Raw genomic sequence first — 70,738 nt, 5'->3', positions numbered from 1 at the left:
TTATCTAGAGCTACATTAAAGTAATACTATATTAATAAGTAGGAAAAATTAACTCCTTAAAAACGGTATAAAAATATAAACCATTTAAAATATAATTTTTTAATGTTAACTACTTCTCTTGTGTAGGTAAAAGTGATAAGATTTAAAATAAATAATATGATGAACTTTTTCCAAAGTTTTATTAAATTTTCCAGTTACTTTAATCATATATAGCACTTCAACCCGGCACTCCCTCTGCTGAGAAGTTGAAGTTGGAAAATTATCCCAATTATGTTGATTTGTTCTATTCTATAACCATTACATGTTATTAGCAGTTATCTAATTGTTAATGTAAAGATCTTGTTTAGTTAAACTATTTTTTTAATTATAGTTTGGTAAAATTAAGTTTTTAACCCCCAAAGTATATTGTATTGAGTAGCTTATAGCAATTAATTATGACGCCTTTACAATTTTATTAGTGTATTTTAATTAGTTTTTAATGTTGTATAAGCCAATCAGTGAAGAGTTTGGCTAAATAGCTTCTCGCTCTTCTTTAGCACACATCCGAAACTTTGAAAGAAAATACCGACATCCTCAAAGGTGCACCAGATAAATTTATATCGGCGCGGGATCAGTGGGTCCTGATACCGCTATCTCCTGTTAATTGTCATAAAGTTTTTTTTTCAGGTTATGAACAACAGAAAGCACGTATTAAAGTTAACTATTTATTCGTGATTATTGCCCACATTACTTAATAAGCACTTAATAATTTTGTAAATAAGATTACCATATACATTTTAAACCGAATTTTTTATAAGGCAAGCTAGCGAAAATTATTACTCGTCTAAGAATACTTTGAAAAAAGTTATAGGCTTCAAACGAAGAGGAGGAAACAATAAGTTATCTTTACCACTTTTACTATTTTCTTTTTATTAATTTTACAAAGTAGGTTTGTAAGTCCAGTTATTAAAACTACCGCAGGGACAAACTACGAAAAGTTACTTTTCCTTTTATATTGTTGAGTTCTTACACCGATTTAAAATCGGGTGCATACCAAAAAGACCCTATGAATCAGAATCGGATCCCCGTTATGCTAACTTAGATCCAAAGTTGGTAGAAATTATAAACAGTGAGGTAAATAATAAACGTTACTTTATTACAGCCATTATAAAAACTAGTTAGGCTTATAATATAAATTATACTAAACTTTTAAGAACTTTTTTCAGTTTACTAAAAACACTATAAGATAATGGACAAAAGGCCTGATGTCACGTGGGACGACATCGCAGGTATTTTCAGGGTCACCTTAGGTACCCATTTGCCGGAGCCCAGAACTTTTGCTATAACAGGGCTTGAGTTTGCCAAGAAAACCATTCAAGAAATAGTCGTTTGGCCGATGCTAAAACCGTCAGTTTCTTTACAAGCGCTCTAACTCGCCTTACTGACGTACTCATTGGCTAGTGACATATTTTGTGGACTGCGCAGCCCGCCTAAAGGACTTCTCCTGTTTGGCCCGCCAGGTGCATCCCTACTAGTGCGCTCTTTTCTTGTAATTTTTATTATTGTTAACAGGAACCGGTAAAACATTGATAGGGAAGTGCATCGCTGGCCAGTCGGGTGCTCTATTACCTTTTTACTTGGCACACATTGTATTAAGGCTCACTCTGTAAACTTCTAAGGATCCGTTTTCTTTAGTATTAGTGCAAGTTCCCTCACCTCCAAATGGGTTTTCTAATGATTAACAACTTTATTATAACATTATATAATTTCTTACCGATTTTTTGCAGGTTGGTGAGGGAGAAAAGCTGGTAAAAACACTATTCCAGGTAGCAAGAGCTAACCAGCCGGGTAGAAACTAAGAAACTAATTTATAAAATTCTTCATAACTACCCAATGATTATAGCTGTAGTATTTATCGATGAAATTGATTCGTTGTTGTCCGCTAGGACAGATGGTGAACACGAGTCTTCAAGAAGAATAAAAACGGAATTTCTAGTTCAGCTGGTGCTTTGTTTTCTAACCTTAATACCCCCCAGTTCGTAAAAATGGGATTATCAATTTATTAGGATGGCGCCACGTCTAACAAGGAAGAGAGAATTCTTGTGGTGGGCGCCACTAACCGGTAGTAAAAATACTAATAACCAATAAAAAACCAATTATTATGGAACACACAAACAGCCCTCATGAAATAGACGAGGCAGCGCGACGGCGTATGGTCAAGCGGTAGTGCACAAAAGAAAAAAATAATAGCTACCTACATTTAAGTTAATTGCACCAGATTATACATCCCTCTGCCAAATGATATTGCGCGGAGACGAATTGTTGAGAAACTGATAGTAGATACGCCTCACAAGTTAACCGACAGAAATCTTGAGGACCTCGTAGAGCAGACGAGCGGCTACTCCGGATCTGATATGTGCCAGTTATGCAAAGAGGCTTCTCTGGGTGCGCCTTATGGTTTAATAATAAAATGCTCATTTATTTAACAGTCCAATAAGGGCCTGTAAGGGAAGCCTTTCACTCTGCAAACGAAAATAAACTGGATATCCGAAGCATTAGCGCAGCGCACGTATAGCTATTGCCACCATACTAATTTCAAGTATAAATTATTGCATGCAATAGGTGCGGCCAATCACAATGGAGGACTTTGAAAGTGCTCTGGTGACTATCCGACCCAGCGTATCGCCGGAAGAAGTGGAGCACTGCTTGGCGTGGGACGCCAGGTATGGGAGCAAAGAGAGAATAAACATTAACTAATTCGCACAGTTTTTTTATTCGTTCAACGCTTTACTTTCCTTCTCATTTGAAGACGCCGTTTCTTGCCGGGCCGCATATTAACTTTTTTGATCGTTTTTTTCTTGCGCTGACGATTAATTAGCAATTCGTAGAGTGAACTAATCAACCACACACATTAACCGCAGAAAAAGGCATCCTATTCCTTTTAGTTGAAAACGCTGCGTCGTCCCACGTGGACTTAGCGTCGTTCTTTTTTATCCGTTTCTTTGGGCCTAAAGAAGGTGATTACAAAATAAAAAAAATAATAAAATAAAGAAACCTCCAAATCCATATATCTGGTTTTTTCTTAACCTTTTTTTGTTTGATTTTCTACATAATAATATTTAAGTATACGCCTTTTCTTATTATAATCAATAGCAAAGAAACCTTTTTTCTCCAAACTGAAGATTTTTAAGTTGATTTTTTCTTTCTTTCTCGACAGCAACGTCAAAATCGACTTGATTATAAAAGTAATGCAACCGTAAACTTATCATTACGGCAAAATTACCGTTATTATCAAAGACTTGTTTTCTCTCTTTCCTAAATTTGCTAATGGCATTCAGAGTAGCCTGTAGTAAATTATTAATGTTATTATTAGTTAAAATATAGAACTTTACTTTGTTATATTTAATTCTATATAAAATATATAAACCTTTTTTTCTTGCGCCCTTCTTTCAAGTGTTTTTTGCTGCACTAAAAAATTATTAATATTATACCAAAAATTAGTTATTAATAAAAAAAATAACAATTTTATACATTTTGGCTCTAAATATCTTTTCAAAAGCATAACGTAAAATACTTTGATATATACTTTTCACATACTTATCAAGTATATATATATTACTACGCTTAATTATATAAATAACAGTCTAAAATACCATAAGTGCTTTATAGATAACAAAAATTTAAGTAATCGACCAGCTTTAGCGAATTGCTTAAGTTCTCGTTGCTTTCTAAGCTTTTGCGACAACTCAATGGTCTCTCTTTCCTTTATTAATTTCTTACGAACCTACAATAATTATTATCCACTCTCTGCAAGAAATAAATAAATAAAGCAGAAACTTTTTGCATGTGAATATCAGACTTAAACATTTCAGCGAAATAATCTTTCGGCCGAGAAAAGTCAATCCCTGAGAGTTTATGAATATCATTGTCAAAATTTTATAAGGATAAATATAAAAATAAAAAAAGACACCAGCTTCAATAATTTTCTTTCGAGCAATAATTATGGCGTGAAGTCCCTGTTGATAACTATACCAGAAAGTAAGACAAAAAATAAAATATAATTACTGATAAATAAAGATGGTAAGTACAATTGGTTTTCTCGTTCGGTATCATCTTCAACGTTTTGGATGAGTACAGGCTATATAAAGTCTCAATAAATACTTAAACTGATGAAAAACTAAACAATAAATAATAATAAAAAAGATATACAATAATTAAAAATAAAAAAAACTCGCAAAAAAATTAATAAAGCCTTATGACTCAAATAGAATATTTATAGTGACTATCATATATAGCACTAAACCATATGGAGTTATAATAAAAATTTTGAACAGTTACTTCCTCCCAAACAAATAATAATAAGTAATTATTAAATTGAAAGATATATAGGGCTTTCATGAAAGATATAAAAAAGAAGTTTTCTGAATAAACCTTTTCACTGGTAACATCCAAACGCTCAATCCACGCAAACTGATTTGCTTGAGAAATAACTTTCAACTTTTTACTTATTCTTTCTTGAAGGTTATAATTATTTTCTGCACCTTTTGAAAGCTGTTTGTTTGGTAACTTGTTTTTAACAAAATCTTTAAAGTTTTGAGAATTTTTATTGTTTTTTTTATGCAAATCACTATTATTACAATTTTCTATAAGAGTAAAATTACTTGAAGTGGGATCTCTATTCTCATTAACTACAAGTTTACTATCAGCTTTTTTTTCTAAATTATTATCAAGTTCTTGAATGTTATTAATATTTTCAGTGCTACAAATATTTCTAATAACCACTTTGTTATCTTTATTAGTTCCAATTCCTAAAATTTTTCCAAAGTCATAGTCAGAGTCAGAACTAGAATTAGTCATTTACGTCTCGATTGTATTAGAAAAAAACAAAAAAAAAAGGACGAATATATAATAAACTAACAAATCTGAATTTTTGCAAATTGACTGAAAATAAGCATAAGTGCTAAATACTGGTCCACAGTTGTGTAAGAAATTTAACACGTGGTGTGTTAAGGTGGGCCTTCAACTGCTAGCGACCTCAATTCGGCGTTCAGTGTCTAATATTTAACTGATTTTCGTTGCATTAAGCAAAATTATTATTTTGTAGGTCCTCAGCCCATGTGTTATAGGAAGTTGACCTTTAATACTTTTTTACTCCATAAGCGTTAGAGGTTTATATTAATGAACTATTGGAGTTCCTACATTGCTTAGTATTTATGTAATGACTCCGACATACCACATGAAACTGTTTCATTAGGAGATTTTTATTTAAAGTATGTGGAAAGTCAGAAAGTTACTTTATTTTTCCGTATAGGTTTTACTTCAATTAATGGTGAAGAACTCAACTACAGACAAATTATGTCGCTCTTGTTACGGTTCATAATATAGAAGTCTGGAGTGGGTGGATAGTGGTTAGAGGAGAATAAGGGCCACAGATGCGAAAATCATATCGGCCACAGTCTTGAAATAGAGTTGTGGGCAAGGGAGTTAGTTTATTTCTTTTCTAGGTGTGTACTTTCGCTGAGGGGTGTTTTGCTCCGCAGAGAGAAATAAAGTATGTGGGCGAGCCGTTGTTTAAAAGTGGTAACCGGCGGGGGGCTGGCGTTGAAATATTTAGTAAAGGACTTCTTTCTGTGTATGAATCTTTTAGATTGTATTAATAAAGAAGCGTAAAACTGAATTAATATGCTTGAGTATTCCTTTTGGTTTATCAAACCTGGCTTAGTAAAAATTTTTTGAAAGTGTTTGTGTGTGTTTTATTGTGACTTTTTATTAAAATGTTTATTAACAGTAGCCCGGGGTAGACTTTCATACATTCTCTTTAAAAAGTATTTTAATATTTCTTTTTTTTATGTAACCAGCAAAGCCCCAGCGGGTGAGCTGCACAACGGGAAATGAAACCCGCACTTAATACTGAGCTATGGTGGCCAAAAATATCATATGATAAATATGGTAGTGGTTAGCTGGATATTAACTTTTCTTTTTAATTACTAAAGAAAATTTTGTCACACAAAGAAACAAATATGGTAAGTCTTTACACAAAGGTCAAATTTTGGTAGCTAATTGTTAAACAGATGGGTAAGGGAAGAAGTGTTGTCGAAGGGGCGAAATCCCACGGACTTGAGTTTGCGAGTCACTGCTTTTTAACCTCTGGTCTACGCCAACTGTCAACCCCCAGTAAGATAGATTTACATAATTAACCTGTTAGTTTCTTAGAAACCTACAACTTTTTGCTATGGATTTGTTATGAAATTCTTACTTACATGTTAATTATACTATTTTTTTCTTCAACACCTACCTAACTTATTAGTTATATTTACCTGCACCTACCTATATATGTATCTTTCAAATTAATACTTTATTATTATATTTATAACGTACTTTTTACATACATAGCAGTTTCTTTTTGGTTATATTGGGTTCTTTTTCCACAAAAATTCACGACAAGATCCACTCAACAACTTGTTGTCTGCCAACGCGGTTTTGAACTATGAAGTAGATTTCTAAAAAGCAAAACTTCACCAAATGGAAAATAAAAAAAATCTGGAAAAACGCTATAAAGGTCAAAGAACCTTTGAACCTAAAGTAATTACAAATCTAAAATTTTGTGCTACATCTAGACAAGAATTAGTCAATTAAAGAGGAATTCTGGGATAGTGAACTACATGAAACACCCTTAAGTATTGAGAATAGCATTAATAATAATTTCTTTAATAGAAGAAATAATTATAGTAGCAAACTCTGAAAAATTGTAACAGCAGCCATAATAGTAACTATGATAATACTAATAGTAATATAAATAATAAAAATAATAAGAAGAATAAAATTAGTAATGATAGTTGTAATAGTAAGAATTATAAACTAAAATTGTCTTCACCGCCCCAACTGCCAGAACAACAACCGTTTACCCAACCAGTATTCGGTAGAACGGAAACAGACACAACCTTCGAAGAAACAGCCAAAACATGTGCAGTCCTGGATGAACCACGGACGCGTAAAGTAAAAATCCCCCCTATCGCTCTCGTTGACAAGAAAGTGGCCTACGTTAGTGTAATCTACGAAAGCTGAGGACGCAAAGGCCCTTCCCGCCCGTGATCTTCGCGAAGGCATCCGCTTGTTGCCGTCAACTGCCGAGGACTACCGCAGTATAGTAGCACTACTAAGGAGCGTTCTTGGCAACACTACTGTTATCAGTTGCCCGAGGGCAAACCCGTCAAGATCGTTCTTCAAGGCTTTTACACCAATCTACTTATAGTCGACGTTGAAACGGCGCTACGTACTCAGGAGGATTCTTCACCCCCCCCCCCACTTTGCACGACATTCTACAATCCTCCCAAACGCTGAGAACCGCCATAAGCGGCCACTGCACCGGTTCTTGTATACTTGACGAAGAAGGAAGGACCTGCGGCCTACACATTTCAATCATTATGTCATCTGCAAATAAGCTTCGAACCACTTCGTAAGAGCGACCACATGGGACAGTGTCATCGCTCTCAGCGCTTCGACCATAGCGCACTAACTGTGCCATCAGTCCACTCTGCGCCAAGTGTGGGGAAAAACCATCTAACGACTCGATGTGAGAAATCACGAGAGTTCCCTTCCACACTGCAAATTACCGAGGGTGTTGAAAAATCTTCGAAAAATCGTTTCTCCGCCACCCGCACGTCAACAACCCACGGGAACGCATTCAGCAACACCGACGATCTCTTTTGCAGCCATGATGGAGCAAAACCTCATGCACCGCAACCTACTCGACAACTAAGATTTATTGCTTCGAATCTCATTGGCGAGGAATGGTACCACTCGAAACTGCTTTTGAAACATTTCATTGAGCGGGTTAGCAACCTGACGACCTCAAATGGTTGTTAAATCCCGTACATTACGCCACCTGAAACTCTTACAGTAGAACGCCAACGGTGTGCACTGCAAAAAGGAAGATTTGCTGCGGCTGTTGCAGAGTAAAGATACGGATGTCATGTTGTTAAGCTAGACGCGCTTGAAAGCAGGCGATGGGCTAGTATTCTGCAGCTACACAACGTACCATCTTGACCGTCTTGACAGATGCGACGGTGGAGTAGCTATTCTGGTGTGGCGAAATCTACCGCGCCACCCGATTGCGCTCCCAAATCGAAAGGGCGTGGAGGCCGTGATGATCCAACTCAATTTGAGTCGAGGCAGACTAACGTGATATCCGCCTATAAAACTCCCAACATGGCGCTGCTTACAAGTGATCTGGGTAGCTGCCACAACGCGACTTGCCCATCGTTCTTTGTGGTGACTTTAACTGCAAACGCGCTGCTTGTAACAGTCGAGTTGAAAATTCGAACGGAAAAATTGAGAAATACGCAGGCCAACACAACATACGCGTGCTGGAACCTCAACGTCCTACGTACATGGAGAAATGGACAATTCCCCTCGACGTAGCGATTTTTAGAGACATACACCAGTGGGCATCAATCGCAGAGCTAATGCGCTCTCATTCGGACCATCTGCCCGTCTTATTTAGGTGAGGCGGAGGCAAGGCTACAGAGAAACACTGGACACGGTCACTCATGGACTGAATAAAAACTTACAGCTGCGATTGAAGCATTGCTATCCCCCTTTGACTCACCCTCTATTAGAAGACGCAGTTAATATTTTTGAAGGCGCACTGACAGTCGCGCACCCCACCCCGACAACCAGCCGCGATGTCGCGAGTCACCCTGGCGCCTACAAGATTGTTTGATGAGCTTTATTCGTCAACGTCGTCGGTATACGTCTGGCCGCTGCTACGCAGAACCCCGACCACAAACTGTTTCTAAAACCGTTTTTACCGACACATTAAATAGGAGCTGGCTGCCTTTCTCTATAAATCGCGAAGAGGTCACTCGACGACACAACAATTTTCGCGCTTTGCTGAAATCCACAGGCGTCTTATTTCTCGATGTTGAAAAGGCCTTGGATAGCTTATGGCAGAGGGTCTCCTACGCAAACAACGCACGTTAGGTACTCCGTTAGCTCGTTTCTACGCGGACGCCCCTTTCGAGTAAGAGTTGGGGCTGCCCTCTCACCATTCTATTGACAGCTGGTGTTCCGCAAAGTTCTCTGCTTCACCCCTGCTCTTCTCATTATACATTTGAGTTATTCCACTCCCTGAGAACCGTCACACCCACGTTGCACTCTATGCCGATGGCACTGCAGTTTACGCTTCCTCAAAGAGTCCCTCATTATTACGGCGACACCTGCAGGGTTAATGAAAACGTTTGCCAACTGGTGTCGGCAGTGGGGAGTAAACATTAAGGGGACGAGGAGCAACGCAATCCTCATCTCAAGAAGATTCATTACGGAACCCCCGCCTCTAACCCTTGAAGGTGTTAAGATCTCATGGAGCTCTCAGGCCAAATACTTGGGCGTCATCATCGATAAACGACTACCTTGGAGGCAGCACGTAGAGTTCATTACGACTAAGGTCAAAGCGCTAATTCACACATCTAACCCGCTGCTGTTTGCTAAAAGCACAATGTCCTTGCGCAATAAACTGCACCTTATGGCCTAAGCATCTGTCGCTTGGACACATGATAAACCGTCGACGATTGCACCCCTCCAGACGCTGCAAAACAAGTTCCTGCGACTAATGACGATACGTTACCTAACGACCTGAGTTTGGAACGATTTGAAATCTCTTATCGAAATGTAACTTCAGTTTTTTTAAACGTGTTAGTAGGCATTTAAACCCTTAGTGGATTCAAGAACTTACATACGAACCTGGAAAAGCTCACACTCTCGAAGGTCCCGCGATGCGCTTTAAGCGTCCAATTATAGTTTTGTTATACCTTTAATACATGTAAAAAATTTATTGTGAGATGACCTGCCGAAACTGAATACGGTTTAACCTAACAATATAAAATATTTGGGAGATTAAGCAGTTTGCGCTCGATATTACCGAGCATCTGTACTATTTATTTAAAAACAAAAAACAAAAAAGAAACCTACGAGGTTTCATATCGGTCGAAGAAAATTAAGGACGATTCGCTAGGAACACTTTTAATAGGGCATCAAGTGACCCGCTTTTTAAAAACCTCTCTTTGAAATACATATATTAAAAAAAACTTTTTAAAATTTAGCCTTTTGTTTATTGGAGCCAACTTCAAAAAAACAGATATTGGGTGCCACTCAGCCAATTAAGGTTTATTTAAGCTTACAACCGCAGTAATGTTATTATTGATGCGTGGCGTTGCTTTAAGTTAGTTAAATATGCGTGTAAACATCTTCACTCGCTCCAAGCTGTTCTTGGATGCCAGTAGTCTAGTGGACCTACTTTCCTCTTTCTTCTAGTTATAGGCGGTACAGTTTAACATTGACCACGCGAAGGGGCAGCTAAAATTAACACTAGAAAAATTTGAATTCTTTTCTTATTGTGTTTAAGTAAAGTACTTCACCCATTTAATCAATTTAAGTTATTAATTTCGAATTGGTAAAGTTAGGAAAAGGTTAGAGCAACCTATGGAGGTGTGGTGGAGGGGGCCGTCACTTTTTCCACCAAACGACTGGCGCATTTAAAAGAACCGAGCACTATCGTCTCTCCTTAGTGACCTTCCTTAACGGAGGAGGCGGTTCTTTCACAAACTTCTGAAGTTAAATTAACAAAAAAAAAAAGAATCCTTTTAAAGTCGTAATTGACGACTAACTCAAGATATTGATAACTGTAAATATCAAAATTTTTTTGCTTCTCTGCTTTATTCTTGCATATTGTTAACTGTTTACATCCTGTCTTTGTCATTGCATAAATAAACTAACGTTTCCTGAACTTTTTGTTATGGGTAAAGCAACTGAACCTTCAATTTTCATCCTATGAGTTTTCTTAATCATCGGAAAATGGTACTCGTAGTAAATACTAGAATTAAGATTTTGTGGGAAATGCAAAACTTTCCTGAATGGTTTTGTATAATATAACTATCTTAAGGAAGCAAACTTAAAAATGTTTAATAATCTTATTGCAACATTTTTTTACTGTCCAATTAAAAATACAAACCTTAGAGTTAAGAATTGCTGTCTTTCATAACGTAAAATTCTAAGAATTGAATGTGGTATTCTGTTGCTTTCTGACATGCCAATACATCCACACTTATTTTTTAGTTGTTTTTTTTTTTAAATGGTTAATAAAGAACTGAAAAAATAGTTTTGCTGTCATATTCTACATTGGGCCATAAAGTCCCTATATTCAAGTAGCTAAGAATCTTTTTTAAACCCTTAATTCTATTTAACCATCGTGAGAATATATTTAGCGTCCCAGCAGAATAATATGTCTTTACTTTCAATATGCTTAAAAAACAGCAAATATCATACAGTCATACAGTAAAGAGCTACTGCATACGATACTTCAAAGGGGCTAAGGCTATTCTACGCCTTCTTTAGTAGAAAAGTAAAATAAAGTAACGCTAAGAAGTGGAACTTAAAAAACTCTCAAGACCGGAACTTAACTCTAATAAGTAACGAAAATAAATATTTTAAGGTAACCAGTTTTAATAGATTTCCTCATCCGTCGGTTTGAAATGTTCATCGTCGATGGTTGAATAGATGTGCCCTTCGTTAGAAAGAAACTCAACAGCATTTCTACAAGAAAAAAACAGTTACCTTTGAGATAAAATCAGAAGAGAAATTTTAAAAAGGTTATATAAGAGTAAATCAAGTATTACGTTTAAGGATTGCGATATAATTATATTTATTAACAACGTTAAACAACAAAAAAATAAGTCTACCACATAAAAAAATTAGCCTATCAACGTTCTTTCTAGAACATTAAGATCACCACCACCGGCTTATTAACTACTTGTGTTACTTCGATTGAAATACCAGACAAACTTTTTAAGGATAATACTAATAGTAATAATGAAGGAAGGAAGGACCGGACCTGATCTCATATTCGTTGGAGTGTCTTAGTTCCTGAATGATCGACTGAATTGGGACGCCAACCTGCTCTTTTCCTAAAAAAGAGATAAATTATTAATTTTTAATCGTATGCGGTGTTAGTATAGTAACTATTTTTTTGTTTATATAATATTTAAACCACGTTAAGAAGACATTAATAATTGCAGTATATGTGATAATCAATTCAAGAGGTTACCACGACAGACGCACTCGAACACCTGCTTCTGCAGCTCTGTTTCAAACTGCTCGTAATATTGTGATTGTTGGGGGAAATAACCGCCCCTGTTTAAAAGTTCATTGTTTCCGCTGGTCAGCCCTTCGCTAGAAATAATAACTTATATAATATTAGAGAAAAGGAAAACAACTTATAAACTTTGTTATGACTGAGCCTCGAACGTTAAGCAAGTGAGTATGAATAACTTCAAGAAGGTGAAAGGTAATTTCATTGTAATCAGTGACAAGCGCTAAGAAAACATGTTAACCTCATAATTTTTGTTTCTTATATAATAATATGTGGTTGATTAATAACAGTTGTAGAATTTATTATTAAAATAATAAAACTTTTACTAAACATAATTAATAAAAGTAAAACTTTATTTTAAAATTGGAGGGTTTCATAAAGAAGAGCTGCATAATATCCACGACTTCCCACTCATAAAATACTTGGCCTTTTTTACTTGTTCGCCACAACAAAATAGTTATTGTTGCGTAATGTAATAGCTCATAATGATTGCTAACTTTGTTACCCCAATAAAATATGATATGAGTAATGTTTTGTAGCTTATTGTATTAGAAGTTATTAAAATAACATTTTAACATATAAATTTATAATATATACTATTCAAATGCCATATTAACGATAAAAGCAAAAGTAAAAAATATAAAGTATTTTATTTGTTGCCAATAGAGCTGCAACTGTTCAAAAAGAGTTTATTGATATCTATTAACAAAACTGAGGTAAAATATTAAAATAAGCTTAAAAAACGAATTGAAAACAGTAAAACAAATAATTAAATAACGAATTTGCGTTTAAAAATTTTCTAAATGACCATATGGAAAATCATGATCGCAATGACAAACCAAAATGATGCGCATTAAAGGACCACTTCTCTAAAAAATTTCTCAAAATCCCAAAGACTCGGACGTAACTCCCTTCAATAAAATAATATTTACTATCACCACCATTATTATTATTAATATCATAACCTTCAACAAATTCATTCCCTTTTGAACCATAAACTCCAATATCATCCCCTATTTTTTATTTTAGTAGTTACATACGTAAGAAAGTATAAACATTCTTTAAGTTAGTATTAATAAAATAATTCTTAAAGTATTCTACCAATTTATAAATTTATAAAGTTAACTTCACTAAAATTAATACTTAACTTTAGAATTTTACATAATAAAGTTAATAGTTATTAGATTAAAAACCTTCCGACCACATTCTAACGTTGATACTTCCGGTCGAATCTTCAATAAGATAATCGATATTTGTAGAATTTCTTGTGAGACTTCTTATCATGCCTGAAAAATATTCGCGATTAAATTAATACAATATATATATAAACGACCTCGATAGACGAAAAATAAAGTTTACAGAAATAAAAAAAGGTGTACCAACAAAAGTTAACTGTGAGGGGATAATCCCGTCAATGCGGACCTGCAGTCATATTAAGTTAGTTGCAACGTTTACAAGAGAAAATCCCACCGAAGCTAAAACTTTAAGTTATTTAAACACGATTACACGAAAATTATAAACAGTTAAAAGATTTTTACTATAAAAATAATAAAACGATACTTTCATATTATATAACAAACTTTAAAGTTGGAAAACTTTTTAAGGACTCTATATACAATACGAAAGTAATTACAAAAAATAAAACACATAAACTTAATAATAAAAGCAGTTTAAAAAAAGATAGATCTAACTAACTTTTTAAGTTAAATTAAGGCTTAAGTAAATTTAATTTTATGTAAAATATAAAGAAGGAATTTTAATAAATTTTTATAATAACCTCATCCTGTTCATTATTAGCGGAGAACAACTTTGCCGTAGATTATATATTTTAAAAATCAATTATTACTTAATTAAAACTGTATATTGAAAATTTAATTAAAATAAAAAAAAGTTTCTATAAAATTAGTAAAAAAATGTGTGTATACTATTTTAAGTTAACGAAATATGGAATAATTAGCAGAAATACAACTATTATAAAACAAGAACAATATCCTTTTCTGTATATTATTGAACAAAGGAAATTTAAATTTAAAAAACCTTTTAATATATGATATACTATTTCTAAAAGTATACTAATTATATTTTCTTATAAAGTGGAAAGCATAAGGTCTAAAGAAACATATGCACCATTTGCTTTATGGTCACCGGCAAGCAGCAATCTATAGTCCCTTCAATATGCCCTATTAAATTTTATATATAATAACAATAATAGGAATTCAAGGTCAATATTTATAATAATAAAAAAAATTTTTTTTTAGAAAAGTCTTCTGAAAATAATAGTAAAAGTAATAAAGTTAAGGCATAACTATTATATTAAACTGAAAGCACGAAAAGTTATTTGTATAAATATTTAAAAAAGAATTTCATAAAGTTTTAATTATGAAATTTACCCTTTTTTATAGGGGAATCAAAGGAAGAACGTCCTCCCAGATTAGAAGTTATAAAACCACCCTGCAGTGACTGTGGAAAATTCATTTATCTCCGTGATTTTAATACTTTTTACAATCCCGTTTAGAAAGTTGCAAAGATAGATATAAAGGGTAATAAAAAAACAAACAGAAAAGTAACAGTAGTGATTAAACTTTTTTTTAAGAGTTTTGCAGCTCAGTAGGTCGAGCCCAGATTGAGTGCTCCTATATCTCATGGAGTATCAGGACTGTCACTGGGCCTTGTCAGGTGGAGTGGTAGAGCGGCAGGCGGTGAATCGGGTTAGGACGCCCGCCATTCTGATTGGAGAAAGGGAACCACTAAAAGTCGCCTTCATGAGAAGCGACCCGGAGTACTAAATTGGAGATCTTCTAGAGAAAATAGTCTTACATTGCTGTTAGCTAGGCTTTCTAATTTATTAGTCCTTTCATTCAAAGGGGGAAGCTTTTGATTACTAAAACTATGTACACGTCTAGTGTTTATACCGGTATTAAAATTAATATCATAGGAGAGCGAGTATATAGAGTCTCATATTGATTGGGGGAATCAGCGATAAGGCAACACGCATATCTTTGAGGAAATTCGATGTTGTTAAAATTAAATAAGGTAGTCTGGGAGCAACATTAGTCATTGTTCCGTAAATCTTTAACTTCGTGCCTAAAGGCATCGTGGTGGCTGTTTTGAGAACTTGGTTTTTAAAGATAGAGAAACAAGTTCATGTGATGTTGCAGGTCTTTTCTCAATTCTTTAGAAGTCTTGGTTAATCATGAGATTTACACATGATTTTTCGTGCACAAACTCCTCCTGAAATACGGTTAGTATGATTAAACGATCTTGTGCTGACCGTAGTATACCAATACCTATCGCAAAAGGCACTTGGATATTATAACGTCCTTTGCGTTAATGATTTTTTAAACCTATATAGAAAAACTTTTTTTAGCTAACAAGTTAATTATAAGGAACTGCCAGCCCAGAAACGGTGATAGTGGCAATTTAACGAAAAAAATTAAAATTAACATGGTTATTCTTTCTGTACACCAATTCTTTTATAAATATGAATCTGGAAAAAAAGATTAATTATTACGCTAAGAAAAAAGGGACAACAGATTTTATATATAGCTCAATACAAAAATACAAAAAAGTTAAAAAATAAAACTTAGGTTAGCCTCCCACCTTGTAAACAGTAGACTTAATTTACACAATTATTAAAATAGCAATATGAGTACATGAACTTATAGTATAATATAAGCGTATCAGCGGTAAGATACACCTTCTCGCATTAATTAAAACTTTTAAGTTATATTAAAAAACCAACTCCACTAGAGATCTAAAGTGTACACAAAACTGTACTATCTAAGTTAAAATAAGTAATACGACTTACATACAAAAATACATTGCTTTTTCTTGCTGACACAGACACACAAATGATTCATGGTCTCCAACAGTATTTTGCTTCGATGGGAAAATGTGAGGGCACGTACTAGTCATGAACATGACTAAAAAAGGAGCGTCCCAAAAGTAATTCTAGTGGATCGTATCCACAATTTTTGTTTTATTAGGTAAAGCGTTCGAATCTCCGCCGATGATCGAGAAATAAGCGGCCACACTCTCTTCGGCGCTCTACGAAACTGTTGTTCATTGAAGGGCCTTGAGACATGCCAGATCACTCAAGCTTGTTAGGGGGAGGCCTGGTTGCTCTCTGGCTCAAAGTTTCGTCGTACCAAGGGCGCGAATAAATGTCATAGTAATATATCTTGAGTAACAGGGAAGTTCAAAAAGATAGAAGAGGGATTGTGGTTGTTTCTGTATTGTAGGGCATGACTGCGGAGGCCAAGCTTTAAGATAATGAAATGCGCTCATTGTCTTCCTCTGTTAACCTCTGCAACCTCTGCAGCTCGTCTTGTGTTACACCTCGTCCGTGCGCCAAAGGTTTAAAACCGTTACAACTTCCTTAATTATAAAAATTTGGTTTTAATTATGGAAATAAATGAATTAAATCAGCTATTTTAAGCGCGATTCGCATACTGACGGCCCTATGAATTATAATGACACTGAATTGGTGGTTTATCAACCAGAAGATTATATTATTTTTTTATATACCTTTAATGAGACTCTTTCTTTCCTTAATTTGTATAAAAATGACAAAAACGGGAGAAATAAGGATATTTATTTATTATTATTGCACTAATCGATGACAATCACGTCTTTTTCAAGTATCTTTTCAGAATTTTTCTTTTTAGTTCTCAACGTCAACTTTGAAAATGGGTTGAGAGCTCGGATGGCTAACGAAAGTTCCTTTAAAGTATTACTAATTTCCTGGCGTTGTTTTTCTTCTGCGGGTTCTCCATTAGGATTTCCGAGTTCCTAATAGAAAAAAAGGAATTTTACTTTTATTAGTTTTTAATTTTAAGAGTTTTACAGTAATATGTGTGCACAATAATATATATATTTACACTGAATTGCTCGCGCCAACCAAAAACATGTAAAAATGATGACGCAATGACGTAGTTATAAATTAAACAAACTCCAATAAATTTCCGCTAAATAAAAGTGAAAAGAAAAGCAAGGAATGCTTCCTGGTTAACTAATAACTGTTTTTGTAAAAGATCAATCTTTTGTAACAGATATATACTTATTTATACTGCGCTGTTCCCCTTAATAAATAAATACCCGAGCTAGTTTACTGCCACTCGACTTTTCAGTGAATATTTTATGATTATTTTCTTTGGAGCTGTTAAATGTTTCCAGAAACAGATTAGCGACTGTTGTGATATGCAGGAAATAAAGTTAGTATCGGTAATCACACGATCTACGCACTTTTTTAAACTATATATTTTCTTTAAATAAACATAAAAGGTAATATTTCTCTGTAATTAAAGTAGTCAGCTTTTGTTTTGATTATAATAAAAAAAAAAGGAAATTTTAATTAAACATCGTAACACTCAAACCTCTTGAAGTATGATCAATTTATAGTTCTCTAATAAAAAAAAGGGGAGCATAACAAAGTAAATACGAAATATTATTAATACCAACTCTGTGATTAATAACATAAGCCCAACATACTAAACTGAAAGGGCGGAACTAATAAGTAATTATTTTAAAAATAAATAATATTAATAGCGATCATCTTAACTTTGATAATAAACACGTTTATAACAACTCCATTCAGTTCATAAATATAATATAATGTGTAATAAATACTAATAAGCAATAAAATAGTGGTAATAGTTTGTATAGGCAGTTCGAAATACTTTATATTCATTATTTTATATAAAAAAAAATTGGCCTATAAGAGGAGTAGGGATAAAAGCCCTTATCTACACCAATAAAAGAACCTGAAGTAAAGTTGAAAGTAACACGGGAAAAACATATTTAGAAAAATATTACCGTCAACAGTCAAAAAACGAATGGCATGAACTTCAGTTTTACACACATTATCAGAAAAATCGGCAAGTACTAGCAAAAATAATAATTTTTATAATATAGCAATACTTATAATTATCATTACTGATATAGTAAATATCTCTTTTTTCCTATAATTTCTATTAAAGCAATAATTATTTTTTTACTTGGCTAAAGGTCAAAAGTCACCATAACACCAACTTTTTGTTAAAATATAAACCAATATATTGGCTATACTATATTCTTTTTCACGTGCACACATAATAATACTTCACTTTCACAATCAACAAGGAATACATTAAATTATTATTAACCCATAGAGTCCACCATAGGAACTTACCAGTGTATATCCACGTTTTCGGGTGGGAGCAGTGAACTTCCAACTTCATTTCAGGAGTTACTGCGGGGTAGGAAGTATTTATAATTGTTAAAACTTGTTTTAGTATAAAATATATTTGGTTTTCTTAAGGCGGTCATCACATTAATTTGAAAGTTGTGATATACATTTTGCTTTAGTAAAAATTGCTTACAGTAGATATAATAATATATAATACTTTTCTAACTGAGTGTAATAGTAATCAAAGTTTTTATAAATCTTTACATAACTACTGCGTTCTAAAATAAATTTCGCTAATTAACTGTAATAGTAATAAAAATTTTAAAAACTTTTACAATAGTAACATTTATAAGTTTTTCATTAGTTTCTTTAGTAGATTTCTAGTATAAATAAGTCTTACAGTAGTAATTGCAGCAAACAGTAAAAGTTTTGTCGCGCAGCATAAGGGCTCGAGTCAGGCCGTTCTTATTGGATTTGATGAGTTTTATTTCTCCAGTTCCTCTTTTTATTGGTTAAGTCATAAATAATTAATGAAGTTATTTAATAGTTTTTAGTATTATCATAATTATAATTTATAATAAAATGGTAATTAAATGACGACTTGCTCAATTAATTTATAGCTTTATATCATATTTTAAAACGTTATGCCCAAAACTATAGATAAAAAATATAAAATGCTTCTCAAAACTAATAATAATAAAAAAATATTAAGAAATGTGTTGTTGCTAATTAAATTTATATAAAAAAATATTATTTTTAACATTAATTGTACTAACATTTTAATTCATATTATAAACTTAATATTAATATATCATTTCGAAGATATTATACTTAAAGTTTATAGTTATTTTTATGACATTCAAAAAAAAATACAATATACATTCTTAGGAAGGTATAGAGAGTTTACAGTTCTATGAGTAACTTTATTATAAAGAAATAAAGTTTAATAAAAACAAGGGGCATTCAAATTTTAACGATAACGTCGTGGTACCAAGAAATTTAGTAGAATATATACAATAATAAACATAAAAACTTTTATAACATCTCTAAACTTTGGGAGTTAGTAATTTTTACAATAAGTTAGCAACGAAAAAAAGTTAATTGATGAATATTAATATGTAAATATTTTATTCTAGAATATATTTATATATATCTTTAAAATAATATTGTTAAAAAAATTTTAAAGTGTGTTTTTTTGATATATATTAACAGAAAAAAAAAGTTTTATTAATTAGTAGTACTAAGCAGCAATAATATTTTTAGGTTTAAATTTACATAGAAACTGAAATCGGTTTTTTATGATTAATATTGCCGTAATTGGAAGTTCTCTTTTTTAGGATTATTCATATATACTTTAAAAAGTAGTTGTTGCAAATGAGTATATTGTTTTGCTGCTTGGCAACACATAAATTTATTAAATTGTTCAGGCTTTAATGAAAAATTATTTATTTTGTCGTTTAAAAGTTTATATATTTATTTATAAGAATGGTTATATATAGAGACTAATAATAAATTTAGATATTAAAAGTATATACATTATCATTAATTTAATACTTCTATATATAAAGTAATGTTTAAAGCCCCTCCCTCAACATAGTCTTGCTCTAAGCTACTAAGATTGGACTACTTATATATTATAAACATTGCCATTCTCGCGCAGGAAGTTTACTTGGCATCAACATTAGAAATAAAATAATAATTTCGAGCAATTAATAGGAAAGCTACGCTCCTCGCGCATGTGTAGGCCTCGTGATTCAATATTATTATATTTTTGCAAGCAAACAGGATCTAAAGAAGAGGAAAGGCGAAATGTTGTCGGGAACAATAAAAATAGCTTCCAAGCTCCGTAAAAAGTTGCATATTATCAGTTAGAAAAACATGAGACTTCACTGCTACATAACAAATATCATTTTTACAATAGCTTCCAGTGGTAAATCATAAAACTTACAAGTTAATAAAAAAATCGCCAAAAAAACTTTACAAAATTAAGCTAATTTCAAGTAAATTTAAAGCAATAGAGAAATGAAGAGAGGAAATTATATGAATAATCAAAGTAAATATTTAAAAAAGGTAAACTACACAGACATCGAAATGACTATTAATATATATAACTTTCATTATAATCTGCGAATTTACAAAATGATGTTCTTCGACGTGACCTTTTAATACTTTATATTATCAATTAGGTGAGACAAACTCAGCATTAGCAGAAAACGATAAAAATAAATTTTTTTTTTCTGTAATATTGATGGTAATCTTATTTCGTTTTAAAATGCGCTTAGCATATTTTCTTAAACAAGATTCTACCCGTAATATAATACGCAAACTTCATAATAGCAATTGGTGTTATTTTTTATACCACCAGCAGAACTTTTAATACCTTTGTTATATTTTTCAAGAAAAATTTACCTAGACGGCGTGCTAATCGCGGAGAAAAGAGAAAGATATTCGTTTACACAGTAATACTATTTCATTATTTTATTATCACATAAATATTGATGTAAATTCATTAGTTCCATTAATTAGTTCTCATAAATATAAATAAACTCAGAAAACTGCTAGAACGCGCTTCAGTAAAAGTAAGGCTACTGCATTAACCAACCAGTATAGAATAAAAAATTATTAAGTCATGTGCATCTCCTGTTAATCACTGACAAGTAACGAACCTTTCTTTCCAGTCACTCGACTTCATGTCGTACCGCCACAGTTTCGCTCGTCTATAAAGTTATATGGAACATATTGAAAATAATGGAGAAACTATTTAATTTCCTATAAAAGCTATAAGAAAAAAGTTTACGTATACTTTAACAGAACTAAAACTACTATGCAAGTAAAAAATTGACTATTAGAATTTTAATTTTCACTTTTTAAAAGTACCGTTGTAAGTAGATGAACAAAAATTTAGACGAAGTAAGAAAGAATGATAAAGTACTTTTTTAAAATTAAGTAGGACAGTAATTTATTATCCTTTAGATAATTAAATTGATATATATTTACAGTGAGAAAAAAAATGTTTTAATGTAGACTTTGTTTTGAAACTAAATTAAGGGGACAATAAATTTTCTATTATTTTGAAATTAAAAACTTAAAAGAAAATTATTAACAAAAACAAAAATAATTTACAGTTTAATAAAAATCGCTTTTATTTCATCTTCAATGGTATCTTCTAAAAATAGGCATACATAAATTTTTTTTTACATTCAGTGAAACTATAAACGGTTAGAAGTTTTATGAGAAAAATTTTTTTTCTTAAAAAGTCCTAGGCAAAATGCTGTTTATTATTTTAAAGTAAACGACGCGCTCCCCTGTTTATAATGTTCCAATAAGAATTATATGAATATTTTTGTTTTACGAAAAATTTTATTTTTATAATAGTCAAAGGGTTACAAAAAATGTTATAACTTGTAAAATATTCTCTTAAATAGATTATTAAATTAATAACTTATATCCTCTAAATATATATATCATATTATACAAAAAATATCAAAATATCTAAAATATATTATTTTAATTATTTTTATTGTATAGATTTAAAAGTTCTGTCTCAAAAGATAAAATTATAAGCTACAAAAAAAATGTTAAATTTTTTGAATCTTTTTACTTTAGAGCGTATTTCTATGTTAATCATATTATCTTAAAGATTTTATTAGACATTTTAAACACTTAAAAAGTATTTAGTACGCTTTGAAAAGTTCTGTTTCATCCGAATAACTCGGCTGAGTACAATTTTGCTGATTTTTTGAGCGAAATTTTTTACGCAGTTCCTGAATATAAAAAAATTATAAAAATACTTTACGGATTTCACTATTACAAGCACCTCTAGAGTTTTCATCCCTTTTTTTCTGTAATACAGTGTGTAATAGTTAAATCTGTATGGTTTTTTACAACATTACTAAAAAAATAAAATTAAAAACTGAATTAAGTTGAAGTGAAAAATTGAGTGCAAAGGTAATAATACCTTCGTCTCTTTGTACTTTTATTTAAGATGGGGGGTAATAAAGTAAAAGCTTTTATATAAATTAATACATAAAATATCTACTAAAAATATGAAACACAGATTTCAATAGACACGAAAGGACTTGAAGCGCTTTCTATGGAAGAAAAGCTCAAAACTCTTAAGTTTTTCCATATATATATTTTTAATTTCTTTAATAAGGTAAACACCAAAACCAAATGACCCTTTTCTTATTGGCTAGAAAAATCCTAAGGAAAGTTTTTAGTGCTATAAAAGTACTTTATTACGAGCTTGTTTATTACAACGAATCAACTTTGGAATAAAATTTACACTAATTTTAAGAAACATTTAACTTTAACAATAAAGGTTGTTATAACTTTAACATTTTGTTTTTCTGTTTTATATTTAAATAAACAAGTTGAAGAAATATTAATTATCTAATTTTAAGTCGATAAATTTGTGCTTTATAATAAAAAGGTATTTAATTTTAAAAAATAGAATATGTTGCCGTTTCTATACTTTTAAGTATTTAGTAGTTATTAAGTAATATTTTTAATTACTATTCTCAGTTTCTTCTTATTTTAACTAATAGTTTAAAATAAGAAAATAAATTAATAAGGTAACCGGCAACCATCTTTCGCATGCGAGGTGACAATAAAATTTATATAAATACAAAATAATAAAGTAAAATCAGCAAAGTTAAAAACTTTATAAAATTACTGCTAATTAGCGCTTATTCATAGGAAATAACATTTAAAAATTAATTATAATCCTTGAGTATATAAAGAGGAAAAAGAATGTATAACAAGCTAAGCTGCATAAGTAAACTCCTTTATTATTCTTTAGCCTCCGCTATTTTTTATTAAAAGAATGTTGGACAACTAGTATCTAGTTAGCGGTGTAGGTTCTAAGACACCTTCAAATGAAAGGAAGATAATTTGTACTGCTTTAAGTCCAAAACAAAATGAGACAGCATTTACTTGCATTTTCAATTTTATTACGTTCAAGGAAAGAAAGATTGCATGATAGCAGGCCTAACAACGAAAATTACGAGCTGTCTTAATGAACTTTTACACAATTAAGAGACAGTGTGAGGATGAGACTGGATCCTTCTCCTTATCTTTATGATAAATTTGTTCCTATAAATAAGCTAAGCAATTTATAGGCCCAAATATCGGGAGCTTCCCTCTTTTGAGTTACAGAATAATAATTTAAGTCACCCCTCATAGGACCCTCTAATTTTACTATTTTCTTCGGTCTTTGGGCCTCGCCTCTATTATTATAATAAACTTTGGACCTGCCACTTTAAAGAAACAAGGTGCACAACCGAGTTAAGAACCTCGTGATTTATAAAATAATGTTAAGCACGCAGTTTATATATTAAACCTGCGAAAGAGACTTGTGTCATACAACATTCATTGTATATAAATTGTGGGTTGTTTGTTAAGATATAAAGCTACAAAGACTTTTTGTAGCATTGTTTGGGTATATTCACTGTAAATACTACTTACTTCCTGGTAATAATTAAACCTATACAGACCTTTTGCAACTGGGCGTCCGCTTTGAGAAGAAGGGGGTGAGGACACCAGATTTTGTATTAAAAAAATGTATACGAAGATACTAACTCAAGGATGCTTCTGTTGACCAGTTTCGGTCTGTATTTCTACCTATACAAAAATCGACTTCCATATATGTACAGTAAATTTAATTGAATCAGATAAAATTTTACTTTATTTAGTCTGTAAGCCATTAATAAGGTAGGTCAAATTAAATTTTTTGTGTAGAAATACTAATTTCTCTTTTTTTGTATTTTTATTAGCTGTTTCTCAGGTTTCTGTTTGTATGATCACGGATCATTTTTTTTGTGAAAATTTAGTGGGTTAGTACTTTGTTTTCCTTATATTGTTTTAAATGGTGAATTTGTGTTATTGTGTTAGAGGGTCAAGTTCTTCAAATATCCGTTTTAATCATTGTAAATAAAAGCCAACTTACGATTGAAGTACTTTCTGACCTGGAATATCTAATCAAACTCACATATTAGAACTATAGATTATAGTTGCCTATTGAGACGACAGATTAACTTTTATCTATTTGTGTTACCTTTAGATAAAATGTAAACTTTTTTTAATTACGCATTAATACTACCCTCATTTAGTTTATAATTTTTATAAGCTTACTTCGTCGGGCGTGTGAGCTTTCAGAAGTTATGTGAAGACCGTGTTTATATCTCAGAGAAAATTTATGCGACGATCCTCATTTGGGCGAGATTGAGGGTTAAGGTTGACCCCAGCGCATATCGTGAGAAAAGTGGGGAACGAGGCCGGCCAACATAAACTTAAAAAGCTTTGCTCCATGGCTGTACGGCGAAGTAAGTTATGGTTATTACTATATAAAAATGTTCAGTTAATTATATATATTTTGGTTAATCTTAAAATTGAGTTCTCTTGTAAATAATCATTTTATTGAAAAAAGAATTCAGTATTTTATTTACTAAGCTATCATTTTGCAGTAGAGTTATATTGAATATGTATTAATATTGTTTTTTTTTACATCACTTATTTAACAAGTTTTCAGTGTTTAATTTACTTAAGTTAAGACTTTAGTTTTTTTATTACCTATTAACTTTAACTTCCCTTTTTTCGTACCTTTAAAGCTTTCTTTTGTTTTAGGATGCCGGATTTGACTTCTGAAACCCTTAAAGCTATTGTGATTACAGATAGTTTTAATCGCCGTTTCCTGCCTGTTACCTTGCACCATCCCCGCGCACTGTTGCCGGTAGCTAACGTGCCTTTGCTGGAGTACACTTTGGAATTTTTATCGGCTAGCGGTGTTAAAGAAGTTTTTTATTTATTTATAAAGTTCTCTTGATATTGTTTGTTGGAATTAATTAATGTTAGTTTCAAAATTGTTTATTCTGTTAGTTTATATTTCTCTTTATTACCGTGAAAGTAGTTGTTTTTAGTTTTATAAATTTTTTTAAGAAAGTTTATCTCTTAACTAAATAATTCTCTTTTTATAGTTTTTCCTTTTTAACAATTTGTATGAACGATATAATTTAAAAATACTACTTATATATTATAACTGTATAACATAATTCTTAATATACAACTATTTTTTTGAGCTTGGAAGTCAAAAAATATTGTTTAAATAATTTCTTAAAGGCGGAGTTTTGCTGTATAACTATTTTTGTTTATTATAAATTTTTTTGTTATTGCTGTTATGAAAGGTCCATCTGTACTGCCGAGAGCATGAAGACAAAATACGTTTCTACATAGAAAATTCAAAATGGAGCAGTTATTCGCAAGCCTGTAAAGTTTTTGTTAATAGCGTGCAAGAAGTAATCTTTGACAAGTTATACGTTTATTGATTCAAAGTTAATTCTTTTACTTTATTAGTTACTTTATTTAAACACGATAAAGTTAAGTTCTAATTTTATTATTCATAAAAATGTTGGTTATAAAAAACTAGTTTTTTAACTAAATTTTGGTTGTGAAAAAGTGATTTTTACTTTTAAACTTTAATAAGAATATAACGAAAACAACGGAAACGCTAAGTTTTTTTTTGTAACAAAATTAATATTCATTATTTTACTTAAGGCATTAAATGTTGGGGATATCTTCCGCTCGATTCAAAGGACTCAACGAACTGATTTTCTTTCGGATTTTTTGATCGTTTCCGTCGGTGTCGTCTCTAATATGAACTTTTTCTCCGCTCTTAAAGCACATAAGTAGATAATTATTATTATTTATATTATTATTATTATTATTACTATCCTAGAGAAAGAAATCAAAAGAACCCCAACTCTTTAATGACTCTTGTCATGAGTAAAGCAGATCCTGGCCATCCTATACGTTCCCAGGAAGAAGAAATTGTGGTAGCTTTGGACGATTTTGGTTTATTATTACTATTGCTATTATTATTATAATTATTATGTATTATTATTTATTTAGGCCTTCTTCTTGAATATGTCCCTCTCGTAGCAGTCGACTCCGCTAACAAAAATAAACTTCTTCCGTTACAAATTTCTAGTGGCTTGTTTAGTAAGGCTTCTACTTTCACGATACGTTCGGACCTTCTTGACTGCCGTATTGCTATCTGCTCGCCTCTTGTATGAGTCTTCAGCCACTTTAAACGACCTTCTTTGCATTATTATTAACTTTTTATTGAAAAAGAATATTTTTATATTATTTAGGTACTTGAATTGTTTGTTGATAATTTTGATTACGACAATATTGCTCATTTTATACGCGGCGTGTTAGACGACGAACTCAACGAGTACCGCATATTCACTCACATTCTCGACAATGAGTACGCGGCGAGAGTCTCGAATCATAAAACTTACGAAGCTATATCGTAACAACTTTTACTATTATTATTATTATTATTATTATACTTATTATAATCAGGATGGATGTCCTCCATCGTTGGACATTTCCTTTTGTTCCTGACGTTATTTTATATAACAATTCGTCTTATAAATATAAAAGAAACAATATATACATCGACGACGAAGTGAGCTTGGCAAGGTACTGCTGTTTACGCCTTACTTTATATTGTTATTAAAAAAAAGAAAAAGATCCTGCAAACTTGCAAGAGATATTATTATTGGCGGTTATTCTCGAATTGAAGACGATGTTTATATTGAAGGCGCAATCATTGGACGCAATTGTGTTATAGGTAACGATCATGTGGTTGCTATGCTTTTTTTTTAGTTTCCCCTTATAATTTTTCTCCAAGGAAAAGGCTGCCGTCTACACAACTGCTATATATACGATAACGTTCATCTAGGAGAGCATTGTACCATCGAAAAAGGAGCGATTCTGAGCCACAACGTTTTGCTAGGGGCCCATGTGCTTGTCCAAGAAAAAGCAGTTCTTGCCGACACTGTACTATTTTTTATCTTCTAATTGACTTATATAAGAGTCGTTTTTACAGGTCACCCTTCCCGATAATCACGTGGTTGCTCCCTACCAAAGATACTATTATGATTATGAAACAGGTCACATTTTGGTTATTATTTGGTAATTTTTATTTATATTTTACTAGGGAAAAGCGCTGTCTGGGTACCCGCAGAAGAAGACGACTCAGCTCATGAAAGTTCTTTTTTTGTTATTTTTTATTAACATATGTTGCCTCATTATTATTATGTCAAAGTTGACGAAAGCATTGCAACTGCCGTTTCGTCCGATTCAACCTCCAATACGGACCATGAGGAGCATGGTTCCCCATTTCATTTTCTCAGTTATCGTTAATTGATGCGTTCATTTCGTGACTAGAACTTTTATGCCCGGAAGAACTATTTATTAGAGAGCTCTCCGATTCGCTGAAAGCTGCTGTCCAGAGCTATCGCAACTTTTCAGCTGATAATTTAGTTTTAGAAATAAACTCTAGTAAACATGCCTATAATATACCAATGGCCCGCGTTATAGAGCTACTTTTTATAACTCTTCTTCGCGATTCGCTATATTCTAATATTAACGAAAGGCTGAACTATTTGTTAAGGGTAACTCTTTTCAGTTCCGCCTTAAGAGCGAGTCACCCTGAAGTTTTATTGTTGCTACATACAGATTTTTTCACAATTGAAAGAAGTATTCCAACATTATCTTCGCAGCGGAACTGATGAGGTTGCCGCTTTAGAAGCCATCGAAGTAATATTTTTTTTTATTTAAACTAGTTATCTACTCTACTTAAACTTTTAGCATCACTGCAGTGAAACGACAGACATCGAAGTCTGCCGTCAAATAATACAAATATTATACAATTTAGAGCTAATTTCTGAAGATGCTGTTCTTTATTGGTTTTCAAAAAAACTCTCCAACACACTCATCAAACAAAAGGCATCTACATAATAACAATTTTATCAGTAATAAGATATGCTTGCTTTAGATGGCTAGATTTGTCAAATGGCTGGAGGAGGCATCAGAAGAAGAGGCTTCTGAAGATTAACTTATTACTGAAGAAGAAGAACACTTCTATATTAAAAAAGAGCATACTACAATCTTTTTTATTATTATTATTACAATCTTGCTTAAGTAATGTGCGCTAAACTATTTAACCGTGAAGGTACTAGTAATAGCAAATTATTGCTAGGTATCTTGCCTGCAAGGGCCAAAAAATTTTGGATATTTCTAAAACCTATAATAAGAATTTGGGCCTATTTTTCAACTCTGCACGATTAAATTAAGCGAGCATCCAATCGTTAAAGGAATACAGAAAACAAAAATGTTTTAATGTTATAAAAAATCCATTCGATATGGTCAGACAACTCGCACTTTACCAACTTTTGCGTCTGACTGTCACTGGCTTTCGATCAAGTCCACTCGCTAGCAAGAGTAGTTCGTATACAGCTTCAGACAATTCCCTTGTTTTTAACAAATATTTAGAACTGCCTTGTTCCAATAGTTTCTACAAAACGCTTTTCTTTACACTTAAACACGAAGTGTAGTATTCAAGCTCTTTCTTTTTTTACAACAATTACAATGTACTAATACAAGTTAATTGCTATAAATAGTATATACGAAGGAAGTTATTAACTGTTACAGCTAATACAAGTAAAGCTATAGAAAAAAGCTTCTACTACACCGCAACTAGTACGTTTAGCATAGGTCAGGCTACTTCTTGAGTTTGTTACTTCCTCTTTAGTAATAAATTGTTAGCTTCTTAGCTCAGAAATAAAGATTCTATTTTCTGCAGTTTTTGTGTGACTAGGCTTCTGACGCTCTTTCCATGAATAGAGATTTATTTACCCTCAACTTTTTTCCCAGTGCAATGCAATTATTTGAATTTAACAATAGCCTTTCCTTCATATATGCGAACTATAAATATTTATCTTCATTATACAAGGGTTTCACGTTATTTAAAAAATTTTCGCTGCTAAACTTTCTTCGTTAATTCTCTTGTTTTTCTTATTGATTTTTTTCGCGAAAAAAAGGTATATATACTTTATTTTCGGACATATCACTGCAGTTTACGTGTATTATTACTTTTTCACCTGCTCAACCAATTTCTCACCGTCTTCTCCACTTAAAGTACAGCTTTTAAAGGACCTGCGAATTAACCCCTGTGTGTTAGAGGAAACTAACGCCCGAAGAAACAACTCGCTAATGGAGCTACTCCTCAACAAGGCTATGAAAGATGACCTACTTGTTCATCTTTTTGAAATGTAGAGCGCTGTTAAAATATATATATCTCAAAAAAAATGTTTATAACTTTATAATTTTCTTAAGCAATTTTTTTTCGGGAATAAGTTGGCGCTTTACTTATTCCTAGCACATCAAATTGCCTATTGAAATGAACTGTGTTTTGTGGCGTTACGCATCTTTTTAAAGACAAATAAAAGTATATTGCCAGTGCGGTGAGGGTGGCATAACTGAAAGTCTTTCTAAATGCTAATAACCTTTTATGTAATATTAACGACGCCAAGTAGTATTGAGCTTCGAGGCTATTTACAAATAATGCAGTTAAAGAACTCCTCGACCTCATTAAAAATTATACCAAAATTGGAGAACCACCCGAAAAGAATTACTATTGGAAAAGGATCACTGGCCCCCCTCCCCTGCAGAGGCGGATATGACGCTAGTTAAGGAGAGCAGGCTATCACATGTGCTCTGATGCTCTAACCCTCCAATCCTATGACTTTATTAATTATTCTTTAAATTGGCTACCGCTGAACGTAGGGCATTTTCATGACGGTCCCTATACATGTACACAAGGCGAATTTGCTGCAACAAGACGTCGCGATCCAAAAAAATTGGACGGCCGCCCATAAAGAACGCTTTTAATTGGGTAACTTCATGATGTTGACAGGACCAATATCCTAAATACTGGATAAGAACTATTCTTCCTTTAAAACTGCGAAAGTGATGGATTGAATAACCGTCAATGTAGCCCATGTGCATGACGACTCTTTTCTAGATTGAAATATAACCAAAAATGATTAATAAGGAATGTTATATTACACAACACACCGGTAAATAGTTTATACTGCTTAATAGCAAAAGCTTAATTATCAACTTGGCAAAAATATGAAGCGAGTTCTAACAAAAGTTATTTTTATTATGGTTTTCTAAAAACGAGGGCCCAAGTTAATAACATAATAACAAAAGCAAAGAGGACTAAATATAAAAACTTCCCTTTCGTATTTCGGTTAACGCTGTTGACTTTTGTTATAATACTTGCCTAACGTTTATTAAAAATAACAGGAAAGTTTTTTTAAAAACATATAAAAGAATATTTAATAGTTAATATATATCGTAAGTTTAATAAGTATAACAAAAGCTATATAAAAAATAGTAATATAAATAAAGAGTAACTCAATAACAAAAAGTAAAAACAATAATTTGATTATACTTTTTTTTATTGTTTAAAATGTAATAAAAAGTAAAGTTGAATAACATAAAAAACAGGTAAAAATGATAAAAATAGAAAGTTATGTTTATTGTCTATAATATTTTTTAATGATTATTTTATTGATAATAATATTAGTATAAAGTTTTATAAGGAAAAAATTAGAGAGAATAAAGAACATAAAAGCTACAAACAATAATATTTTATACTAGTATATAGTAATATATATGTATAAATCAACAAAAAGTTAAAAAAATTAAGCCGCTATAATAATAAATAACAATAAAATGATTTGCAATAAAAAAATATGGAAACACTAGAAAGTAGGATTACTATTGATGAGATAAATATATAAATATGGAACTTTTTCTCGCTAACTTTGAAGTTTTATTAAGTTTACTTATCAACTCTATTTTATTATTTATATAAGAATAAACAATAACTAAAGTAATTTTTTACATAATAATGAAGTATATATATCAGTAATATATATTACTTTTAGTAACTATTATATGAATAGTTATAATAAATACCATAAAGTTGTCCGCGTTAAGAAATCCGAGTTGCTTCGTAAACATGAAAATGAAGAGAAGTTAATAAAAGTTTAATTGAGAAAAGTATTTATGTTATTATTTCATTAAAAAAGATCGTAAAAATGCATAAATTTTGTTGGTAATAATTACTACTACAAAACGGATATAAAAAAATTAAGCAAGCAAAGATTTTCATAGTATTATAAGTGTGTCTACATAAAAACAGTAAAAAAGCTTTTTATAATTTTGTCTTTAAAAAAAAATTGTTAAATAAATTGCATATTATATATTTATTGAAAAATTAATATTTTAAAGTTTAAAAATAAAATATTTTCTGAACTTCAATAGTTAAAAATGTTAAAATTTCATATTATAGAAAAAATATAGAATAAATAATTATAAAAGCAAAAAAAATATAATATAAAAAGAGTTGACTTTAATATAATAATAAAAATTTTAAAGTGGTATTGTGTTTATATGTGTAAAAAATTCTTTTAATTAGAAAATAAAAGTTATTTTAAAAAAAAATAAAGATACATAAAAAGAAAAGAAAAACGTACAAGACTCTCAAGAAAATGATTGTGAGATTGAATTTCCGTGTGCATGGATTCAACAGTCTAAAAAAAAAAATGAATTTTAAAAATTTTAAATATTTATAAAAAAGAAAAAAAAGATAAAATAAAAACTTCTATATAAGTAAATTTTTATTAAAAGAAAATATAACTATAAAAAAGAAATTATTTTAAAAAATTATGGCCGCATGGTATAACCAAGTGCCCTCCAAAGACACGAGGATTAGTATTGATACTACTCTACTTATTATAGTTTATTATTTTCTTATCAAGATTATATATTACCATATAACTCAGATTAATGATTATAAGATTTATAGATTTCTTTTCCAAATATAAATTGTAAACAAAATTCAAATTTTTAATTAAATTTTTTTTTTACAGATAACTTATTTTTTCTGTTTATTATTATATTATTATTAATGTATATTATAAAACATTTTCAATATATAAAATGTGCATATTTCTATTAAAAGAAGTTTTTAATTAATTTAATTAGTTTACAAAAAATATAATTTACACTATCAAAGTTACGTGAAAAGATAATACAATTCTTTTTAACAAAAGTTATAAAGGATTGATAACTTTTTATTATTAAATAAAAATTTATTTCATAAAAGTTTAAGCTTCAATAACAACTATAAAAAAGAAAATAATTAAAAACATTAAAACAAGAAAATTAAAACTTTCTAAAACAACTTAGTAAACTCTTTTTTTTAACAACTTTAATTTTTATATTAAATAAATATTTGCAATCTTCATCCATTTTTTATTCAAATATTATGCTTTAAATTTCTTTAAATAAAAAAATATATTTTTAACTAAAAATTAATAAATTTTGAAAGAATTAGAAATTTAGCAAATGCGGACTTTTTTAAGCCGGCCTACAGTAACAGACAACTCTTCGATCCTCTCATCGTTTTGTTTTTCTAATAACCGTTCAATCCTTAAAAAATAAATAACTTTAACTAGAAATTCCTATAAATTTAGAGGAAAATTGAAATACTAACACGCATAGTGGATTATTATGTAATAAAAATTATTTAATAATGTAAACTGACCAAAAACTTTTGGTTGAAGAAAATTTGAAATATTTGTGTTAAAAGTGTGTCATTTATAATTGAACAATTCTTATGGGTATAACATAAATAATAGAATTTTTATATACTACTAAGTTATATGATATTATAGAGAATATTATTTTTTTTTGTATAATAAATAAACTTACCAAGAGAGTATAACAACTACATTAATTATAATTAATGACTAGTTTAAACAAATTTTTGTAATAAAAATAAATATTAAATTAAACATTAAAATAAAGTGTGATTATTATATCAATAAAAAAGTATAATAATAATTAAAAGTTACTTAACCTACAAAGTGAACTCTTATTAAAATTTAAATACAATAAATTTATTTATAAAAATTATAGCTTACTGCTGAGTAACAAACTCCAAAAAAAAAAACTTTAGTTAACAAAATAGCATACCTCATAACTACCAATAAATTTTTATTATTATTAAATTGAAATAAATTTATTTTACTTCTAAACAAGATAAGATAAAAGGTAACTTAAAATAGTCTCCAACTCAGTACTTTTCATTATGTGTAAGTTAACGGAAAAGTTTTATCTTTATATAAAATGACTGATCTAATCATAATTATGGCATATATAGAAATAATCATACTGCTCCTGTTGAAGATATATAGAGGTCGAAGGTGGCTCTTTGGCAGTGACTTCACGGCTATATTTATTCATTGTTGACCTTTATTTCAGGTAAAGCTTTAAAAAGCCAGGAAGGAGCAGGTAAAGTATATTTTTATTTTATAAAAATGATTCAGTATTTTTTTTATGACTGTACAAAAGTAAAAGTCAGAAGGTCTATATATATAGGTTAAATAGACCTTAAAAAGCCAAAAACTAGAAAAAATGGTGGAAGCACAAAATAACGACTACTCAGCTATAACAAGAATGGTAATGAAATAAGAAAACCTTTAACTAAGCTTAAACTCTTCTTTAAAACAGGAACGGTCGCATAAAGAGGAATTTTTTAGCACCCAGACCAAACAACTTAACCATCATCTAAACTAGTTTCACTTTTCTCCATAGTCACAAGAGTGCAGGAACCAAGAAAACAGCACGCTATCTATAAACGGCAAAGAGTGTAGTGTGCGAGATAACGGCTTCTGTCTTAATAATTTTTGTTTGTTCAGTTGATAATGTTTTACAGATTCTAAGGAAGGCTTTCTCAGTGTGTATTAATGCATTTCTGAATTAATAATAATTTTTTAGACTGTGAATTGCAATAACTTTTGCTTCATATGACCTTGTAGACTTATTGACTAATTGTTCAGTAAATAATCATAGTATAAAAGGTATATTTAAACAAGTTAGAATACTCAACCTTCCAATTAAATAGACAATAGTAAATGAAAGTTGAAAGCAGGTATAAAAAATAGTATTGCATGTCCCGCAAGCAAAAGAAAATCTTTTAGAACTATTAGAGTTGCCACCCATTTTTTTAATACAGGAATTTACATCTTCAGCAGACAACGATATGTTTTTATAAAAATGTACAAACAGAACTAAATTTTTAAAAAACTACTTAGCTCTACTGTAACTAAAAAACTGAAAAGAAGGTCTGAAAGAACCTACAAAGAATTTTTATTTTCCTTAAGGAAAGGTTCTTAACCAACGACTGCCCTTTTTCAAGCGCGTTTTTAATAAGATAGCAGATAAAAAAAATTAAGACGGTTTTTTTTAAAAAAACTTCAAGCTTTTGTAGAGCTTCAATCCCTATATTTGAAAAAAAAAAAGAGCTCATTATTGATTGTTTCTAAATAAGTATAAGAAAGTTATTCCCCAGATACCTCATTATTGCATGCCGTGCAAACTAATCTTTATACTAATTGTAAACAGCAGGTTACGACTAATTTAAGGTCTACCTCTATTTCCTTGCTGCATCTTATACCAAAACAATGTTCAAAACCTATTTTTTTTATACCACTTCTTACTAACAAAAAACAGAACTTAATAAAACCAAACAAAATTATTTATATTTTGACGGATACAATTTACATATAAAGAAAGTAAAAGGAAGAAATGGGGGTTCTATTTTAAACTATTTTATGGCGCTGAAATACTACGGTCTACCATTTTGCTTACGAAGACCTTAACCGCTTAGTCGGAATTCTTTTATATTTTAAGTAAATCCTAACTGCCAAATTCTAAAATTCAAACTTAAAAGCCCAAGTAGATCAAAAGAGTGTCCTGCAGCCTGCGGTTGCCTTTGAATCGTCTATATTATTATTGCACTGGCCTACCACAGCCGTTATGAGTAAAAAAACTTGGAACTTGTCCACATTCTCCCATGTAGGAGAGGTTAAGAGGGTGGCCGTACTGAAGGGACGCTGTTCTGAAAGGTCATGTTTAAAGAAAAGTAAAATTGCCGATGGTAACACCATCTTTAAGTACACCTTTTTTCCTAAAGGTTTCAGTCCTTTGGTATTGACGCAATCTAATTCAAAAGACCTTTTCTTGCTTTTCTCTCTTTCTGTGTCACGTTAGAGGCGCTATAATTAAAAAGTAGAAAAATACTCGTTTGAGGGCTATATAGGTATGGAACTTTTAACATATTCTTAGGAGGGTATAAGTACAGGCGAATACCCCTTGTTTTTCTTGTCTTTTAGTTTTTTTTTTGTTACAGTCTGTCAATTATAACTAAGAAAAGTGCGTGAAGAGATCAGCACGAGAAAAGTAAAAGAGAAAAATCAATAACGAGGGTTTCCACGTATAGTTAAAATTTTGGTATTTATAGTTTTTCTAATTTCATTATTTAATAATTAAGATTACTGATAAAAATGTTTGGGAAGTTTCGTAACCTTTCAAAATGTTACAATCCTACTAGGGCTTCAAACGCGAACCTAAAGTTCCCCACATTTAGTAAAATTTGGATCCACGATAAAATTTTAGCTCTCGCAAGAGTATCAAGACAATTTCGGGGAAAGTAGTAGAAAGTATTTAACTTGGACTTCTGGCATTAAGCTTCTGTCAGCATAAAAATCCAACTTAGACGAAAGTTTAGAGTAGAGCTTTATTGTCAGAGTTTTTTAACGGGTTGATTATTTTACAATGGTTAGCCTTTACCAGTGGTTGGACACTACTTCGCAAAAAAGAGAAAGAGCATACGTTATTGGGCAATGAGCCTGTTGTCCTGCTCTTACACATAATATAAGTTACGGAAGTAGCTTGATTGTTACAAAAACGACTATTTAAAGGTAAGAAAAGTACTATTTACCAACATTGTTAATTATTTTCGTAATTTATTATTTTGTTTAATATACATAATACCATTTAATTGGATTTCGAATATTATCGTTCAGTATGCTCCCGAGTACCGGAGGAGAAGCCGAGAGGGCTTTTTTACTCTTTCATCTCCTACATGATTTTAGAGGTTGTTTATAAGTTTAGACAAGCATAATTATTCGCATGCTTACTGTACCTAACTTAAAGGGTTATTACCCAAATTATCTTCTGGATAGTAATAGGCGATAATTCAAAAGCTTCACGAGCTACTTGTTGATTTCGGACAGAGCGTCCGAGTAAGCCGCCACGCTAGACTAGGACCGTTATCTCCCTATTGCCAGTCAAACCGAGCTCTTGAAAGTTGCTTGCATTAACGAGGGGAATATGCTTAAGATCTTGATCAACAGTAGGAAGCTGTCAAACAACCCTTCCTGATTATCGTTTCTCTGCCAAAGAAAGAGTTTTTTTGTGATTACTTCTGAGTTGTGGAGTATTTATGGGCCGATGATTGATATTTAGAGGAAATACTCTTAGCAAAATTTTAACAATTGTTAAAACTTTATAACCCGCACAGATTTACGTTACTCGTCCACTCACCGCCACGATCTACTTTGAAAACTTGAACAGTTTTAACAGTTACACAATAATATTATTTTTTTATCAAAGGGCTTTAAAGAAGAAAATTCCTATAAAAGAAATAAATGAGCAGGAAAGGCATAAGATTTTTATTGTAAATTCTTTGAATATATAAATGCTTTCGAGCTAATTTATTACTTTAAAACCAAATTAACTATGACTTTTGCAAGGCAACTAGGAGGACTACGTGTTGCAAATAGAAGCGATAATGAAGTATAACCGAGGGCATACCTTTAGATAGATGTGTCAGTATGAAAGCATTACTCATCATAGCACTAATTTAAAAATTAGTTAGTGTACACCCTGAGTCACTTAATATTTGGAAAGCATTGATCATGACATACAAAACCAAAATATAATATAAAATAAAACCACTTAGTTAAAAGGAAATCTGAACTAAGTCAGCAACCTACATATGAAATAAAACAAAAACTATTAGTAAACCTATTAAATACTGAATTATTGACCCAGATATCCAAACTTTTTTTTTTGAGAGTTGCCATATATCATTTTTAGCTCTACGCGTAGTTCTTAGTGACTAATTACAGCGTTTTTAACGTAACACTGAAAGAGAAAGCAAGACAAGGTATTTAATGAATTAGCTTGCGCTAACATCAAAGAATTGAAGCCTCGGGTTGACGTAGCCTTGTAGTTATATGTACCTAGTTTAACATAGGGATTCGTTTATGGATATTAGGGTGCTCTTTCAATAATTCTTTGCCAGTCGCATACTCAAGTCATAACTCAATTTAACTATCTTCTCTCATCAAGCTATTCCAAATAATAATCTTTGTTATGCTCTTTACCTTGAATTGGTGGTAAGGGTCACTCTATTACACATGAAAAAACAACCAATAAAAACTTAATTGCTTCAAACAGTGTTTACCTAATAATATTTAACTATACATCGGAAGATAGAGAGTATAATAGTCAAAGGACAAAAACGAGTTTATATCCTAATAAAGACAAAAGAAACTTTGTCAATTCCCTTAGTGCCTGCAACAACTAGTTACGTAAATACAAGAAACATCTTTAACAAATACTACATTTATGGATACAGTAGTGTCACTTTTATAAAAGAGTAGATTCTTCGACGTCCTTTTTAAGATTAAAAAATTTGTCAATTGTCGCCAATACCGAAGAGCTAAGCGCATCACTACAACATTAAAATGATATATATATTAGAAATTAAAAGGTTTTATAATTTAGTCATTAGAAAGGCAAAGCAATGACAGAGAGGCTATAAAAGACTAAGTTAAATTTAAATTTCGCAAAAGTATTTAAGAACTTCAGGGTGAAGTGATAAAACTAATGCTTATAACAATCACTTCTTACAATATATGCTAAGTAAGGAAGTCATACAAATCTTATTAATGCAACCCTTTTATTAAATATAACACCCTGTGTATTTTTAATGAAATTTATAGTGAACTTCTAAGTTGCGAAGTCCTATTAACCTCTTGTCAACTTTCACTTAAGAAGGACATTATATGAAATGCACATTGCGGTGACATTAAGTGTCGCTATAAAAAATAAATTTTGTCATATTAATAAAGTAAAAACTAACAAGAAAGAGAGCTTGAAAGTTATAACGAGTGCCTAAATTTATTATAATCATATAGCTGATGTAATTGCTTTTATTAAAAATTATTCCTAGCTCACAGCATAAAAAATTTACAATCTTACAAAGTTATTACCTAGGAATTTTTTTTAAAATATATCTTTTCAAATAGATTATACCCCTAAATGTCTATATTAAAATCGATACTCGCTGGAAATTAGACAACAAAAAAATTTAACAAAACTTACAGCAAAGTCAAGCAGCTATTACACAAATTATTAACAACACAATAAAGTAATTTGTATAAAACAATCCAAAATAAAGACTAAACCCTCAATAGCCAACAAATTCATCCAATAATGTCACCATATACAAGTTAGTAAATCTGAAAAAGTCGAATACTGTACAGAAAATCTATAAACTCTATGCGAAAGATGTGCCAAGCAATCTACTAAAATTAAATGATAGTGCCTTTTTATACAGATATTTCGAAGAGGCAAAGTGCAACTTTGCTTGACCCCGAATAGTAAGACGTCTTAATCAACGAAACACTCTTAACCCGAACAACACCTAGAGAGTAATACTAACTACCAGATACAAGCGAGATAGAACGTCAATATTATACCTAGCTTTACAAATGAACTAGACACTATAATAGATGAACATGTAGTTGAATGTTAGACCATCAGTTAGAGGGTTTTTAATAGTTACCTAGCATTGACTATTAGTCCGTTACATCCAAAATTTGAAAAAAATATTTGTTTATATTACTTATAGAGAAACAAAAGACATTCTTATACATAAACTGTAAGAACCCAAATTATCTACTTATAAAAGTGTCCATTCTATCATGAATAAACTGAACAAATGAAAAAACAAAATTAAAGTCAATTAAACCGTCTGGGGATTCTGCAGGGCTTCTACAACAAGTTTTTAACTGGGCTGAGATTGTATAATACCTACAACACTAAAATTTAATAAACATAATAAGCGGCAATTTTAAGTTATCGACTTAAGAGGTGCCTTCTAATTATCCATACTTATCAATATGGAACTTAACTCCTTAATGTTTAAGGAGTCGTAACTTAATTCACTAGTACAAGACGGATATCCCTATGCTACATCTAAGCGTATACTTACAATGGAAATACTAAATGTTAGAACAAAAAGAGTGTAAATGTGTGAAATATTAAGTCAGAATGCAGAACCAGGAAAGAGTATATATTAAAACGCAAGATAAATTTATTAACCGGTTTTCGGTCTGTATTTATACCTTTTTAAAAGGTCAAAAAATGCTTTCATATTTGCATAGTAAATTTTATAGAACAAGGTTAATTTTATAAAATATTAATATAATAGTTTGCACCCAATTAATAATAAAGTGTGTTAAATTATTTGTAAGCAGTAGAAAAATTAATTGCCCTTTTCTTGTATTTTAGTATGTTTTTGTCAGGTATTTGATTAACTAACTCACAGATCAGTTTCCTGTAAAATTAGGGAATTTCATGCTTAGTGCACTTTATACTTAATGTAACATCTACTTTATGTGTTATACGTTTAGTGTTTATGTACTATGTTTCTTTTTCATGTTTTGTGTTTTCGCATATTGTGTTTGGAACTGTTCGTAGAAGTTTTCGTATACTGCGTTGTGTCAACAAGACTACTAAGAAACTTGAGGACGTTGTAAAAAGTGCCCGAGCCGCCCAACATACGCAATCCTTTATGCCAAACGTGATCTTAAGTATTTTTTTATAATGATAAAAATAATTAAGGGGAGTTTCCTACGTAAAGAAGAGTATCTAAATTTCCAGTGTAACAAAGCGAAGTACACGCTATAAAAAGTATATAGAAGCTAAGTGCCGGCTATTTTTAAGGTGTTTTCTGTACGTGGTATATTTTTTGAGAAAAACAAAAACAGGGGAGGGGAAAACTAGAGCTGAGAGAGATGAACTTTATATTTACAGTCTATAACAAGAATTCTTTCCTGTTATTTTCTTATTGCATTAAATAAAATTATATTCATTTTTTCACTGGAGTTGTTTAAGCGGAACGATGTTATGTTCTTTGAATATTTTTGTATTCGTAAAATTATTTTTACAGATACTTCTTACACCTGTAAAAATATGAGCAATTAATCAATTTTTTTGCTAAAGGGGACAATTTTTTGGCTTTAATAAACCAGCATTTGAGTGTGGTATTGCTTTGAAGAATGATTTTAAGGGCAAATATTTTGACATTAAATTATTTAATGCTTAAGAAATCATTTATATTTTGTAACTTTAACATGTAGTTTATTACTATTTCTACTAAATAAACCCTAAACGTGGTTTAAAATTAAATTGCGAAATTTACCACCTTTAAGAACTTAGAAAAACTTCTGGTTGTAAAGTAAGAAGCTGCGGGAGGAGCCCACCTTCGATGAAAACATTTCATTGGAAAAATTATGTAAATTGGACGCGTCGTACTCTTCTTTACCTTTTTTTTCAAACCCTTTCTCTTTCTAAGAATTATTGAATTAATTGTTAAAAACCAGCATATTCTTTTAAAACAAGCCTCACCGCAGATTTTAAGGGGTTACCTTTCCCTATGTAATTAATTCGCTGTTTGAGTTATGTTTAATATTGCTCTGACTTACAAAATATATACTAACTGTGCTTTAAATCGAAATCGTTAGGTTCGAGAAATAAAGAGTAAACAGGATCGACTTTAATATTGATAAAAAATTGTATTTTCTTGCTTAAATTAAAGACTTAAGTAGAGAATAAGGTAGTTGAATTTCACCCATACATTAAGCTCTAAATTTTTAGAGCCTATTGCAATGCAAGTGTAACATAAAGACGGTGAGCTCATGAAGATCATTGAGACTCTCTACCGCCGTACTTGGTCGCTATCGCTAAATGCTTCTTATAAAAAAGCATAGCATCTAATTTCCTTATTTAAAAGTTAAGATATAAAACCTAGAAACGTAAGGAATATTTTGTAAAAATGGGTAATAGCGGTAAAATAATATTATTGTTTTAAGGCGCATCTCAAAAAATTACAACAATGTGGTTTCAATATATGCAGAGATCTGACTTCTATAAAGAACATGTACGTTAGTAGACCCTCAAAGGTGACAAACTTTACATCTAAAGTCAGGCATAAAACCGTAACCGAACACGTTCTCCACTATCTATCCTTAATCTTCCTGGCCTACTTTGCTGTTAACAACTATCCTCAGAAATATAGAAGCCGAAATTTTTAATTAATGCTTTTTACTGGATAATTACTACTTGTCCGCTTAATTATGATTACAATAATTCCCTTTTCATTTATTCCGTTAGACTGATAAAAATAGAAACACACTCTTTTTTAAGTTAATGTTATAAACCAATATACTTCTGAAGTTATACAAGACTTATAGAAATGACGCCTTGCCTGTAACAAGTATGACAAACAGGCCACCTCCAATTATGATCAAAATCTAGGTCTATATCAGAAGTTATTGTCTCATTTCTGCCAAGTACACGTGAAAGATCTCGAGGAGGTCTTCTGGGTGGGCAATAATAAGCGACTCTCACAGGGTCCTGGACCCCCATTTCTGAAAGAATAAAGTTGGTGTATTCCACTACAGGGCCCCTTGGGTGCCCAGCAGACGTAGAGTCCTTAAGACCAGTAAGAACATGAACCACCTCATGCATATAAGCACGGTTTAATGTAAATTTATGAAATGTATTTTTTATGCCCTTGTACTTTCCAATGTTTTCAAGGTTAGTGCTTAAAAAAATAATAAGCTTTGAGTTAGGATTAAATTCCAGCACTCCTTCTTCAGTAACCTTGTAAGAGTATGTAGTTGAAAATACAGAATTACTGTTAGGAGCTAATAAAACACGATTCTCTTGATTTTCCCATTTATATGTTTTTTTTGCTTTATTATATAAACGCCTAAATATAAGACTTTCTTTATACGCCTTGTTTAATAGCGGTCCTAAAATTTTATACTCCGCTGTTTCCTTGGCCAGCAGCGCATTTGGGGGCGATCCATATAAGGACATTATGGAGCCAGTCTGTTCTTTAAACATAACATCAAACACTTGCGTATTATAATGGTTCTCACCGTCAACGGCCATATGATCATGGTCTAGCAGAAATGGATCTAGTTTTTGAGTTTGCAATTTAAGTTCGGGGAATTTTTGGGATAGTGCTTTATAATGAGCTATCGACTTTAGTTGCTCTTGTGACAAACTGCTTAAATAACTTGTTCTCACAGGCGAAGCACTGTAATGTGGTATACTTCGTCCTATTTCTTTTAAAACTATGTTGGTATACTCGACTATTGGCCCTCGGAAAAATTCTTCTGAGGGTTCATAATGAATCCCGGTGAGTGCTTTGATTACCTCTTGAAGATAAGCACGTTCCGCAGTTAAAGGAGTTATAGTATCTCCACTTTGGTAGTATCTACAATTTATGAAATCTACGTTTAACCCTATTACTTTCTTCTTATTAGTAGCTAAAAAATCTTCTTCAGTAATTGTCGTTCGAAAAACCTCATTAGGCGCAATCAGCCACCGCTCCTCCGGATACTGGAGGACCGCATCATAGGCGTAATTATATAAGCGCCTAAAAGTAGGGCTATTATAATAAGCTTCATGCATAATTTGTTTTAAAAGCATATATTCATGTGGTCTCCGGTTCCATAAGATTTTACTTAATTTAGGAAAATCAAAGTAACCCATCCCTTCTTTGCTTTGGAGAAATGACTTGATTATCTCCTCTTCATTAACTGCTGGAAAACGGTTAGAGCTGTCAGTAGCAATTTCATCATGTCGTAATAATAAAGGATCAGGATTATCCAGCTGTTTCTTAAGTTCTGGGACATCTTGATATAGTTTTTTATAATAAGGTCTAAAGTTTTTATTTACCAGTGATTTCGAATTTGCCATTTTTGAAAGGGCGGGTGTTTTTGACGTTCTTTCTAAAACCTTTCGTAATAAAGCCTGTTTTTGCTTATCAGGTAATACTTCTTTCAAGGTCGACTCCGGCAGTACTGATAATGCACGTTGCTGCTCTTCTAAAAATTTTTTTTTTACTGAGGGGGATTCTGTCATTTTAACGTTCTCACTTGGATTTTCCGCAACTTTTAGACCCTTCTCTTCGACTAGAAATTGAGGTGGTTTTACTGGGCCTAGTGGATACCCCATCTTTCCATTAATTGATTGGGGTTTTATAAAAAATTTTTTTTTACTTTTGATACGTTGTATCGCCTCCCAGTTAAAACTAATATAACGACTCCCTATATTGGCAACCGCTCCAAATAGTGCTGCCATCGCTACGTCCATTTCTGCAGCTCTAAAAGCTCCCTTTCGCTCTTCTAATGAATCACCATTAACTGCGATATGAAGTTCTAATCCGAAAGTTGTAGCAAAAATAGCCGTTCCCAGTACTACCCCTACTGAGCCGAAGAACATTAACGGTATACTGAAAACCATAGCGACCATTTGGAAGGCCATCAAAGTGCGTTGCTCACTTAATTCTTGATTCGACATAATTAATGTTTTGGCATTATTAAATCGGCATTTTTTAGTTTGTAATGCTAACGCATCAAATATATCACTTTCAATTTTAAGGTTTTTATAATCGATACCAGTGCCGTCAATCTCCCAATCTCCTTCGACTAATTTTTGTAGCGCGTTGTCCACTCCAGTATAGGTATTTCCATCCTGGCGATCATACATGGAAAAATGAGCAGTCAATTGTAACCGCTTTTTTAAATCTGTTGCTTGTTTTACGAGCCAAAGTCGCATCTTATGGTCATTGTCGAAGGAATAAAAAGCTGGATGATGTCCAGGAATATAAAGTATTTCTCGCCCATCTTCTAACACAAATCTGAGAATATCAGTGGCAGAATAACCATTAATATCTAAACGACGAACATCTATTAAAGGGCTTGTTTTCTGTTGTAGCAGAAACAGAGTTAGAGGTTCGGTTAGAGGGAGATCTGGAACTATTCCTTTGAGCAAACGAGTATAATCTAAGTTACTTAATATACCTTTTATCTTAGCATCAAGAGCAGCACGAAGAAATTCTGCTTTTGCCAATGTGCGCCAATCCTCATGGTGCTTGGTCCAAAACTCGTTTAACTTTTGGTTCACAATTGACGCAAAATCGAGTTTCCAGCTTATATCACGAAGGGTGGACGGTTTAATTCTAACTTCATTTTCTGCACCATAGTGATCACATCCGGAACCATGCCAATACACCCCGTATTTTTCATTCAACTTATTTGCATCACAAAACTCATCGTCACTATTAAAATTAGTGAATGCCAGAGTCGTTAATGTAATAGACCACTGAGGTTGAACGTCACGGCTCCATTTTAAGAAAGCCAGGGACGAGTACTGTTTTTGGGTATTTCCAAAATAATTTAAATAGACTTTATCCGTATCCAGATCCAAACCAGTTCGCTCTTTAATCTTTGCGCGCATGAAGCTACGCGCAATTTCTGAAAAATTTGGCATGGCAGAGGTAATGTTATTGCGTAGTTGCAGATAAACCGCATAATTAATGCAGTTTTTACCTTGTAAGATTGCTAGTTGTATATCTGCTAGTTGATTGATATATTGCGTCCTAACGGGTTCAGCAAGATTCATTTCTTTAAGTATAAGATTGGTATACTCGACTACTGGTCCTCGTATACTTACTTTGGATACATTGTCTGGTAACAATGTGAGAGCCTTAACAACTTGGCGAAGATAAACACGCTCCATAGAAAAAGGTACTAAACATAGGCCACTTTGATAGAATTTAAATTTTTTTTTTAACGCTTCTGTATTAGGATAAAGCTCAAGGAGTCTAATCCTTTCATCACCAAACTGCTCTCCTAAAGCTAACGTTCGTAAAGTTGTCATAGGCATAATTCCCCAACGTTTTTCAGGGTTATGAAGCTCTTTATCGTAAGCATAGTTGAACAAGCGCCTAAAGGTAGGACTTTTCTTGTAGGCCTGGTCCATTATTACTTGTAGGTTCCTGTCACATCTACTAAACTCAAAGTGAAGTTCTGCTAAATTAACGGTATTTCCTACTTCACTTTTAGTATATACGCAATTGGATCTAACGAGAAGATTCGAGATGATTTTTTCTGTTCCTGAAAAACGGTTAATATCATCCACGGCTCGTCGGTCATGGTTCAACACCAAAGGATCAGGCTTTTTAAGCTGTGTTTCTAAATCTGGAAATTTTGCTAATATATCTTCATAATAACTTGGTTTTCCTTTTTTAATATCTCGTGCATGGAGGCCTTTACAAGTGGTAATTCTTCGGTTATTTTTGTCTACAACTTGACTAAGGGCGCCGAAAAGTACACCCATCTCGTTAAGTATTGCGCCTTCAACATCCTTAAATGTTTTATGACTTGCAACAGTTTTATATTTAAGGAAAGCTGTAAAATTCAATATTTTTAAAGAGGCCGCTATAGGACTACACAACATAAAAATTTGGCCAACTGCTCTCTCAAATATCTCAAAATAAAAGAGGGGATTACTTATGGAACCTTCACGTGGTAAAACCAATGTTGCGGACTCTTGTAAAGTGCGCTGCTTGGTTAAATATGTAATTCCGTGAAAAACATCACGAACAACATATTTATATTCACCAGAATTTCTGAAGGGGCCAGATATGGTTCTCATACCACTTTCAGTGAAGTAAAAATCTCCACCACCATTAACAACATCACTTTGACTGTTCCAAATCCCCTCTGCCAGCTTTTTTAGACTATTAACCACGCCAGTATATAATATTCCGTCTTGTCTATCATATATATTAAAATGGCGTGCAAGTAAAAACCTTATTCTTATATCCTTGGCCTGATTTACTACCCAATTCCGCATAGTTGTATCCTCGTTAAATACGTAAAACACTTGATTTCCCTCTAATAGAAACTCACTATCTGTAAATTGGTAAAAAACTTCTTGACCAATTGAAGGGATATACAATATTTCTTTCCTGTTTTCAAGAGATATACGGAGAATATCATTAGAAAAGTAACCGTTGATACTTAGAAATTGAACTTGCACTCCTGAAAAACTTTCATGCCCATAAAGCTGCCTTAGAGTAATTGGTTGAGATACTCCAGGTGCAAGACCTTGAATCAAGCTCGAGTAGTCCTTTTCAGTTAGCAAACCATTCTTTTTTGCCTGGTGCGCTGCACGTAAAAATTCAGCTTTTGCTAAAGTGCGCCAATCCTCTTCATGTTTAACCCAAAACGCTTTAAGTTTATCCTTCACTAAAGACGCAAAGTTAACTTGACGAATTATGTAACGTAGATCGTCTGGGCGAATTTTACCTTCAAAGAGAGTGTTATTATAATAAGTTATACGGAAATAGGTATTTAGCTTATTCGAGTCGATATTTTGCACTAATTCATGAAAATGAACTAGAACGGCGCCAGTTAAGGTAACTGACCATAAAGGCGAGGTTAAATTAGAGTATCCAAAGTAGGCTAGATATAAGATATCTGGATTTACATCAAAACTGGTGTGTTTCATAATCCTTTTTTTGAGAGCATTGCTCGCCATACTCAAGAAATCCGGAATATCGTTAATCACCTTTTTTCGTGTTTCTATATAAGCAGTAAAATTGCCTTTACAATACTTTAGCTGCATCTCGGTGAAAAAACATATCTTTGTTGTAAATGCTACGAAAAATGTTATTATAATCCCAATATTCATATTATAAAGAACTTTATTAGAAAATAAATTAGAAGCAACGTTATTAATAATTTTATAATAAAATAAATATTATATGTTGGTTTCTTATAAACTTACAATACTAATCTAAAAAATTTTCATACGCCATTTAAAAAATTTGATAGATAAAAGAAGGCTTTATGATAAGCATTTTACTTATTGTAGAAATTAAAATGTTGATAATAACGTATAATTAACAGATATTTTTAAGTTACATAGCTTTTTCGTCATTGTGGTATTTTTTTAAACAAATCACTTTCATTTTAGCCTAATAACTTTAAACAGAGTTAGTTATAGCTGAAAAAATATTTCACTAAAAAAATCAATATAACTCTCAATGCAAAGTAGATTAATGATAATTAAAAAACTAAAATTTTAAGGCTAGTCATCCGACGAATAACGGTAATATATTATGGTGAAAAATTCATCTATGTCCTGTGGATGGATAGAAACAAATATTAAAAAAAATAGTATAATTAACAAAAATTATTATGTAGACCTAGGAACTGCTAAATTTTACCTCGTACATAGCGCTATTAATTTGTTAAAAGCAATCGTACATAATTTTTAACTAGAAGAATATAATAAAATAAAGCCTAAGATGGAAAGAACTAATAATAATTTAAAAAAAGAATATTTGACTTTGTCTAATCATTTAAAAATTTAATTTTATCTTGGTAAACAATCGTGTGAAAACTTAATTTTATCTTAGTGAATAATCATGTGTCAGTTTTTTAATTTGATTTTCTTTTTTCTATTTAAGTAGCATCAAAGTTAACATGTAAACTAAAGCCTGTTGGTAAGCATAAGAATTTAACTAATAATAAAAGTTTATGCACACACTGAGATCTGGTCAGCGCTGTTTGGTTATTAAGTTATAATGCTTATTAAAAATTAATGTAGGCCACAATTTTTTGTTTACAGGTAGCAAAGGGCACTTTACACTATGCAGTAATAAACATTTGACATTTCATTTTGTTAAATGCTATAAAAGTCGTCTATTCGGAAGGGGGATGAATGAAAACTAGTTGTCAGCAGTCTTGTTTTGTTTTGTCCCATTGATAGGAAAAGTCAAACGTAAAAGTGACTGAGCCGGTTTTCCCAAATTTTTTTCATCTTCAGAAGGGTGGGCCCATCGCTGTCCATGCCAGAACTATAAAAGCATTTAAAAAGTAGTGGGTTTTCTCATCGTTCAAAACCATAATTTATAAACTGTAATTTCGAGGTTAATTTGGCATTATGCAGCAAAATTTGCACATCGCCTCCTAAATTCAAAAGCATTTCGTCTACGCAAGCGTATTCTCCAATAGAGTAACATTGTTGACAATTTTTACAAACGTCTCGGCCGTTGCACCAGTTTTATTTCTATCTGTTCTATCAGATGCATTATTAAAGCTAAACAAGCATGCTAGAATGACTAGTGCACGCTTCAAAGAGATAACGCAACGAAAAATGTGCCATCTGTAGCGAACAAAGCTTGAGATCTTCACGATTTGAGTTGAAGACTGAAAAATACGTCAAGATTTCTAGGAAACATCCTATATTCCATGAAATTTGTATTTCTGTAACTGTCTGTCTTCTAAAGAAAGTCTCAATTTAACCTGTGGGAACTTTTCGTTTGTTCGTTTAATTATGTCCCTCGATAATTTATCTGTAAAAATAGCGAGCAGAAAACTGAGTACAATAATTTCCTCTCTGTTTTGCTTAACAATAATGCTTGGAAGATGTCTAACTATGTTATGCTTCCTTGTTCGGAAGTTTGACTTTGGAGATTCTGCAGACCATTTGATATTTTTCTTTCCATAATATACTTTGGGATTTGGCTTCTGCCTTTTTTTTTAGTTGGCTACCAACTTTATTCGAAGGAACCCCCCAGGTTTTCAGATTCGACGAGCTCCTTCTCAGAGACACTGTCATGATCATTAGCGAAGCCTGGGTCTACACTGTCTCCTTCGTCACCAATATAACCACTCTCTAAATCATTATAAATATTTATTGCTCATTCCATAAAACCTGGGCCAACCGATATTACTACACTTCCTGAAGACGTGAGGCCACAACAAAAACCGAGGAAAAAACAATAACGTAGATAGTGAGGTGGGGCGTCACAAACCCCAAATTGGATTTGTAGGAATATTATCGTTCGAATTTGTAATATTATTTGCAGCGTCCGTGTACTATACCGATAGAGAGCGAACAGACTAAGAGGTATACAGTCAATGAGCGATTCTTCCACTACTTATAATCATGTGGCAATACGTTTTTTAATTTCAGAGGAGTTTGAAAAACCCCACCCCCGAGAGACGGGTTTAGGTGTCTTAAACACATGGATTATTGCATCATCCATTTAATAACTCCAGTTTTGCTTTGTAATTTCACCTGTTTTCGAAAATAAAAAACAGCGTCTACTTACAATAGTAAAGCTTAAGTAAGGTATAATTATTGTAAAGGAAGTGTCACAGATGGTGATGAGCTAGCTAGTAAGGAACATGAAAATAATCTCAATTCTCTTGGCTCCAAAATGCTAAACGCCTTGTTTGAAGTCCAAAGAGCCTTTAATTAATTTAAAAACTTCAACCAAAAAAAGCTTTAGAATGTGAAAAAATAAATTATATTAGCAATTTTATAATAGACAATTTTTAATAACAGGAAGGTCGCCTGCGGGGGATAAGGACATTAAATAAGCACTACCACCTTTTAAGTTTTTTACAGATGATCTGTTTTCTCATGTGCTGACTCAAAGCTATTTATATTTTTGTAAAAAAAAAAATTGAGCGACGATGGAAGTGGAGGAGATGTTTTCTTTTTTCTGGATATGCCACTATTTTCAAAAAGAATATTTTGGTCTTCTTTACTAAGCTTTCCTTATGACTTTTCATAATATATGACTCAGTGGATCTGAACGACTGTTAAGAAATTTTATTTAAATAGTACTAAACATCTGGACCTAAAAGTTCGACCGTACAAACTTGGACCCGTCAAAGATTAAATTTAAAATTAAATAAATAGAATAATTGAGATTTGTCAGCTATTATCATACGGTTTTAGTTTTAAAATTTGGCTATCTCTATGGACATGTGATTTCTTACGACATATACACCGGAAAAGCAAGGGGAGGTAGTGCTGCATTTGCTTTATTTAACACTATATCCCCTCATGAAGGATATAATATTTTGGACGGCTTTTTTTAATTAATTCGTTATCTCAACTAATTGTGCAAAAGTTACTATCCAAGAAGATTGAACAAGAGCACTGCGCTGAAGAGACCACGAGGCTCAAATGTTAATGATTGAGAAAGAAACATTTGTCTTACAAATATGGAAGAATAAAAAAATTTAAATCTGCACCCCAAATAACAATCTAAATTAATAAGCTAGCTGTTTTTAAAGATTTTTACGGTATTAATAGACTAGATAGCCTTCAGTTAAAGCATAGTGCAAATTACAAAAAAAATATTGATAAGGTGGCCAAACTTGATTAACTAACCAAAAAAGTGGTATTGGTCTATAATACGTAAAATTTAGGTATATAAGTGTTGGACTTTAAACAGCTTATGTCATACCATCGCTTTAAAGTAAAATAATGCAGCTCAATAAAAAAAAAATGATTGTTTTGACCCACCTAACTGATGATAATTCGAAAAAAAACGTTAAATTTGCTGGAAGCACGGGCCTTTTTTAAAACTATTTTCTAAAGCTCGTTATAAAAACTAATGCCAAGGTCAATCTTTATGACAAACACTGAATATATGTATAAGATTTATTGTAATAAAAACAGGTTATTAGCTTATTCTACTATTATATATTGTATTTAGTATGTGAAGTAATTTTACCCTTTTTTATCAGCTGTCGGGTATAAAAATCAAAAGGTATGGTGGATAATACTTTAGAACGGACGTATTGTAAATGTAAAAATTATCAAAAGGTAATACTCAAAGTGGATAACGCATTAAATTTGTAAGATGAAATTGGAAAAATTATTTGTACATTAAAAAGTAAACAAAATTTATCAATACGATGGCATAGTAGGTAAAATAGTAAACCACTCAGATTAGAAGGCTATGAGGAAGAGCAATTTGAGATTTAGTTGATAGTTGTTAATTAAATTTTTGTTATAAAGGATAAAATAATCTCAGTCAAAAATAAGTAATATGTCAAGGGACATTAATAAGGTCAATGATGCACCAGCTTTTTCCTTCGCCTTTTCTTGTGTTATTTATCTTATTGGTTTGGTTTTAGAGCTAACCCATTACAAACGAGTATATAGAGAAGTTAACCAGATATTTGAATCTTTTTGGGAAAAAACAGAATTTCACTTAATCTTATTAATTGTATACGAAGATATAAAACCTTAAACCCGACAGCTTAACATATATTCCCATACCCTTAGTAGGCGTTTATTTTTGCCGTGATGAAAATATTAACTGAATGCGTAAAATTATTTTTTTGATAAAAAAGGACTTAGCAAGATATTATAACAAAAAGAACTGTTTTTCGGCTAACATAATTTTTATTCTTTAAAAGAATTCCGCTTTCTCTGTAACTCATTTTTAATTTAGCAGCGGCTTAACAAGTGGCGCTGAGAACTCGAAAAATATTTTATGCCTTATTGGGTTCCATTCTGTTTTAACTTGGCGCTTTAAAATTTTTTTGCTTAAGTTAATTGTCCTTGCTCCGCCAAGATATTTTTCGAATTTATTTTTTGGTGAGCGTTCTTTGGTGAAACAAGTGTGGAGTAACTATTAATAATGCCAGTCCAGCAGAGAGATAATAATGTTTTAAAAAAAGAGTTCGCAACTCGCGAAGCACTACCTAGCCCCAACGCAGCAACTTTACCACAACTTTCTTCAGTTAATCAGCAAACGAATATACCTTTTAATCCTTCTTCGCAAATTCATCATTTATCGCTCCAAAATTCATATTCGCAACCTCAACAAACCCATGTCCCTGAGCTGGGCTCCACGATTGTAAGTTCTTATAATCAAAGGCCACAACCCAATGCTTATTTTCCTCAAAACCAACCACAGACTACAGCTCCACAATCTCTCTCCTTACAGACTCAACAAGGTTTATAAAAGATTTACAAGAAAGTGATTGAAATTATAATTTAAAAAACTTTTTAAGGCTTTTTTGAAATAACTTATATTTTTCTCTATTACTTATCATATCCATATATATCTTTTTATATTAAGCACCATCTTCAGTGCCTGGTTCTCAGCCAATTTCTCAAACGGCGTATACAAATACTTTGCCTTCCGATTCCTCTCCATTCTATCCGCCTTCTGGAGACGCCACGTTTTACGCGCCTCTTACACCGGTTATTAATTCTAACACGATCCAGCTAGCATCTTTCAATGCGTCTCAGAATTGTCCAGTGGATGGGAGATCCCCAATTTCTCACTATGGGGGAGCCTTTCATTCTTTACCAGGAGAAATATATAATTATGGCCCCCAGGTAAGAGCCTCTGCTCCTTTCCCCCCTCAAATGGGGCCACCGCAAGTTCAAGGATTGTCCGGGCCTCACCCACCGTTCTACCCGCAGTCGCAGATGCCAGCTGGTATATAGTTTTTTTTGTAGGTTTTAATTTTAATGTCTTATATATAAATTATAGGTGCTCCCGGTGATTTAGGGCCACCTTCAAACAAGTTGGATCCTTCGCAAGTACTATTATGTTTAATTTTTTTTTTTAGAATTCCTTTTTATGTTTTATAAATAATAGAATTCTTTTACTTTTTTAGGTTCCTTCTCCAGTATTGCAAATGAGAAAAGATCAAGAAGTACTTGATAGTAAGGAGAGAATATATGGTACTATTAAATTTTAATAACTTTTTACTTCACAATCATTAGATCAATTATAATTTTAAATTTAGAACACTTATTCTTATTATTTTTATTAGATTGATTTAAATTTATTATTTTTAATATTAATTTAATTACGGTTGTCTAATCTTTATTATAGTTATCTGAATAATTATTATTTGTAGGCACTCTTGCCATCTGCCAAGTTGACAGTCCCTTTCCTTTACCTTTTGCTTCTTCTGAGTTTCAAGTTCAAGATGAAGGTAAGCTCTTCCTCTACAAGTATTTTAATTACTTTTAAGTTAAAGTGTAAGAATAAAAACTTTATAAAGATTTGTTCTGCTAATCTTTTTTAATATAATTAACTTTCTTTATATAGTATTATTATGTGACTGCATATACTTATTTTATGAATTTCTTTTGTATATGTCTGTTTTAGTTTTTGCTTACTAACTTTGTTACCAATTTTTTGTATAAATAATCTTTTTACTGGCAATTTTAATATTATAAAAAAAACCTTTTTACATATAATATATATATCACAAAATATCTACAGCGTTATTGTTATTATTATATATAAATATTTTTTTTATTATATTTTATATTGTTACTTTTCTTTTTTATATATATACATTTAGGAAATTGCTCTCCTCGTTTTATGAGAGTAACTATTAACTATTTACCGAACACGCCGGAACTTTTTAACACCAGCAAAGTTAAATATATTATTACTCTATTATTAAAACTTTCTATGTTATAAACTGTTTCTCCTTGTTTATAAAAATTTATTAATTACTATTTTATTACTATTAATTTTTAATTATTAAAATTTTTTATAAAGTTTGAGTGTTTTAGTCTTTTTAATAAGCTTTGAAAGCAAATAAGGCGAGAATAGGAAAAGTTGAGCTTTATTAAATATGTTTTTCACTCTATTTATTGATTTTTTTAAGTGGATGCGCCAGTCCAGCCAAGATGTCAGTTTTCCTTTGCTTAGCCGATCAAAAATTTCATATTTTATATTTTATGTTATATCCCCATTATTTGCTTGAACGGAGGCAAATTTTTAATAACTCGGCGATTACGAGGAGCGTTTTTAATTTTCATTTTAATAACTACCCAATTAAAATTTCTTCGGCAAGCGCTTTATATGTTATAACTTTTATTATTTACTACTTTACTATTATAATAATTATTATTATCAAAACTTTTATAGTTTTTGCTTTTCTTATCGATTTTACCGCTTGGGTTATTCATTTTATTTTTTTTTTCGTTGTGAATATTACGTGTTGCTGCTGAGTAGTGAACATCATGTTTTTACTATTAAAAAAAAGTAGAGTTTGAGGTATATCTTATGTTGATTTGATTTTCACGAATGAAATAAATGTTTAAGCTTTTGCACGCGTATAAAGGACATATTATTGTAGTTCTTATTGGAGTTCCATTATATTGTAGTGCATTTTTTATTGGATGATTTCTTTATTTTTTTTTTAACATTTTTACTTTAATTTTATATATTTGATTATTATTATTTACAAAATTTTTATTGTAATTATCTTTTGCTATTATTATTTTTTTCAAAAACTTAATAATTTTTTAGTAAATTTTTTTGTATATATCAATATTTATATATATTATAAATTAATATAATTTGTATATTTGGTTTTATCTTTTTTTTACCCTTGTTTTGTTACTAATAAATAATTCTTAAAAATATTATATTCGTTGTATAATAATATTTACTTTTTTATTTTTTTATTTTTTATTTTTCAATATTTTTATGCTTTTTATTAATATTTCTTGGTAGAATAATACTATTTTTTAAAAGTTTTTAATTATTTTCTGAAACTTTTTTACTAATTTTGTATATATATATATGTATTTTTACTTATTATTCTTATTAAATTCTTCAATCTTTATAATTTATTACTTTTAAAAATTTATAATAAAGTTTTTTTTATTTTAGTAATTTTTTAAAACTTTTTATGCTATCACTAAACCCTTTTACATATAATCTTTTCGTTTGCTTGATTGTTCTAATTTATTTTTAAGGATTGTATATTTAATTTTTATTTGCTATCAATTACATTTTTGCGTTTCTCCTTTAAATATATACTTTGGTTTATATATTTGTTCATAGATAATAAAGCTTAAAAGTTTTTCTTTTTTTTATTTTTATATATTATAATAACGAAAACTTTTTTGTTAAATTTTTAAAAGTTTTAACTTCACTTTTTTTTTAAACAGCAAACTAAGTTTTTCGATATTTAGCTACAAATAAGATTGATATTGTACACTTGAATATATATTATTTTTTTCACTCCTTTTTTTGTTTAGCGTAAGCCACCTATTATTATAACGTGTCTCTTATTTAACTAATTTTTTTTTTACAACATGTAAGCTTCCGTTGGCCGCTATTATAAGACCATTAGCTGATCTTCAAAACGGTGAAGGTAAATATTAGCAGTAATAGTGAAATAAATAAAATAATAAAATAATAAAATTAATTATGGAAAGTGTTAATTGTTAATGAGAATAACAATATTCTAATAAGAAAACATGAATAATATCAGCTTATAATGCTAATACTAATATTTTACAGCTGAAGTTCCGAAAGTAAACTGTGGTGCAAACGGCCCTGTGAGATGTTCAAGGTCATATTTGTATATACTTTATATATTTTTAAGTATAATAGTAACAATAAAAGAGTTATTTTTATTATAATAATGAACTAATATTACTTACATAATAATTATACTGATACAATAATAATATATTTAAACTATGAATTGTTTAAATTTATAAATATTCTATTTTATCAAAAAAGTTAATAGTAATAATGAAATTATATTTCATTATTTTGTATAAGTATTAATAATGTAATAATATTTATAAATGCTTTCAATATATAAATTTGTTTGAACGTTTTTTTTTTTACTTTTTGCTTTTTGTGTTTTTGTTACTTATGCATACCGTTGTTTATTATTTCCTTGCAGATGTTTAGCTTATGTAAATCCATTCATGCAATTTATTGAAGGCGGAAGAAAATTTGTGTGCAATTTATGTAATCACTCCAATGAAGGTCGCTTGCATGTTTGCTTTTTTTTTATAAATATATATTTTTTTATTTTATATTCATCATTATAGTTCCTGAAGAATATTTTTGCAATCTGGATCACACAGGAAGAAGAAGAGACCTTGCCAGCCGCCATGAATTATTGTATATTAACTTTTACTGTTATAATTATTTTTTTGCTCTTTTTATAGAAGTCTTTATTAAGTGTATGTAAACTTTTCTGTTATTCTTGTTGAATTATTGTACTTTTTCTTATTAATTTTTTACGTGTAATGCACATTATTATTATTTTATTTAGATTTTTTTAATATTTTTTTACAAATATTTGTAGCCATTATTAATTTTTTTTTCGTGTGAATATTTTAATCACTATTTATCTGTAATTTTTTTAGTTATTAACATTTTATATTAATTTTTTCTTTTTCTTTTATTATTTAACTTTTTAGTTATTATTATTGTTTCCTAGTTTTAATATTATTATAATTTAATATTAGTTACTTTTAAAATAAATATTGTTAATTTCTCGTATTAATATTAATTTATCATATTTATTTTATTTATTATTACTTTTGCGAATAATGTTTTTTATTTAATGTTTACCTCTTATTTATAAAAATATTTTTCTTTAATAGCGTTTTACTGTTTTTATTATATATATATATATATATATCATATTTGTATTATATTTAATATGTAATTTACTTTTTATAAGCATTTTTATTATAATTATAAAAAATAAACACGTTACTTTTTATTTTTCTTGTTGTTTCACTTTTCAACCTACTCAAGTTTTTTTGTTATTATTTTGTTAATGAGACTAATTATAGATTTGGCACCGTCGAGTTTCACGTGACCTCCAAGTATTATAATAGAGGTTATTCGACTAGCTGCCATTTGTGATAATAATAATACTAATTATAATTATAGTAATAATGATGACGATTATAATAATAATACTAATTATAATAATAATAATAAATAACTTAATGAACAGAACCGAAGCCGATTCGTTATTTAATTTGTATTGATGCTTCTATGAGTTCTCTGCAATCCGGAATGCTTCAGTATTAAATTTATTTTTTTTAATTTTATTTTTTATTTTTTATGAGTCAAAGTTTTATATTTATTTTCTTTTTCTTCTTATAAGTAAAGAAGATATGTGCGCTTGGTGTATTAATTTCATGTTCCTATTTATAATTTTTATTATAATTTCCTTTCTTATAAGTGATTTTAATAATGAATATTGTATAACCTTTTTATTATAATTGTTATAAATACTTAGTGCATGCATATTTTTATAGTATCGTTATTGTTTATTATTATTATTTTTTATATTAATAGTTGTGTTTCTAATGCTATTCTTAATGTTCTCGATAATCTTCCGAAGCCTGAAGGTAAATACTTTTTTTTCATTATAAAAATATTTTTTAAAAATAATAAATAATAATGCTATTTTATATAAATTCGATGATACATGTATCTGTTAACTTTTGTATGTTTTTATAAAATAATTATTACTAAATTTTATTGAAGAAACTTTACTGCTTATTTATTAATATTATTACTGAGAAATCTTGTATTATTACTATTGCTTATTTTACTGTTATTAGGATTTATTATAGTTTATTCCTTTGTTTTTCTGGTTATTTTATGTTTTATAGGTATTGTTGTAATAAAACTTTTGCATATTTATTATAATATTTTAAAAATGCTATAAACTGTTCTACTAAAGAGTTTCTTCTATTAATATACAGCGATTACTATTAACAATTACTTTGTAATAAATATTTATACTTTTTTTGTTAAGTACCTTTTTTTTTTAATAACTTTTCATATTTTTATATATTATTATGAAAAGGCTCGGCAACTTCGCCTATTCATATTGGAATAATGACTTACAATTATAATTTACAATTTTACAACTTGATGGTCTGTTTTTATGAACTTCTTATTGAAAACAGTAATACTAATAATATCAAACATAACACTAAAGTTTTTTGTTTACTTTTATAAGTAATAATGCAGTATTTTAGTGATATTAATATTAATAAGTAAGGTTATTATTGTTATTTTTTTTTTATAGGTAATAATATTAATAATAGTAGTAATATACATAATAAATATTCTAGTTTTTCGTAGAAAAGTTGAACCTTTTTTTATTATATACAACCTTTATAGTAAGTTTTCTATTTTATAGTAGAAATAATAATAAAATGGACCAAAGCTTACGATTTTTTTTATAAAAATACTATTAATATAAGTGTAAACAGGTTCTTACTATATTCTAAAGCTATGAAAGTTTTTACAACTTTTCTTTCTTTTTTACGAGATTTTAAAAGTAAAAGTTAATATCAGTTATAATACTTATAAATATTATAATATTTATAAAGTTTTGTTGACTTTATACAATTTTATAAAATAAATTATTTATAACTATGACGTTTACTATTAAATATTTTATAAATGATTTCATGTTCTTTTTTTATTTTGCTTTTTGTTTAATAAATTACAAATTATAATTATAATAATTTTTTTTAAGTCATTGAAGTTAATACTAACACGTTTATGTTAGTATTTTTTGGTCACTATTTTCCGGAATATTTTGTTTATTTCAATTTTTATTATATTTTAGTAATTATCATACTGTTATTGTTTCCTTTAGCATTCATTATAAACTTGTTTATGTAATAAAAATATTTCATTTTTTATAATGTAGTCAACGTTAACGCAACCTCAAATGATGGTGGTTCCTGATTTATCCGATATTTTTGTGCCGCTGCAGACCAGTTATTATTTCTATCACTATTACTGTTATGATTATTATTATAACTAAAAAGATTTATTTGTTGATGTTAATGAATCGCGTTCTCTTCTTGTGCAACTTCTTGAGTCGTTGCCAACAATTTTTCAAGTATTGTAAATTTTGTGAGTTTGTTTAAAACATTATTGGTGGCTTGTTCCTTCTTTTATTGGTTTATGAAATGTGATTGCATTTATTTATTTGTAATTGGTGTGTATTTCCCAATCATGGTGTTGGGATCCCCAACGTATTAGCTTTTCTACTTTTTTATGAAAGTATTTATTAATTCTTTCTGATTGGAGGAAAAAAGAAACATTCAAAATATCGACGCTTGTATTGGTGTAGCGGCGAAAGGCGCTTTGGAAGCTTTAAAAGATCATGGTTGACCACTTTATTGCTCCTCGTGTTTATTATTGAATTGATTTGTGTTCGTAATTTTTATTGTATTACTTACTTTTTACTATTGGTTATTTTTATTTTATGTTTATCACTATTTCTTTGGTTGTTATTATATTTACTATGTTATTATTATTTCTTGATAATTTTTTTATTGAGAATTTAAAATAAAAAATATATAATCATTGTTATTTCTCCATAATTATTTTCATATTTCTTTTCGTTTTACTATTTTTGTTATATATTAATCATATTCTTATTCTATTACTATATTTACGTTATTTGTTAATATTTATGATAATCATAAGCAATAATACGTTTTTTAATCGTATTGATAATAATATTTGTACTTTTTATTATTAACCTTTTAATTTTCTATATTTATTATATTTTTATAGTTTTTTTATATTTATGAAATATTTGTTTTCACTACATTTGTTGTTCAGGTGGTAAAGCTTTCATCTTTCAAATGAGTTTGCCCACGCGAGATATTCTGGGGAAACTCTCCGTAAGAAACGATTCAGGCTCTGATATTTTCCAGGGAAAAGTATCATTTTTTATATTGAGCTGTATAGTTTTATTTTATTGGGCACTGCCTTATCTATAATTGTTGTAGATTATTTTCGTATCAGCTGGACGGTTTCTAAATGGCTTTTTATACTCTTTACTTTTACTTTTTAATACCCAATACGCATTCATTTTTTTTTGGTTGTATTAATAACTATCTCTTATTTAACATGTACATATTATTTTATTATTTGTATAACATTACTTTTGGGTTAAAAGTTTAAAGGGCTCTATATTTTCTTTTTGACATTTATGTGAATGGTTAGCTTTCATATTTTTTATATAAACTTTTTTTTATTGTATACTGATATAAAAAACTTTATCCCATTCATTATAAAACAATTATTATATTTTTATAAATTATTATTTAGTTCATAAAGTTCTTTTTATTATAATTAATAATAATATTATTATTATATATTGAAAGCTTTTATTATGAGGCTCCATCATAATTTATGTCATTATTGTTAAAGGTTTTTTTGATTGGTTTATTTTAATTTACAAGGTTTTTTATTCAACTTTGAGCAGTTTCTTCCTATATACTGCCATGTGACATTATTCTTAATTTTCTGACTCGGTCTATTCCCTCCCTGATTGGTTTAAATACCATTTGGGCTTGTCTCGTGTCGCTTTTTTCTTTTTTGACACGCTTTATGGTTTTATAAACTTTCAATCTTTTAATAGGTTCAAAGTTTTATATATGTTTTTTTATCCACAAATATTTGTTCAAGCTTTTTGCTCTTTTTATAAGCGAATATATAGTTTGTTAACAAACTTTAATGATTCATATTATATTTACTTTTCTTATTTATTAATATATTTTATGTTTTCATGTGCATTTTCTTTTTTTCCTCGTAATTTATTTATATTTTGCTTTTATTTATTTTTTTTACTTTTTATAATTATTTGTATATTTAAAAGTCGCCCTTTTACAAAACTTTGGGAAAAGAAATGTGTCAGTCTGGCGTTTCCGTCGATTTGTTTTTGTTTCCCTCTCAATATATTGATATTGCTTCATTAAGTAATTGTTCTTATCTAATACTTTTTTGTTATTATAACAATGAAATAAATTAATAATAATAAATTATTTTATACTAGCAGTGCTAATAGTAATAAATAATACATTATTAAAAATAATAATAGGCGATCTCACCTCACAAACGAATGGTCAACTTTATTTGTTCGAGAATTTTAATGCTGTTGAGCTTTTTTATTTATTTATATTAATATTATTACACTTATTATTCATTCCTACTATTAGAATTTTCATGGCCGTCGATTGGTCAATGAAGTAAGAATGGCAGTCACTCGTGCGTATTTATTTTTGTTAATATGATTATTATTTCATACTAAAAAATAGTACGAAATAAAAAATTTATAAAAATAATTAAGTTGGGATCAAACTGCTTTTTGATTTGTTCTATTGTTCGCAGTAAAGCCGCAATTTTTTACGAGTTCTGCTAACCCAATAGTTATATAAAGAAGATAACTATGCACCAATAATTTGCATTCAAACTCGTTACGTTTACATTTTTTATGAAATATTTTGTTTCAAATTTAGTTAATTTTATAATTTTAATAAAAGATTTTATATTTATTTATTTTAATTCTAAAATTTTTTTAACATAATGATAAATAGTAAAATATATTAAATTCAGAATTACTTATATAAAGTTAAGTAGTAAATAAAAGTAAAGATATGATCTTAGAAAAGGTAAATTTCTATTTACTACCTACAAACTTTTTTTATAAAGTAATAGTTATATAATTTAAGAAAAGTAGATTTTGTATAGTTTTACTGCATATCAAAAGTGTTATACCTAAAAGTTTTGGTAAAGGTTCCTATTGGCATAGTAATATAGTTTTATCCCTTTATAAAATTTTACTCTTAGTAACTTGAAAATATTTATAGTAAAACTTTTAAGCTCTAATTTTTAATAATATTAACATTAAAATATGGACGCAAATTATAATAAAATTCATAAGAAAAGTTATAAATAAATTTTATTGAAATTTTAAAATATGTGACTATTATATTTAAAAAAAAGCTAAAAAAGTTCAATTATAGGAAATTTATATGATGCTTACATGCTTACATATAAATATATTTAACTTAAAAATATATAAAGAATTAAAGTTTATTAATAATAACAAGAAAATGATTATCAACCGTAAATGTTTATGTTTTATTATAAAGAAGTGTAATGATAGGAACTTATACTTACTAAAATTATTTGTGTAAAAAGGTAACTGAAAATAAATATAAAACTTATAAAGTATAATAAAATATTTAAGAGCAACTAAAAATATTATTAACTAAATGTTTTCTTTATTATGAACTGAAGAATTTCTAAGAGTAATTAATGATTCATTAAGTACAAAATTTTTTCTAGCAAACTTAATACTAAGAAAATTTTTAACTTTTTTCATTTTTAAATATATATATTTATATCTTCTTATTATCTAACTCTTAGTAAATAATGAAGTTAATGTTATTATTACGTGTATGTAGGAAATATCGGCTTTGAAGCTTTGCTACGAGTGCGGTGTAGTACAGGTCAGCTTAGTTCTTATTTTTTATAAAATTTGATTGGTTACTTTCCCATTTTTTGAGTTTATTTACGTTGTATTGGTTAATTTTTTCGCTTGATTTGTTACGTTTAACGTTTTAATAAAAAAATAACTTTTGTTAAATATTACTATTTTACTTGAGATGTTAATTTATATTATAATAAAATTTTTCTATATATTTCTTTATATCCTTTACTTCGACTTTAAGCGCATTTTTTAGTGGTACGTCCGCCGCACTTTTTGAGGACAAAATACCCCCTTTTCCGGCCAATTAATGGCTTGTTAATAGTTTTTATAATGAATGAATAGCTATAAAATTGAGTTGTTGTACTTTTATGTGTTTTATTGGCTTCTATTTTATTATTTAAATACTTTTTTAAATTGTGATTGGTGCAATAAATTATTTTTTGTTTTGTTTTGTTTATTATATAAAATTATTTAATTTCATTTTTACTTTTTTTATTAATTTATTTTTAATATTATTAAAAATGGTATACACTACTTTTTATCGATTATGAAAATTAAAAAAAAAATATATAAATAAAATATTTATATATTATGCAGGTTTCTTATATATTTATGTTACTGGAAAGTTTTGCATTATATATATATTTTTTTAATAAAATAGTCTCTACTTTATTGTTATATTTGCGCGATTATAGTACTTCTTTAACAAGTTTTTTTACTTTTTATTTAATCTTTTGCTTGTAATATTTGATTGTGAGTAGTTTTATAATATATTTTCCTTCTTTTTAACAATTAAGTTGGAAATAATTTCAAGAATAATAATATTGTTTTTATTCGTATATAATTATTATATTTTTTGTTTATTTTTATATTAAACTTTTTTTAATATCTTTATCTTAACTATACTCAATTATAACTTATTTTTTTTTGCTACATTATTATATTTATGATTACTTTTTCTTATTATTATTTATTTTTACGTATTTTATTTTTTGTGTATGTTTTATTATTTTGTAGCTTTTTCGTTTGTAATTTAATGTAGTAATTAAAATTTTTATTTAAAATTCTAAGAAAACTTTTATTTTTATTTATTTAAAAATATGTTGGGTCCACTTTATTTTTTATTCTTATTATGTATAAAAATTTGTTTAAAATTTTGAATCTATGAGTGTTTATTGATTTAATTTTATTATTTTATGGTATATTTTATCACGAAACCACAAGACCTCAAATAGTTTATAATATATTTTTACTTCATTATATAAATTGCAAGTTGATATCGAGAAAACTTTTAAAATTATAATGAAGTAAATAAAATTTTATATTTAAAAAGCAATATATATATATTGCTTTTCGAAAGATTATTTATTTATATAAGGTTTTTATGCCTTTTTCATTATACACTTTCAGTAGTATTACTATATATATTGCTACTATTTTTAAATGATTATATATGTGTAAAAGTAGTTTTTACATTTGTAAAACTTTCATATTAATTATCGTATAGTTTTCATACTTTTCTATATTATATTTATTTTATATTTTTACTCTGCATTTACTTATATATTTTTTTACCATTATAAAATGTTAAGAATACCAATATATAATATTTATTTGTGTTGACAAATATTTTGGGTTTTGTTTTTTTAGTTTGTTAAATATTAATTTAATGTTATCATATCATAGTTTTAATTTCTTTTCTTCGACAACTTTTTACTTTTTAAATGTTATTTATATATTTGTTACCATATCTATTATTTTTCTGTGTTTTAATACTTAATTTTTTATATATTTATTATTTTACCTTTCCTTAATGGTTTTTATATGATAACTTATTATTTTTTTATTTTTAATATATTTTCTTTATTAATAACTATTTTTATTTTTATGTTACTTCTCGTTTATTAATTAATAATACTATTTTTCTTTATTTATTATTTATTATTTATTTTCATTTTTGGCATTTTTTGGGCTTAAAATTACTATATCCTATTCCATTGGCTTCATTTTTATTTTTTTTATAGTTGAGTTCTTTTAAATGTTTAAAGTTTAAACCAAATTTTTACCAGCGCTTTTTTTTTATCTATTAATTATTTTTCTTTATACTTCATTATCATTTCTTCGTTTTTTACATTTATATATCAATTTTTATTTTTATTATTGATTTGATATAATTTATTATTATTATACAATAAAAGGATTACGAGCAGCCACTTTTGAAGGGAATATTGTACTTTCAGGCAATAACGACGTTGAACTAGCCGCCGTTGATTCGTCCAGAGTTCTCTTTTTTATATAATTTCATTGGATATCATTATCCTATATATAGTAGATTTATAAGAAATTTTATTTTATAATGATATTAAAGAGGCGTATTAAAAAGTAATATCCGTTCACAGGCGGAATATTTGGTTTTTTAAAATTTTTTTTATTTTTAGGGAATTTATAGTAGGAATTAAGTTGTTATTACTAATATGCATGCAAAAACTGTATTAAAAATGGTAATATTTCCGATAATTCTATAATATTATTTATATAGCGCCCATAAAAAATAGTGGCCATCACGAGTATTTTACTTTTTTAATAAGCAAAAATCTATTTGTATAAAGTAATGAGTAAATGCGTGTTTTGCGCAAAATTTAAAACTTTTTTGTTCTTGTTATTTTTTTTTTACTTTTTATATATTTATTATTATTATTATATTTCATTTAAATAGTAATAGTTTAGTAATACTTATTTACTATTTAAAGAAAATTATTATTTATATATAATATTTGTTAAGTATATTACTAGTTTTTTCTTGTCATACTTAACTTTTGTATATTATTTTTAATATAAATAATGTTTTTTTATATGTCTATAAATAATTTTATATCAATTTATTGTTATTAACTTAATATCATAGACGCTGTTATGTGGAATGTTATACGATAATTCTTTTCCGGCTGGCTCTTCTTTTGCTTATATTCAAACGGCGCTTCTCTATACTACAAGGCTTCTAAGAATATATTATATTAATAATAATAGTAATACAACTTGAAGCGCTTTTTATCAAAAGTTATATGTAGTAGTAATAAATAAAGTAATAAATGTAAAAGAATGGAGGTTGCTATTTTAAGCTTGCATGTGATATTTAATAATAATAACAGGTTTGGAGAACGTTTTAAATAACTTTTTGTAATTTTATAAAATAATAATAATGATAAGTAAATAATAATTATGATAGACTTTGGAAATTGTTTGCAAACTTTTATGTGATCCTAATAATAATCATAATTATAGATTTGGAGAACGATTAGTTCGAGTATTTAATCTTCGTCTTCCAGTTGTAACAACTTTATTTAACGTATTTAAAGGTTCTCATATTATCATTATTATTACTATTAGTATTACTGAAACTTTTAGGTGCTGATTTGGATTGTATTATGAATTATTATCTTCGTTGCGGTAAATATTTTTTCTTTTATTGTATATTTATATCTCTTTACTTTCTTCTAATAAGTATTACAAAAAAAGTACGGATACACAATTTATATTGAAAGTATTATTATATATATATTATAAACTGAAATGAAAACTATACATTTTACATATAAATATGTTAAAATTTTATTATTATATTTTAATATATAGCAAGTTAAGTTTTTATTAAAACGGTACTATTTTTTAGGTAAACCAGAGTACTTTTACTACAAAATATTACGAAACTCAGATTATTAATGATAATAAAAAATATGTCAAAGCATTATTTTATTATTTATCTGAAAAATATATATTTTTTTTATAATAATGGAAGCAAATAAATTTGGGTCGACATAGTAATTCGACCAATAAAGAGATTTTTATAGTAGATTTTGAAGTATAACAGTTTTATGCTTGAAAACTTCAAAAATTTATAACAAAAGTTTTATAATATTTAATATATATTTTATTGAAGGACCGTGAAGAGAATATAATATATATATTCATATATAATGCAAAGTAAAAGGAATTTGTATCTTTTCTTTAGTAATTATGCAAATTACTATTAATTATATGTTATACTTTTTTATATAAATTTTTATAAACATTACGAAGTAGTTAGTGGTAGTTGGCCTTAATAATTTTTGTAATAATCATGACGAATTTTACGAAAACTCTTATAATGATATTTTCTTGGATAAAACTTGTCATGCTTTGTTATTAGCGGCTAAAGAACTGAAAAAGAATGCAGAAGTCAAAGAAAAGAAGGAAAAAATATTATATCATTGCGCAGAACTATTAGTAATATTATTTTAATAAGTTCATAATGAACTTTTCATAGTAAAATTCTCCTATAATTATTAATAAATTTTCATTGCAGAGCGTGTATCGTAAAAATTGTGCAAGTAATAAGCCTTCTGGTTCTTCACTTTATTATTACTATTATTACTATTATTTATTATTATTTATTATCATTAGCACAACTAATTCTTCCGGACTCTCTAAAGTTGTTTCCCGTTTATACCTGTTCTTTATGGAAGAATGAGTTACTCCGCGCCGGTTTTCTCCTTTTTATTTATTTTTGTGTTTAATATTACTATAAGCTTATAATATTTTATTGTGTTGTATTTTTAATTTTTTTTATATTTGAATAGTATTTATTATTGTATTGTTTAATATTGTGTATGTTCATTTTTTTTTCTTATACATTTTCACTAAATTATATATGTTATAAGTCCAGTAAAATATTTTCATTATTTAAAATTTTAAATTATATAAATTTATTCTTATACTTTTTCATTTTACTATAAGTTATTACTTTTTATATATATTTTCTATATTGTTTCGTATATTTTCTGTTTAGTCATTTGTACTTTAAAGACTTTCATAAACTCGTTTTTAATGAACCAATTATATGTGGAGGTCACGTGAAAAGCGACCGCCGTGCTTTTCTTATTCACGAAGTTCTCTCTATGCCAGTCGAGCTGTCCATTCCCTTTATTTATCCTACCCTCGTTTGCTTATTGGATGACTTTCCGGTAAATATTTATATTATATTATCATTATTTATTATTAGCGTTATCATCATTTTTTAGGAAGGAAGCATTTCTCCTGCTCTTGCTTGCACCGCGGAGTCTATTAAGCCCGACTCCGCTTATTTGTTTGGTAATTATAGGTCATAATTATTATAGGAACACGTGAATTTTATAATATTTTCATAAGAAAATGGCTTTGAAATGTTTTTGTTTATTGGTCCTCAATGCCCCTCAAGCTTTTACCTCGAAGTCTTTGGATTCGACAATCCGAAAGCCATTAATTTTGATTTGTCAGATATTCCAGTTCTCGAAAAGTTTGATTATATTTTTTATATATTAAATTTTTTTATTTATTTTTTAAATATTGAATACTTCTTAATTTTTAATTAATTTGTTTTCTTTCCTTGTATATTTATTAACTCTATTTATCGTTTTTATATTATATTTATATTTATAATATTAATTTTTTACTGAACAACTTTTTATTATCAATATATTTGTTGTATTTATATTATTATATATACAAATTATTTATTTTTTTTTCTTAATAACTTTTTTATTACTCTATAGTTTTTACTATTTTTCTTGTTAATATTAATCGTTTCGTTAAATTTTACTACAGTTTATATACATTTTTAATTTTTATTATTATTATTATTACTTATAACCTAATAAGAACTTTGTATTTGCTCTACATTGTTATAAAATAATAACTGACTTATATTAAGTACATCAATTTACTTACAGTTTGTTTTTTGCAATACACAATATATATTTTTTATAATATAATTGTTGTCTTGTTCCTTAATTTATATACATTATTCTTTAAAATTTTATTTATATATATATATATATATTCAATTTTACTTATTATTATTTTGTAATAGAACTTCCTATTTTTTACATATAACTTTGGGTTTTAAATATATAATACTTTTACTTATTAATTATTATTTTAAAATTTTTTTTTAAAGTCATTATTACATTGAAATTTTTTTTTAATTATCTATAATTTTTCTAGCCAACTCAATAAGAAACTTCGAAATCTTGTTGATCTTCTTCGGCATCGTCGAAGGCGGTACATGAGTTTGACTATTGCCACAGCGGCCAGTAAGAACGAGAACCTTTTGCAATACTATCTAGTAGAAGATAAAGGTGGTTGTCTTTTTTTATTATCAAAACTTAAATTTTATTTTTAAATAGTATTAATACTTATTGTTGCGTTTATATTTTTTATTTACGTAAAAGTGTTTGGTATTTTCATTTTTATTATAACTTTTAAAAATTATTATTATAAATTTTTATTATTATTCTAATTTTAGTTATTTTATTATTTTTTAAATTATTAAAACTGATTTTTAACATTTTTATTTACTAAAAAATATTTATTATATAGATTATTATTAATAAAACTTAATTCAGAATTATTTTATTATCTTTTTTATTTATAAATTTATTATTTATTATGATCCAAATAAAATAAAAGTTTTTAAAAGTTTCTTTATTGTTTATTATTAATGTTTGCTAAGTCTTTCTATTATTATGGTATAATATTTCTTTAATATTTTTTTAACTCTTTTTTTTACTTTATTATTTCATAAATTTATAATTTAATTTTTTTTAATTTTTCTTTTTTTTATACCAAAATTAAACTTTTTCAATTTTTATTATTTATCTTTTTATTTATAGTTAGTATTTATTAACTTTTCTTATTAGTATATTATTTTATTTCCTATTGAAAAGTTTATTTATGTTTTATAATTATGATTAATATCAACTTCGCGACTTATGTCACTTTTTATTTATATTTACTTGATAATATCATTATAAAAAAAGTTATTGTATATCTATAATATATATATAATCTTTTTAATTAATTGTATACTCTAAATTTTTTATTACAAGTTTATTTTACGTATAATGTTTTCTTCAGGAGAGAATAGCCGCTCTTATCATGACACTTTACGTTACATTCACTCGAAAATCCGCGCGTTATTACAGTGAATTTGGCCGTATTATAAAAAGAATAACTGGAAATAAAAATTATTAATAAAAATATTTTTAATTTTTATGAAAATAAACTTATAAAAAATTGCTTATGGGTTTGTACAGAGTTTTACTAGTTGTAAGTTATACCCAGTGAATTTTAATATAAGATATACTTCTCCGAAGAACATTAAAATATGAAAGTTCAAGAATAAAATTATCAAGAACATAAAATTTAATAGTAAATAAAAAAATTTCAACAAGAAAATAAATAGTGTATTAGTTAAACAACCAAAGAAAAAGGTAAAATTGGTAATAATGTCAGCAAAAAAGTTGATTTTTCAAAATCAAACGTAGGGTGCTTATTTTAGTGGAAAACCTTATATTATTTTTATATTAAGTTTTCAAAATTTCTAATTTTTTTAACAAGCAAATGTAATAATATACGTTGATGCGCTTTCAGCGGGCCAATCTAAGTTCGGTGTTAATTTTTACTTTCATTGATGGTACGGAGGTCTTTCCACTTTGAAAAAAAATAAGAATTATTTCCGACTCCGATCCCCCTCTAGATCGTTGAGGGAGGGGTCGTAGCATTTGGAATAAGGGGCACCAGTTATTGGTCGAAGAGGGAAACGCGTAGGCTGTGGTATAATGTACGCACTTTTAATAGAAGCGCAGTTTATAGTGCAAGGGTACACAGTAACAAAGGTTGTTTTCTTTGGCTTTTACCGCTAACTTTCTACGGTGTTGCCATTAGGTTGGTCGATTATGAATAATAACGCCCATATAAGGAGCGCACTACTTTCATCTGCCTATTCTCTTTGACGTCAGGAATTGTTTGTCGGTGGTACAGTAATTGTTCGGGGCCTTTTCGAGTTGACGAAGCGTATATCACAGTGTCATGGACGCAGATCGCAAAGGAAGTGTGTAAATTTCAAAGATTGGTAAATTCTGCATATGCAAAGTGAAGAACAGGAATAATAGCAACGAGCCTTCCGGGAGACTGTCTTATCTGCAATGACGAAATTATATATCCATATATTGGAAACTTATGTACTGCTGCTATCTAAAACGGCGAACCCCCTAAACGCATGGTAATTCACCTTAGAAACCTAGGGTTTAACGTTCTCAGTGAAGGAGAGGTGTTTCGTAACCTCCAAAATTAGAAAATGAAAGCCATACCGGCAAAAATGGTCGCATTGATTATGTTAAGATATTTATGGGATTTTTATTATTACCTACAAGGTTTTTCTTTGTACCGAACCTACCTATGCCATTCTTCTATAGAGTTCTACGCCGTAGACGATTAACGAGCAAGAGTAAAATACCTAGCGAAAAACTACAGACAAATAAACAAAGCTAAAAGAAAAAACCCTCTGCTTTATTATTATTTATTCATAGATGGCAGTTCCTGGTACTCGAAAGAGTCAAAAAAACTTCTAATGCTCTCTTAATTAGGAGATCGCAGATATATTACAAAATAGCTTTTACTTGAAAAGGTGTATTGTTCTCTTGACATTAACCGTCGAAAACTAACACTTACGCGCGTCACGTGGGTGGCGATAAAGTGCCCTGTCTTGGTGCTCATAAATAAGTTCACTCACCAGCATGCGATTAGTGTACCTGGTTTGCCAGTCGATAAAAGCATTAGCAATAC

At 29.3% G+C, this 70,738-nt stretch overlaps 6 protein-coding genes and 2 long non-coding RNA genes across 15 annotated transcripts in view; 4 read left to right on the top strand and 4 right to left on the bottom strand.

Moving 5' to 3' along the window:
* LOC135120749 (fidgetin-like protein 1) overlaps positions 1-2,740 on the top strand; it is a 4,134-nt gene extending 1,394 nt beyond the window's left edge. For 4 of the 7 annotated variants that reach the window (XM_064045079.1, XM_064045078.1, XM_064045077.1 and 1 more), the window contains exons 7-23: positions 214-272; positions 537-617; positions 667-695; positions 798-878; positions 926-976; positions 1,041-1,113; positions 1,226-1,386; positions 1,441-1,499; positions 1,552-1,596; positions 1,659-1,705; positions 1,767-1,827; positions 1,883-1,983; positions 2,046-2,101; positions 2,158-2,202; positions 2,258-2,424; positions 2,478-2,548; positions 2,602-2,740. In XM_064045079.1, coding sequence (XP_063901149.1) covers positions 214-272; positions 537-617; positions 667-695; positions 798-878; positions 926-976; positions 1,041-1,113; positions 1,226-1,386; positions 1,441-1,499; positions 1,552-1,596; positions 1,659-1,705; positions 1,767-1,827; positions 1,883-1,983; positions 2,046-2,101; positions 2,158-2,202; positions 2,258-2,424; positions 2,478-2,548; positions 2,602-2,736 — 1,322 coding nt within the window. In that variant the 3' untranslated portion in view covers positions 2,737-2,740. The remainder of the gene's footprint in view (positions 1-213; positions 273-536; positions 618-666; positions 696-797; positions 879-925; positions 977-1,040; positions 1,114-1,225; positions 1,387-1,440; positions 1,500-1,551; positions 1,597-1,658; positions 1,706-1,766; positions 1,828-1,882; positions 1,984-2,045; positions 2,102-2,157; positions 2,203-2,257; positions 2,425-2,477; positions 2,549-2,601) is intronic. The other 3 variants (XM_064045083.1, XM_064045082.1, XM_064045081.1) reach the window with 3 other exon arrangements.
* Positions 2,741-2,758: 18 nt separating this feature from the next.
* LOC135120759 (uncharacterized) lies at positions 2,759-4,494 on the bottom strand. The gene is made up of 11 exons (XM_064045096.1): positions 4,411-4,494; positions 4,068-4,117; positions 3,950-4,005; positions 3,817-3,884; positions 3,673-3,763; positions 3,407-3,447; positions 3,263-3,323; positions 3,142-3,211; positions 3,035-3,084; positions 2,890-2,987; positions 2,759-2,842 (listed from the first exon to the last, which is right to left on the bottom strand). Exons 4-11 carry the CDS (start codon positions 3,844-3,846, stop codon positions 2,759-2,761), a joined length of 525 nt encoding a protein of 174 aa, XP_063901166.1. The 5' UTR covers positions 3,847-3,884; positions 3,950-4,005; positions 4,068-4,117; positions 4,411-4,494.
* Positions 4,495-11,477: 6,983 nt separating this feature from the next.
* LOC135120758 (replication protein A 32 kDa subunit-like) lies at positions 11,478-14,726 on the bottom strand. Its single transcript, XM_064045095.1, has 11 exons — positions 14,515-14,726; positions 14,252-14,304; positions 13,902-13,931; positions 13,504-13,546; positions 13,318-13,410; positions 13,090-13,137; positions 12,964-13,035; positions 12,257-12,347; positions 12,080-12,204; positions 11,867-11,939; positions 11,478-11,568 (listed from the first exon to the last, which is right to left on the bottom strand). The coding sequence occupies exons 1-11, from the start codon at positions 14,597-14,599 to the stop codon at positions 11,478-11,480; spliced, it is 804 nt and encodes a 267-aa protein (XP_063901165.1). The 5' UTR covers positions 14,600-14,726.
* Positions 14,727-16,735: 2,009 nt separating this feature from the next.
* Positions 16,736-22,287, bottom strand: LOC135120757 (uncharacterized). The gene is made up of 9 exons (XM_064045094.1): positions 22,249-22,287; positions 22,108-22,182; positions 21,972-22,054; positions 20,957-21,007; positions 18,691-18,791; positions 18,294-18,353; positions 17,939-18,007; positions 17,222-17,313; positions 16,736-16,915 (listed from the first exon to the last, which is right to left on the bottom strand). Exons 2-9 carry the CDS (start codon positions 22,120-22,122, stop codon positions 16,736-16,738), a joined length of 651 nt encoding a protein of 216 aa, XP_063901164.1. The 5' UTR covers positions 22,123-22,182; positions 22,249-22,287.
* Positions 22,288-24,602: 2,315 nt separating this feature from the next.
* On the top strand, positions 24,603-28,199 carry LOC135120777 (uncharacterized). Its single transcript, XM_064045115.1, has 17 exons — positions 24,603-24,613; positions 24,915-25,083; positions 25,472-25,582; positions 25,842-25,972; positions 26,023-26,138; positions 26,196-26,353; positions 26,438-26,598; positions 26,652-26,771; positions 26,822-26,922; positions 26,983-27,131; positions 27,181-27,244; positions 27,292-27,342; positions 27,400-27,465; positions 27,522-27,748; positions 27,813-27,893; positions 27,945-28,082; positions 28,132-28,199. The coding sequence occupies exons 2-17, from the start codon at positions 24,916-24,918 to the stop codon at positions 28,189-28,191; spliced, it is 1,902 nt and encodes a 633-aa protein (XP_063901185.1). The 5' UTR covers positions 24,603-24,613; position 24,915; the 3' UTR covers positions 28,192-28,199.
* A 2,171-nt stretch (positions 28,200-30,370) lies between these two features.
* Positions 30,371-33,796, bottom strand: LOC135120745 (uncharacterized). Its single transcript, XR_010278715.1, has 6 exons — positions 33,693-33,796; positions 33,388-33,465; positions 32,567-32,642; positions 31,685-31,741; positions 31,125-31,157; positions 30,371-30,423 (listed from the first exon to the last, which is right to left on the bottom strand). It is a non-coding gene; the product is annotated as an uncharacterized LOC135120745 (long non-coding RNA).
* A 17,891-nt stretch (positions 33,797-51,687) lies between these two features.
* Positions 51,688-52,371, top strand: LOC135120781 (uncharacterized). Of its 2 annotated transcripts, XR_010278728.1 has the most exons (4): positions 51,688-51,891; positions 51,952-51,991; positions 52,117-52,241; positions 52,290-52,371. It is a non-coding gene; the product is annotated as an uncharacterized LOC135120781 (long non-coding RNA). The 2 variants fall into 2 exon arrangements; XR_010278727.1 differs by having other exon boundaries at positions 52,117-52,365.
* Positions 52,372-52,409: 38 nt separating this feature from the next.
* Positions 52,410-69,111, top strand: LOC135120756 (protein transport protein Sec24C-like). Its single transcript, XM_064045093.1, has 33 exons — positions 52,410-52,482; positions 52,537-52,586; positions 52,664-52,730; positions 52,910-52,987; positions 53,363-53,439; positions 55,123-55,174; positions 55,324-55,375; positions 55,718-55,803; positions 55,869-55,941; positions 56,625-56,671; positions 56,792-56,861; positions 57,139-57,191; positions 57,656-57,726; positions 58,514-58,583; positions 58,635-58,708; positions 58,900-58,978; positions 59,440-59,540; positions 60,482-60,581; positions 60,704-60,759; positions 60,822-60,870; positions 62,073-62,117; positions 64,297-64,379; positions 65,004-65,092; positions 65,381-65,454; positions 65,504-65,545; positions 66,285-66,361; positions 66,441-66,480; positions 66,539-66,619; positions 66,983-67,098; positions 67,156-67,225; positions 67,283-67,409; positions 68,117-68,250; positions 69,029-69,111. Exons 1-33 carry the CDS (start codon positions 52,410-52,412, stop codon positions 69,097-69,099), a joined length of 2,427 nt encoding a protein of 808 aa, XP_063901163.1. The 3' UTR covers positions 69,100-69,111.
* Positions 69,112-70,738: the final 1,627 nt, after the last annotated feature.

The sequence above is a fragment of the Zophobas morio genome, unplaced genomic scaffold (genome assembly GCF_036711695.1).
Source record: "Zophobas morio isolate AGI-343-1 ecotype UQ-CSIRO unplaced genomic scaffold, CSIRO_AGI_Zmor_V1 ptg000419l, whole genome shotgun sequence".
NCBI lineage: Eukaryota > Metazoa > Arthropoda > Insecta > Coleoptera > Tenebrionidae > Zophobas > Zophobas morio.
The sequence above is the reverse complement of the archived record's forward strand: the minus strand, read 5'-3'. Positions and strand labels throughout refer to the sequence as shown.

Bases quoted from the DNA above. Each gene is read 5' to 3' on its own strand.
- LOC135120757 (XM_064045094.1), bottom strand. The intron at 21,008-21,971 runs GTACTAAATACT...ATAACTTTATAG, and splicing joins GAAACAGAACTTTTCAAAGC to ACGAGCGAAACTGTGGCGGT. The intron at 18,792-20,956 runs GTTCGTTACTTG...ACCAATAAAAAG, and splicing joins TCGAGTGACTGGAAAGAAAG to AGGAACTGGAGAAATAAAAC.
- LOC135120758 (XM_064045095.1), bottom strand. From the start codon at position 14,599: ATGAATTTTCCACAGTCACTGCAGGGTGGTTTTATAACTTCTAATCTG. The intron at 13,547-13,901 runs GTTATTATAAAA...ATATGACTGCAG, and splicing joins CTAATAATGAACAGGATGAG to GTCCGCATTGACGGGATTAT. The intron at 12,348-12,963 runs GTTTGTCATTGC...ATGTTTTCTTAG, and splicing joins CTTTAATGCGCATCATTTTG to CGCTTGTCACTGATTACAAT.
- LOC135120777 (XM_064045115.1), top strand. From the start codon at position 24,916: ATGCCGGATTTGACTTCTGAAACCCTTAAAGCTATTGTGATTACAGAT. The intron at 25,084-25,471 runs GTTTTTTATTTA...CTGTTATGAAAG, and splicing joins CGGCTAGCGGTGTTAAAGAA to GTCCATCTGTACTGCCGAGA. The intron at 26,139-26,195 runs GTTTATTATTAC...TTATTTATTTAG, and splicing joins GGTAGCTTTGGACGATTTTG to GCCTTCTTCTTGAATATGTC.
- LOC135120756 (XM_064045093.1), top strand. From the start codon at position 52,410: ATGGGGCCACCGCAAGTTCAAGGATTGTCCGGGCCTCACCCACCGTTC. The intron at 52,483-52,536 runs GTATATAGTTTT...TATAAATTATAG, and splicing joins GCAGTCGCAGATGCCAGCTG to GTGCTCCCGGTGATTTAGGG. The intron at 60,582-60,703 runs GTAATTGTTCTT...AAATAATAATAG, and splicing joins TATTGATATTGCTTCATTAA to GCGATCTCACCTCACAAACG.
- LOC135120759 (XM_064045096.1), bottom strand. From the start codon at position 3,846: ATGTTTAAGTCTGATATTCACATGCAAAAA. The intron at 2,988-3,034 runs GTTTCTTTATTT...CACCTTCTTTAG, and splicing joins CCAGATATATGGATTTGGAG to GCCCAAAGAAACGGATAAAA. The intron at 2,843-2,889 runs GTGTGTGGTTGA...ATTAATCGTCAG, and splicing joins TGCCTTTTTCTGCGGTTAAT to CGCAAGAAAAAAACGATCAA.